At 45.9% G+C, this 72,089-nt stretch overlaps 1 protein-coding gene across 3 annotated transcripts; it reads left to right on the top strand.

The window, feature by feature from the left end:
- Positions 1–22,960: 22,960 nt before the first annotated feature.
- LOC123047024 (uncharacterized) lies at positions 22,961–41,404 on the top strand. 3 transcript variants are annotated; one of them, XR_006422720.1, is made up of 5 exons: positions 22,961–23,532; positions 23,623–23,694; positions 24,162–24,330; positions 24,735–24,873; positions 36,477–41,404. XR_006422720.1 is itself a non-coding variant. In XM_044470505.1 (4 exons), the coding sequence occupies exon 4, from the start codon at positions 30,456–30,458 to the stop codon at positions 33,747–33,749; it is 3,294 nt and encodes a 1,097-aa protein (XP_044326440.1). In that variant the 5' UTR covers positions 22,961–23,532; positions 23,623–23,694; positions 24,162–24,330; positions 24,735–30,455; the 3' UTR covers positions 33,750–33,863. The 3 variants fall into 3 exon arrangements, 1 of the variants encoding a protein (XP_044326440.1); XR_006422721.1 differs by lacking the exon at positions 36,477–41,404 and adding an exon at positions 35,496–36,449; XM_044470505.1 differs by lacking the exon at positions 36,477–41,404 and having other exon boundaries at positions 24,735–33,863.
- Positions 41,405–72,089: the final 30,685 nt, after the last annotated feature.

Here is a 72,089-nt window from a genome sequence, read left to right as displayed (position 1 = left end):
CAGTCGACCAACGTGTAGCCTCACCTTGCTAGTGCGTTCAGTTTCGACAGCAAAATTCAGTTTCGACAGCAAAATTCAGTTTCGACAGTTAGGTTCAGTTTCGACAGTTAAGTTCAGTTTCGACAGTTAAGTTCAGAGATGAGCGGTTGATGTATTTTACATCTAGCACTTTGTGGTTATGTATTTTACGTCATTTATTGGAGATGCTATTAGAATTCCACTCAGGTTAACGTTGTTCGTTGTCTCTCTTGTCCTGCTTCAGCCTCGGCGTCGTACAACTCACCGGAGCTGCTCCAACGACGAAACCCTCCATCACAGCGAAGCAGTACCTCGGGCTCCATATCCAGACGCATAAGATCTTCTTCCCCTCCTCCGACAGCAAAGTCAGCCGGAGCATCCTCACCGGCCAACCCAATCACGCTAAGATCGACATGGCTTCGCCAAAGAGGTTGTACACTTGTTGCATCTCTTTTTTACTCTACATGTTATATATATTGTCCACTGAGCACTCGTAGTAACGGGAAATACGATTATTTTATCCTACTATATGACAAGCAGTGAGGTACCAGGCAACTTAGCTATCCGTGATGGACTCTCTTGAACGCCATCATTATTTATCTCTGCGCGTTTGAGCTGTGTATTTGTCGATGGGCCTGGGAGTTGAGCTAGTATGGCAGTGGACTGGGTCCAAAGTAATAGAAGTAGCACAAAAACATTTTTTTAGTGTAGGATTTTCCTTGCTCAAGCCTGCCTACTAGAATCGCCAGTGCTTGAAAGGAAAAGTGAATGAAAAACATAGGAATTAGAAAGTTTCCTATGGTACTACTTTTCATGAATTTGGTGCAAAGGAATGGATCAAAGGAAAACTGTAGGATTTGTTCCTTTAGTGTCTCCTTCAAAGAAAAACCATAGGAATTCTAATTTCCACTTCTCCTCCTTTTCATATTCCTATTCATCAAGCACAAGACTAAGAGATAGTAGCATAATAGCATTATAACCATACATTTTCTTGTGGTTTGACTTAATCTCACCATGCTTTTTTGCATCATGTAATCTTCCAATTGTTGTGAATCAAACACCCAGATTGGCAGAAATCCTATGTTTTTAAATTCTTTGTTTTGCACGTGCATTCCTATCCTATTCCTGTCTATTTCCTATCCCTGCATTGTTAGAATCCTCAAATTCAAACAAGCCCTTAATAAATTACTTCTATTACAGATATGTGTCAAAGAAAACCTTGTGTGGTTTGTCTTGCTCCTGCGGCGCTATGTTCCACCACAGCTCAGCTGCTCCAACGACGGAAGGGTTCACCACAGCAGGGATCCGCTCTCCAGACGGTCTTTCGCCGCCTCTGGTCTTCTTCCCCGCCGCCGGCAGCCACGACAACTGCATTACCATCATCAACTGAGCAGATGACCTTGAGGACTACACGGGTCCGCAAGAGAGGTCGCACTCTTCCGTGTCTGCTTATGTTATGCGTCGCTTAATATGATGACATGCTACATTATCGTCGTGTTCACCTATTAGACTCCGAGTCAAGTCCAAACTAATGCTGAAACTTGAGTTTTTAAATGGTTCTGGGGTACATATTGGGGCAGCAATCAGTACTATCTATCTACTATCTAGTTAATCTCTGGTGTCTACTATGAGTTTCATGTTGGGTCCAAACAAACATTAAAGGAGCCATTATCTGTATTTTTTAACTAAAGCTATTATCTGCCTGCTATCATTGGTTTTGGGTCTATCCACAGTTTGCTACCATCACTCTGGATTTGTGCATGCACTTCTTACATAATCTCACTATATTTTATTCCTATGCATGCCAGTTATTGTACACAATGGAACTGATCATGTAGAGCAAAAGAGACGAGCCTTGCATGGCAATAAAATTTCATGCAGACGTCGTTCCATGGTGGGCACAAAGGCAGCCCCCCTCCACCCATTTCGGATCGTAATCAAGAGGAAGATAATTGTTCTGAGGGGGATTCAGAAGGAGAAGACCACTCCTATTTACCCCATGAAGTCTTCGCTCTAACTTGGCATGCTGATGTTGGTAATATCATGCATATGGTGCCTTGCATTGCTTACAGTATACATTAAAGATGTCATCTGCTTAGTTTAGACATGCGTTGTGTCAATGCCATCTGTTTTGTTTCTTTATCGTATATGTGAATCATGCAATGCCATCTTGTCTAGCTAGGCATCATATATGTGAATTTTGCAATGCCACCCTGGTTAGCCAGTCATCTTATATGTGAATTATATCATGCCATCATTTTTTTATTATGTGTTAAATTTGTCAACAATTTTAGTACATTCAATTACTCTTCCTGTGCATCAGCCATTCGGCACGGTCATGGAAAAATCTGGAGTGGAAACAAGGTCTTCAAAGCATACAATGTTATCTGACGAAGCACATGTCTTGCTGGTTACCGATAGCTCCTCACAGGAGGATTCAGAGACAGATGACCAGTCATATTTTCCCCCTGAGGTGCATGCCCTAACTTCGCAGGGTTATGTTACTCATATCGTGCGTATGGTATCTTGCATTGCTATGTCATTTGCTTAGTTTAGACATGCTTTGTGTGAATGCCACCTGTTTAGTGTCTAATTACCATATATGTGAATTAAGCAATGACATCTTGTTGCAAGACATTATATATGTGAATTATGCAATGTTATCTTGTTGCAAGGCATTATGTATGTGAATTATGCAATGCCATGCTGTTTAGGCAAGCGTCATATATGTGAATTATATCATGTCGTCCTTTTTTTGTATTTCTCATTGCTTTTGTTGACAATGTTTGTATATTCAACTGCTCTTCCTGTGCATCAGCCATTTGAATTGGTGATGGAGAAATCTGGAGTGAAAACAAGGTCTTCGGAGCAGACAATGCTACCTGTTGAAGCAGATATCTTGCTGGTTACAAATAGCTCTTCAGAGGAGGATTCAGAGGCAGATGACCAATCCTATTACCCCCCTGAGGTGTATGCTCAAACTTGGCAGGGTTATATTACTCATATAATGCATATGTTGTATTGCAATGCTTATTTTTTACATCATATACACAATATTGAATGCCATCTCCTTAGTTGACACATCATATATGCAATTGCCCTCTGCTCACTTCCTTAGTATATAAATCATATATTTGAATTATGCCATGCCATGATGTTTACATAGACAGCATGTATCTAAATTATGGCATGCCGACCCATTTTCTAAAGACATAATATAGTTATATAATCTCATCCTGTTTACATAGTCATCATATTTTAAATTATGTCATTCTATCCATGAATTATATCATGCCATCATGTTTCCATCGACGGCATGTTTGTGATTTATGGCATGCCAACCACTTTAATAGACACATCGTATAGTTATAGCATGTCATCCTGTTTACATAGTCATCATATTTTGAAGTATGTCATTCTATCCTGTTTAGTTAGCCATCATACATGTGAAATTGTGTCATGCTATCCTGTTTAATTAGCCATCATATATGTGAAATTATGTCCTGCTATTCTGTTTGCTTAGACAACATAAATGTGAATTATTTCATGCCCCGTTTTCTTCCCTACTATCCATTGCACTTGTCTATCTTACAATGTCTGTACATTCAATTACTTTTCTTGTTTATCAGCCATTTCAACTGGAGGGAGTGATGGCATTATCTGTGGGAGTAAAAACACGGTCTTCAGAAAAGATCGTGCTACCTGTCGATGCAGATAGAACCATGGTTGTACTTGCCCAAGAATCAGCCCCACCACACATAACCCACACTCATGCAGATTGTATCCCTACCCAGTTGGACAGAGAACCAGCTACACCCCTTCTAACCCCAACCCCAGCAGATAGACACCCAGTTCCCGTTGACACAGCACCATCTCCACCACAGAGCACCCAAACACGAGCAGTTAGTAAGGTAACTGCAGTGCCCAAATCACGAGGACCACCACTCCGAACCCGAAGTCAATGCTTAAAGCAGAAGAAGAATTGTTCTCAGGTCAGGTTCCATAGCTATGGTTCATACTACTTTGCTCTTGCATCACTGTATTTACTGATACCAACCAATTTCAAATTTGAAGGATGCAATTGAAACTCCAATGGCGCAACAGGTATGTTTTAAACCTGTTTCTTCAACGTGTTTGGCTGTTTGCTGTTGTAACTTGCTCTATGTTGATTTCAGTTTCAATTGAATAAACAGTTATGTTCTCATGCCATGCACATTACAAGTGTTGTTATTGCTGTGTAGTTTCCCACACTTATATTCTGTCTATGCTTCTTTGTCTTAAATAGATATGATTCGAACTGTATCTATCTTGATTTGGCAACATAAACTAGAATGATATAGACCATACAGTGACCATACTACATAGATATATGTTTGTTTCATGCTGTTATCCTGTCCACCTTACTACTGAACTGGTTTACCAAAATGAGTTTCATATACTACATTGTAAACCTGAGATGTGTTTGTTTGTTACCCTTTTAGAACACGGATAAAATATTGGAGAAGAGTACCCTGTTATGCAATAGTAAAGGAAGTAATGCAGATAAGGTTCAAGATAGTGAGACATCCCTGTTGGTCTCCAAGAAAGCTGATAAAAACTATATTGAGGACACTGAGACAACCCCAAAGTCCTGTCTTGATGTAGTGTTCGAGTTACTGGCTACCACTGCTGGCACCAGCTCTTCGAACTCGTTTCCTGAATCAGTTCGGCTTCTTGAGTCTCAACTTCAAGTTGAAAGACATCGATCAGATGTTATGCGACAGGAAGCCGAATGACTGAGGAAGTCCCTGCAGAATTCAGATGCATACTTTCTGGTGCAACAGCAGGCGCTGAAGGACTTAAGCGCCAAACAAGAGAAAGTTAATAAGCTTGCTAAGCATCTTGCCAGCATTATGGGTACCCAGGATATTGTTTCTTGAGCTCTTCTGAAGTGGTTTCAGTTCTGGACTTGTTTTGCTGCGGCGTTTATATGCTGTTGTGTTCCTTATATTTGCACTGGTGGCGAACTTGATGCCCAGTGGATGTAATATGTGTAATAGCCGTGATAGCCTAGTGTAAGTTGCTTGCTTATTTATTTCCTGTTGTCTTGTTTATTTGTTTGCTTGTAGTCAGTGCAGTTCTTTTTCTGCAGTTTGCTAGTGGCTGCAACAACCTATTTTTTAAAACTAGGCCACAATAACCATGGGCTAATATTTACTGTAGTGACACTGCACCTACGGGCCATAGAATCAGTGGGCCTTCTACAGGCCATATAAACAATGGGCCTTCCACGGGCCGTAGAAACAATGGGCCTTCTACGGGCCGTAGAAACAATGGGCCTTCTACGGGTCGTATCATCAATGGGCCTTATATGGGAAGTATGATCGATTGGCCAAACATGGGCCAATAACAGGCCGCATTATGGCCCTAAATGGGCTAGAGTTGGAATCGTCCGTTCATGGGCCGACCATAACGGGCCATCGTTAATAGGCCGTATTTCATGACGCTATGAAAGCGGCCCAACGTGTTAACGGACCACAAAAGGGCCGACTGTAACCACGGGCTGAATTTGGCCCATAAGCAGAAAATGACAGTAACGGGTCGTAAGTAAACGAATGCTGGAAATGAGCCCAAGAATAAATGGGCTCTGAGAAGGCCGAAAGATAACATGGGCTGGAAACGGCCCAACGGAATAACGGGCCCTTAATGGGTATAGAGTGATACACTGTTCATTACGGGCCAGTTTCACCACGAGCCATTAATGGGTGTAAAATAATACATTGTTCATTATGGGCCAGTTTCACCACGGGCCGTTAATAGGCCAAGAGTTACATAGGGCCTCATATGGGCCGAAAGACGTCATGGGCCATACATGGGCTAGAAGTGAAAACGGGCTGGAATCATATTGGGTGGCCCAGATGACGCTACTGGGCCTAATTCGGATAGAGCGTAACGGGCCTTGGGTTAGCGGGCTGTAAATGGGCTATATGCGAACAAGCCATTAACAGGCTTTACATGGGCCGGCCCGCCACCTTTTGACCAAGTCAAATGGGTCGGCCTTTTCACAGGAATGGGCCTCTGTTGGGCCGTGCCACGTGTCGACTTTTCATAGGCGCCTTCTGTCCAATGAGTGGATGACATATGTCCCAACGGTGAGCCGACACGTGTTTCCCCCAGCCAATGATGATTTTACACGTGGAAAATCCCCATTGGTCGGGGCTGTTAACGGGTTATCGGATCCAAAACCCGACCCGATAGCTTAACGGCGTTCCGTTACGGTGGATGCCACGTGTCGGTCACGCTTGATGAAAGCACTTCTGTGACGCGCGATTTATCATCATGGAAGTGGACACTTCCGTGATGATAATTTTGGTAATGTCATGGAACACTACTACGACAGCACATGTATGACTATCTTGATTCTGTCATAAATTTGTCATGATGTACATGCATGACAAAAAACGCGACCTACTGTGACAAACACGTATCATCACGGGAGTGTTTTTTTTAGTGTAAGAATATCAGATTATAGAAACAACTGACTAACTCAAGGCTTAAATGCAACGGAATTACGATTTCCAAAATCAAGGGATCAGAAGCAGACGCTCTGACCAAGGATGGATAAGCTGAATAAACTTAGGGCGCAATCGATGGAAATCTGATTGGCCGAGAACCGGCTCATGTTCGGGAAGACGTCTGAGTTGGAAAGATAATCTATAAGGATCAACTGATGATTGCGGCACATACATATCAAATCGAAAGACTCAAGATGATAATGACAAAGGACGTCAATGGATACTGCTAGGCATATGGAATTAACTAGGGTGAGAGCAATAGGCGGCAGAGGTCATCGAAAGCTCGGATTGTATCACAAAGTATCTCATGAAGCATAAGGATAACTAGGGATGAACGGATACTCGATAAGAACGAGTAATTATCCGTAGGGGTATTCATGCGGTGAGGAACTGCAATGCAGTAGGCACAAGGTATTCTTGAAACACTAAGGAGAAATTCAAGGTATCTTGTAATAACAAGATCAACGAGGAATGACTGTATGAACAACAACGTAGGTAGTTAGACCTAAGGATTTATCGGTGGTAGGGATCGCAACGGCGAAGGGTACAAGGGACTCGGTAAAACATCGGAGAGTATCTTCAGAATCTTCTCGTGCACCAAGCAATCATCTGGAGTAAAGGGGCTCTTCGGGAGAAAGTATTTACGAGAACCTAGAGTTATAGTTAGCAAAACCATTTAACCCGAATAGAAGAGAGATCAGATTCCTAGAGCATAGACGAGGAATAAAAGATCCTAATACACCCAATGGCGACATGGGCCCGTAAGCCACACAACCATGTTAAGAAAACAGTTTTTCAAAGAATAGACTCAACTTCGGCCAAAGAGTTGGAAAGGGGGATCCTACAGACAGTCGGCTCTAATACCAACTTGTGACGCCCCCGATTTAATCGTACACTAATCATACACGCAAATGTGTACGATCAAGATCAGGGACTCACGGGAAGATATCACAACATAACTCTAGACACGAATAAAATAATACAAGCTTTATATTACAAGCCAGGGGCCTCGAGGGCTCGAATACATAGCTCGATACACAAGAGTCAGCGGAAGCAACAATATCTGAGTACAGACATAAGTTAAACAAGGATGCCTTAAGAAGGCAAACACCAAAGCAACAACGATCGAAGAGGCAAGGCCTCCTTCCTAGGACCTCCTAACTACTCCTAGTCGTCGGCGGTCTCCAAGTAGTAGCATACATCGGCGGTGGCATCTGGCTCCAGGGATCCACCATCTGGTTGCATCAACCGGAAAGAAGGAAGAAGGGGAAAAGGAGGTAGCAAAGCAATCGTGAGTACTCATCCAAAGTACTCGCAAGCATCAGATCTATACTAAGTATGCATTGGTATCAAATGGAAGGTTTGTATATGTGGACTGAACTGCAGAATGCCAGAATAGAGGGGAAGGCCTAGCCTATCGAAGACTAGCATCTTCAAGCAGCTCCAAGCATCTTGCAGCATGTAGAAGAGTAAAGAATAGCAGTTTATAATTATCAAGCATGTTGTAGCATCAACGCCCAGAGATCCTTCCCCGACTCCATGCGGGAAAGTAATCTCGGAGCCACATATCCATCACATATCTCAAGTATCCATTCTAGTTATATAAGATCTGGATACAAGTCTAAACGTCCATTACCGTGGACACGGTATTCGAATATATATCTTCCCTGCAGGGGTGCACCACGTTACCCAACATGCTCGATCACTCTAGCCGGACACACCTTTCTGGGGTCAATGCCCGGCCTCAGAAGATCAACACGTCGCAGCCCTATGTAGGCTCAGCAGAGAGGTCCCCGTCGGTCTACATCCTAAGCGCTCCAGGGTCTTGGGCCCATCGCCCGCAGCACTCCGGGTCATTGCGCGCAGGGTGAATACCAGCACCGCCTCGGATGGCCAACACGATCCGACCGTGCCGCACTGCTGAACTGGACGTCTGACAAAGCTTTGCCTGATACTGCGACGCCGAGGCCCACATTTATTCTCGCGTGGTGGTTAGTGCGTAAAGGCCAGAGGCCAACTCAGAACAAATACCCAAACCTGTTAGTGCATTGGGGGCTCACGGAGACGAGCAGAGACTCACGATAATGTGACCCCATCGCCCCGTCTCGTGGACTTACGGCAAGGGCCCAGACTGCCCGGCCGTGCCACGTGGAAAACTCGCAGGTGCTCTACGGGCCCGCCCGACTTTCACATCAAATCATGGGTACCCCTCAGGGCTGACCCGACTTCAACAATGGTCTCAAGTAAATTCAAGGTAACCATGTGTCCAAACATTAAGGGGAAAACCCGAGGAATCGCCCACAGAGGATTCCACTCAATGTAATCATCAAGGTGAACGTAAGAGGGACCACCCTCGAGGTTCACACTTGAGGTGTTGAACAACAGAGCCGTATCGGAAATGGTGAAAGAGGAAATCACCCTCGATGACCACGACCGAATAGCTACACTACAGAATTATCATCAGGAGTGCGTTATGAGGGATCACCCTCGGCACTCGATAGTAGCTCTACAGAGTCGATCAACAAAAGGGGCGTGATGTGATGTGTGGTGTCGAGCTCTGGTCGTTGATCACGCTGATCGAGTCGTCGATGATGAAGCAGGGGCAACAAGGACAAGTACTGGGGGTCACTGATGGATCACTAACCAACCTATACTAAGCAGTTTAGGATAAGCAGGTAGGTAACAATAGTAGGTACAAAAGCAGGCTATGCATCAGAATAGGAAGAAACAATAACAGTAGCAAAATCTAATGCAAGCATGAGAGTATAGAATGGGCGATATCGGGATGATCAAAGGGGGGGGGCTTGCCTGGTTGCTCAGACAAGAAGGAGGGTCGTTGTCGACATAGTCGATCACAGGGACATCAGCCTCGGTCTCGGGGTCTACCGGAGAGAAGAGGGGGAAGAAACAGTAAATACACACAAACATATGCATAACAAGACAATAAGCGGTGGTAGAGGTGTTCTAACGCAGTGCTAGGAGATACTGGTGAAGGGGGAAACATGCGGGAAAGTTTTCCTGGTTCCGGACATCTGTCAGACAGATGAACTGGAGGGGAAAGGTTGCATGTTTGCTATGTTAGCGATGTGTGGCGGCCGAACTTTCATATAGAAAACATTTTCATCCAAGCTACGAATTATTTTATATTAATTTCTAAAGTTTTAACAATATTCTGAAATTAATATTAATTCTAAAACAAAGTTATTGCACCCGCATGACGTCATCGTGATGTCAGCGGTCAACACTGACTGTTGACTGGTCAAACAGGGCAGTGGGGCATGTCTGTCATAGACACATTTTAACTAAACATGTTTAATTAGACTAAAATGCAATTAGGTTAATTAAACATATTTAATTAGGGTTAATTAGTAGAAATTAATCAATTAAATTAATTTTATTATTTTTTAAACATATTTTCTTTTCTTTTTATAACAGGGGCGGGCCCCACTTGTAAGTGGCCGGGGAGGCCACGCGGGTTAATGGGCGCAGGGGTTACGGGAGCTGCGGGCATGGGCGCCCGTGCACCCGAATGGGGCAACAGGGAGCGCCGGCGGAGGCTGTAGCCCGGCGCGGTGGGGCTAGGTGTTGGAAATATGCCCTAGAGGCAATAATAAAAGTGTTATTATTATATTTCTTTGTTCATGATAATAGTCTTTTATTCATGCTATAACTGTATTATCCGGAAATCGTAATACACGTGTGAATACATAGACCACAATATGTCCCTAGTGAGCCTCTAGTTGACTAGCTCGTTGTGATCAACAGATAGTCATGGTTTCCTGGCTATGGACATTGGATGTCGTTGATAACGGGATCACATCATTAGGAGAATGATGTGATGGACAAGACCCAATCCTAAGCCTAGCACAAAGATCGTGTAGTTCGTATGCTAAAGCTTTTCTAATGTCAAGTATCTTTTCCTTAGACCATGAGATTGTGCAACTCCCGGATACTGTAGGAATGCTTTGGGTGTACCAAACGTCACAACGTAACTGGGTGGCTATAAAGGTGCATTACAGGTATCTCCGAAAGTGTCTGTTGGGTTGGCACGAATCGAGACTGGGATTTGTCACTCCGTGTAAACGGAGAGGTATCTCTAGGCCCACTCGGTAGGACATCATCATAATGTGCACAATGTGACCAGGGGGTTGATCACGGGATGATGTGTTACAGAACGAGTAAAGAGACTTGTCGGTAACGAGATTGAACAAGGTATCGGTATACCGACGATCGAATCTCGGGCAAGTACAATACCGTTAGACAAAGGGAATTGTATACGGGATCGATTGAGTCCTTGACATCGTGGTTCATCCGATGAGATCATCGTGGAACATGTGGGAGCCAACATGGGTATCCAGATCCCGCTGTTGGTTATTTCCCGGAGAACGTCTCGGTCATGTCTACATGTCTCCCGAACCCGTAGGGTCTACACACTTAAGGTTCGATGACGCTAGGGTTATAAAGGAAGTTTGTATGTGGTTACCGAATGTTGTTCGGAGTCCTGGATGAGATCCCGGACGTCACGAGGAGTTCCCGAATGGTCCGGAGGTAAAGATTTATATATGGGAAGTCCTGTTTTGGTCGCCGGAAAAGTTTCGCACTTTATCGGTATTGTACCGGGAGTGCCGAAAGGGGTCCGGGGGTCCACCGGGGGGTCCACCTGCCCCGGGGGGCCACATGGGCTGTAGGGGGTGCGCCTTGGCCCATATGGGCCAAGGGCACCAGCCCCAAGAGGCCCATGCGCCAAGGAAACTTGGGGAGGGAAGAGTCCTCAAGGGGGAAGGCACCTCCGAGGTGCCTTGGGGAGGATAGACTCCTCCCCCCTCTTGGCCGCACCCCTTCCTTGGAGGAAGGGGCAAGGCTGCGCCTCCCCCCTCTCCCTTACCCCTATATATAGTGGAGGGGAGGGAGGGCATCCATACAGAAGCCCTGGCGCCTCCCTCCCTCCCGTGACACCTCCTCCTCTCCCGCAGGTGCTTGGCGAAGCCCTGCAGGATTGCCACGCTCCTCCACCACCACCACGCCGTTGTGCTGCTGCTGGATGGAGTCTTCCTCAACCTCTCCCTCTCTCCTTGCTGGATCAAGGCGTGGGAGACGTCACCGGGTTGTACGTGTGTTGAACACGGAGGTGCCGTCCGTTCGGCACTAGGATCTCCGGTGATTTGGATCACGACGAGTACGACTCCTTCAACCCCGTTCTCTTGAACGCTTCCGCTTAGCGATCTACAAGGGTATGTAGATGCACTCTCCTTCCCCTCGTTGCTGGTTTCTCCATAGATAGATCTTGGTGACACGTAGGAAAATTTTGAATTTATGCTACGTTCCCCAACAGTGGCATCATGAGCTAGGTCTATTGCGTAGATTCTTTGCATGAGTAGAACACAAAGTAGTTGTGGGCGTTGATGTTGTTCAATATGCTTACCGTTACTAGTCCAATCTTGTTTCGACGGTATTGAGGGATGAAGCGGCCCGGACCGACCTTACACGTACTCTTACGTGAGACAGGTTCCACCGACTGACATGCACTTGGTGCATAAGGTGGCTAGCGGGTGCCAGTCTCTCCCACTTTAGTTGGAACGGATTCGATGAAAAGGGTCCTTATGAAGGGTAAATAGCAATTGGCATATCACGTTGTGGTTTTGCGTAGGTAAGAAACGTTCTTGCTAGAAACCCATAGCAGCCACGTAAAACATGCAAACAACAATTAGAGGACGTCTAACTTGTTTTTGCAGGGTATGCTATGTGATGTGATATGGCAAGAAGAATGTGATGAATATATGTGATGTATGAGATTGATCATGTTCTTGTAATAGGAATCACGACTTGCATGTCGATGAGTATGACAACCGGCAGGAGCCATAGGAGTTGTCTTTATTTATTGTATGACCTGCATGTCATTGAACAACGCCATGTAATTACTTTACTTTATAGCTAAACGCGTTAGCCATAGAAGTAGAAGTAGTCGTTGGCGTGACAACTTCATGAAGACACGATGATGGAGATCATGATGATGGAGATCATGGTGTCATGCCGGTGACGATGATGATCATGGAGCCCTGAAGATGGAGATCAAAAGGAGCAAAATGATATTGGCCATATCATGTCACTATTTGATTGCATGTGATGTTTATCATGTTTATGCATCTTGTTTACTTAGAACGACGGTAGTAAATAAGATGATCCCTAACAACAATTTCAAGAAGTGTTCTCCCCTAACTGTGCACCGTTGCTACAGTTCGTCGTTTCGAAGAACCACGTGATGATCGGGTGTGATAGATCCTTACGTTCACATACAACGGGTGTAAGACAGATTTACACATGCAATACACTTAGGGTTAACTTGATGGGCCTAGCATGTACAGACATGGCCTCGGAACACGGAGACCGAAAGGTCGAGCATGAGTCGTATAGCAGATACGATCAACATGAAGATGTTCACCGATGATGACTAGTCCGTCTCACGTGATGATCGGACATGGCCTAGTTGACTCGGATCATGTAATCACTTAGATGACCAGAGGGCTGTCTATCTGAGTGGGAGTTCATAAGATGAACTTAATTATCCTGAACATAGTCAAAAGACCTTTGCAAATTATGTCGTAAGCTCGCGTTTTAGTTCCACTGCTTAGATATGTTCCTAGAGAAAATATAGTTGAAAGTTGATAGTAGCAATTATGCGATCAGTAGAAAGCTTATGTCCTTACTGCATCGCTCAGTGTGCTGAACCCAAAACGTCGTTTGTCGACGTTGCGAACATCGGACATACACGTTTTGATAACTACGTGATAGTTCAATTAAATGGTTTAAGTAGAGGCACCAAAGACGTTTTTCGAAACATCGCGGAACATATGAGATGTTTCAAGGGCTGAAATTGGGATTTCAGGCTCGTACCCACGTCAAGAGGTATGAGACCTCCGACGATTTTCTTAGCCCACAAACTAAGGGAGAAAAGCTCAATCGTTGAGCTTGTGCTCAGATTGTCTGAGTGCAACAATCACTTGAATCGAGTGGGATTTGATCTTCCAGATGAGATAGTGATGTTTCTCCAAAGTCATTGCCACCAAGCTGCTAGAGCTTCGTGATGAACTATAACATATCAGGGATAGATATGATGATCCTTGAGGTATTCACGATGTTTGACACCGCGAAAGTAGAAATCAAGAAGGAGCATCAATTGTTGATGGTTGGTGAAACCACTAGTTTCAAGAAGGGCAAGGGCAAGAAGGGATACTTCATGAAACGGCAAATCAACTGCTGCTCCAGTGAAGAAACCAAAGGTTGAACCCAAACCCGAGACTAAGTGCTTCTGTAATAAGGGGAACAACCACTGGAGCAGAATTACCCTAGATACTTGGTAGATGATAAGGCTGGCAAGGTCGATAGAAGTATATTGGATATACATTATGTTAATGTGTACTTTACTAGTACTCCTAGTAGCACCAGGGTATAAGATATCGGTTCGGTTGCTAAGTGTTAGTAACTCGAAACAAAAGGCTACAGAATAAACGGAGACTAGCTAAAGGTGAGATGACGATATGTGTTGGAAGTATTTCCAAGGTTGATCAAATATCGTACGCTCCCTCTACCATCGAGATTGGTATTAAAACCTAAATAATTGTTATTTGGTGTTTGCGTTGAGCATAGACATGATTGGATTATGTCTATCGCAATATGGTTATTCATTTAAGGAGAATAATGGTTACTCTATTTATTTGAATAATACCTTCGATGGTCTTGCACCTAAATAAATGGTTTATTGAATCTCGATCGTAGTGACACACATTTTCATGCCAAAAGTATAAGATTGTAATGATAGTACCACTTACTTGTGGCACTGCCATGTAAGTCATATTGGTGTGTACGCATGAAGAAACTCCATGCAGATGGATCGTTTGGACTCACTTGATTTTGAATCACTTGAGATATGCAAATCATACCACATGGGCAAGATGACTGAAAAGCCTCGTTTTCAGTAAGATGGAACAAGATAGCAACTTGTTGGAAGTAACACATTTTGATGTGTGCAGTCCAATGAGTGCTGAGGCATGCAGTGAATATCGTTATGTTCTTACTTCACAGATGATTCGAGTAGATGTTGAGAATATTTACTTGATGAAACACAAGTCTGAATTATTGAATGGTTCAAGTAATTTCAGAGTGAAGTAGAAGATCATTGTGACAAGAGGATTAAATGTCTATGATATGATCATAGAGATGAATATCTGAGTTACGAGTTTTGGCACACAATTAAGACATTGTGGAAATTGTTTCGCAATTAATACCGCCTGGAACACCATAGTGTGATGGTGTGTCCGAACATCATAGTTGCACCCTATTGGATATAGTGCGTACCATGATGTCTCTTATCGAATTACCACTATCGTTCATGGGTTAGGCATTAGAGACAACTACACTCACTTTAATAGGGCACCACGTAATTCCGTTGAGACGACACCGTGAAAACTATGGTTTAAAGAAACCTAAGCTGTCGTTTCTTGAAAGTTTGGGGCTGCGACGCTTATGTGAAAAAGTTTCATCGTGATAAGCTCGAACCCAAAACGGATAATTGCATCTTCATAGAACACCCAAAACAGTTGGGTATACCTCCTAATTCAGATCCGAAAGCAATAGGATTGTTTCTTGAAACGGGTCCTTTCTCGAGGAAAAGTTCGTCTCAAAAATTGAGTGGGAGGATGGTGGAGACTTGATGAGGTTGTTGAACCATCACTTCAACCAGTGTGTAGTAGGGCACAGGAAGTTGTTCCTGTGGCACCCACACCAATTGAAGTGGAAGCTTATGATATTGATCATGAGACTTCGAATCAAGTCACTATCAAACCTCGTGGGATGACAAGGATGCGTACTACTTCAGAGTGGTACGTAATCCTGTCTTGGAAGTCATGTTGCTAGACAACAATGAACCTACGAGCTATGGAGAAGCGATGGTGGGCCCAAATTCCGACAAATGGTTAAGAAACCATGAAATCCGAGGTAGGATCCATGTATCAGAACAAAGCATGGACTTTGGTGGACTTGCCCAATGATCGGCAAGCCATTAAGATAAATGGATCTTTAAGAAGAAGACGGACATGGACGGTAATGTCACCGTCTATGAAGCTCGACTTGTGGCAAAGAGTTTTTTCACAAGTTCAAGGAGTTGACTACGATGAGATTTTCTCATCCGTAGCGATGCCTAAGTCCGTCGGATTCATGTTAGCATTAGCTGCATTTATGAAATCTGGCAGATGGATGTCAAAACGAGTTTCCTTACCAGTTTTCGTAAGGAAAGGTTGTATGTAATACAATCAGAAAGGTTTTGTCAATCCTAAGGATGCTAAAAGGTATGCTAGCTCTAGCGATCCTTCCATGGACTGGAGTAAGCATCTCGGAGTTGGAATGTGCACTTTGATAAGATGATCAAAGATTTTGGGTTTATACAAAGTTTATGAGAAACTTGTATTTCCAAAGAAGTGAGTGGGAGCACTATAGAATTTCTGATAAGTATATGTTGTTGACATATTGATGATCAGAAATGATTTTCTAGAAAGCATATAGGGTTATTTGAAAGGTGTTTTTCAATAGAAAACCTGGATTAAGCTACTTAAACATTGAGCATCAAGATCTATGAGGATAGATCAAAATGCTTAATAATACTTTCAAATGAGCACATACCTTGACATGATCTTTAAGGTGTTCAAGATGGATCAGTCAAAGAAGAAGTTCTTACCTGAGTTGTAAGGTACGAAGTTAAGACTTAAAGCTCGACCTCGGCAGAAAAGAGAGAAAGGATGAAGGTCGTCCCCTATGCTTTAGACGTAGGCTCTACAGTATGCTATGCTAAGTACCGCACCTGATGTGTGCCTTGCCACATGTCTGGCAAGAGAGTACAAAGGTGATCAAGGAGTGGATCATCAGATAGCGGTCAAAGTTATCCTTAGAGGAATAAGGATATGTTTCTCGATTATGGAGGTGATAAAGAGTTCGGCGTAAAGGGTTATGTTGATGCAAGATTTAACACCTATCCGAATGACTCTGAGTAGCAAACCGGATACGTATAGTGGAGCAACCATTTGGAATAGCTCCAAGTGGAGCGTGGAAGCAGCATTTACAATATGACCTAGAAATTTGTGAAGTACATACGGATCTGAATGTTACAGATCCGTTGACTAAAACCTCTCTCACAAGCAGAACATGATCAAACCCCAGAACTCATTGAGTCTTAATCACATGATGATGTGAACTAGTTTAATGACACTAGTAAACTCTTTGGATGTTGGTTACATGGTGATGTGACCTGTCAGTGTTAATCACATGGTGATGTGAACTAGATTATTGACTCTAGTGCAAGTGGGAGACTGTTGGAAATATGCCCTAGAGGCAATAATAAAAGTGTTATTATTATATTTCTTTGTTCATGATAATAGTCTTTTATTCATGCTATAACTGTATTATCCGGAAATCGTAATACACGTGTGAATACATAGACCACAATATGTCCCTAGTGAGCCTCTAGTTGACTAGCTCGTTGTGATCAACAGATAGTCATGGTTTCCTGGCTATGGACATTGGATGTCGTTGATAACGGGATCACATCATTAGGAGAATGATGTGATGGACAAGACCCAATCCTAAGCCTAGCACAAAGATCGTGTAGTTCGTATGCTAAAGCTTTTCTAATGTCAAGTATCTTTTCCTTAGCCCATGAGATTGTGCAACTCCCGGATACCGTAGGAATGCTTTGGGTGTACCAAACGTCACAACGTAACTGGGTGGCTATAAAGGTGCATTACAGGTATCTCCGAAAGTGTCTGTTGGGTTGGCACGAATCGAGACTGGGATTTGTCACTCCATGTAAACGGAGAGGTATCTCTGGGCCCACTCGGTAGGACATCATCATAATGTGCACAATGTGACCAAGGGGTTGATCACAGGATGATGTGTTACGGAACGAGTAAAGAGACTTGCCGGTAACGAGATTGAACAAGGTATCGGTATACCGACGATCGAATCTCGGGCAAGTACAATACCGTTAGACAAAGGGAATTGTATACGGGATCGATTGAGTCCTTGACATCATGGTTCATCCGATGAGATCATCGTGGAACATGTGGGAGCCAACATGGGTATCCAGATCCCGCTGTTGGTTATTGACCGGAGAACGTCTCGGTCATGTCTACATGTCTCCCGAACCCGTAGGGTCTACACACTTAAGGTTCGATGATGCTAGGGTTATAAAGGAAGTTTGTATGTGGTTACCGAATGTTGTTCGGAGTCCCGAATGAGATCCCGGACGTCACGAGGAGTTCCGAAATGGTCCGGAGGTAAAGATTTATATATGGGAAGTCCTGTTTTGGTCGCCGGAAAAGTTTCGCACTTTATCGGTATTGTACCGGGAGTGCCGAAAGGGGTCCGGGGGTCCACCTGCCCCGGGGGGCCACATGGGCTGTAGGGGGTGCGCCTTGGCCTATATGGTCCAAGGGCACCAGCCCCAAGAGGCCCATGCGCCAAGGAAACTTGGGGAGGGAAGAGTCCTCAAGGGGGAAGGCACCTCCGAGGTGCCTTGGGGAGGATAGACTCCTCCCCCCCTCTTGGCCGCACCCCTTCCTTGGAGGAAGGGGCAAGGCTGCGCCTCCCCCCTCTCCCTTACCCCTATATATAGTGGAGGGGAGGGAGGGCATCCATACAGAAGCCCTGGCGCCTCCCTCCCTCCCGTGACACCTCCTCCTCTCCCGCAAGGGCTTGGCGAAGCCCTGCAGGATTGCCACACTCCTCCACCACCACCACGCCGTTGTGCTGCTGCTGGATGGAGTCTTCCTCAACCTCTCCCTCTCTCCTTGCTGGATCAAGGCGTGGGAGACGTCACCGGGCTGTACGTGTGTTGAACGCGGAGGTGCCGTCCGTTCGGCACTAGGATCTCCGGTGATTTGGATCACGACGAGTACGACTCCTTCAACCCCGTTCTCTTGAACGCTTCCGCTTAGCGATCTACAAGGGTATGTAGATGCACTCTCCTTCCCCTCGTTGCTGGTTTCTCCATAAATAGATCTTGGTGACACGTAGGAAAATTTTGAATTTATGCTACGTTCCCCAACACGAGGCTCGCCGGCCGGTCGCGGCAGGTGGAGGCGAGCGCAGGGCGGCGGCGGTGGCCGCGGATGCGCGCAGCAGAAGCAGCATGCAGGCGGGGGAGCTCAAGACGCGGAGCGGTTCCAGCGAGCAGGGGAGGCGCGGCTGCGGGGCGGGACGGACGGCGTGCGAGGCCACTGCGGGCGGGCGGCGTGAGCAGCAGGAGCATAGCCGGCGCGGATGGTGCAGGGCTACACGGGGTCGGCCAGGTGAGGTGGGGCTCAGGGGACGCGGGACGCGGCCACAATGCGGTGAGTGCGCGGTCCAGAGAGATCGGCCGTGGCGGTATACGGTGTCTACAGCGACGAATCCATGAGAAAGAAAGGGGAAGCGGGGCACGGGAGCTCACCGTGGAGCACAAGGGTGGCTCGGCGAAGGCTTAGGAGCAATAGGGGCGGTGTAGTTCTTGGGAGTGGCGGCGACCCGAGGCGGACAGAGGGGAAGAAGACGGCATCGAGGGAGCCCACCATCTTCAACCTTGAGACGCAGGTGACGTAGTTGACGCCAAGGACCTCTCGGGACATGAGCGGGCGGAGTACAAGGGCCGGTGGCCACGCGCGCGGCGTGGCAACATCGACGAGCCCGCTCAGGCGAGCGCATCTCGGCGGATCTGAGGAGGGGAGGGCAGAGGGAGAGCAAGTGAGGCGAGGGTAGTGGGAGAGGAGGCGTCCCCGAGGTGCCAGGGTGGCGCCCTTATCCCTCCCTGGCGCTGTAGCGGCCAGGAGCGACGAGCAGGTTCGGCAGGAGCGTGCGGTCGGGTGCGCTCGGTCTGGTGAACAGAAGAGGAAGACGACCGGGGGGTTTTGGGAGGTTGGGCTGGATTGCTTTGCTTGATGGGCCAGGGGGTCCAGTAGGTCCAGTAGTTTAGGTCCTCCTCTTTCCTTTTTTATATATTCTATTTTGCATTTTCTTTTTGTACCAAATGAGTTTTGTTATGAACAAAACTTGCCACATAAATCTAACACAATATATTGAGATGGAACAAAAAGTATGGGGTCAAAAGGAGTTGTCTAACCATTTTTAGAAATTGAAAAGGCCAATTTTTAAATGCTGCTGGACCATTAAATAATTTCCAGGGGCACTTTGGGAATTTTGCTAAGGTCGGTTCCAATTTTATAATTGCATTGGGATTATTTGCAACGGTAGGAACATTTTAGTTCCTGGATTTGAACAACTTTTATTTATCACTTTAAAATTGGAATTTAGACTTTAAACTCGGTTTGAATTTGCATTGTGATTGGGATCAAGCAAATATTAGCAACAGTATTGCTGATGACATGGCACCATTAACACGGGTTTACTGTAGCATAATAATCTGGGCGTCACATCCTCAAGGGCGCGACATTGGCCCTCTATCTCTAGCTGGACGTAGTCCTCGTGTGCCCACTTCACGGCGGCGGCCATGTCATCGTGCTCTATCTTGACGGCGACGAGCACCGACTCCGTCTTCGGCTTGATGAGGCGGGAGGAGGGAGCAGAGGAGCCACCGCCACCCTCGTTGATGACGAGGGCGACGCCGCGGGTGCACCTCCTGAGCAGCGTCTCCACGGGCTCGGCCTTGATGTTGGCGAGCACCGGCAAACTGGAGGAGCGGGAGGAGGAGGTGGAGAAGAAAGAGGACCCGCCCGCCATGCGCCTCGGCAGCCAAGGCTGCCGCTCTGACGGGGGACCGAGGTTGGGGCCATCGGGTACTCGAGCGACGACTCGTTGCCGCCCTTGAGGTGCTCGAGGATGAAGTGGAGTGTGCGCCCGGGGATGCCCCACCACAAGCGGCGGCCGACAATATTGTGGCGCCCCCTCACCGGCGTGATGTTGGTGGATGCCAGCTGCTCCTCTTGGCGGGGTTAGAAGTACGCTGCCCACTGCGTGTGGTTGTTGGCGGAGTACTCCGGGCGGCCCGCACCTCCTCCGGCAGGGAGGCCCGAACGCGCGCGATCTCACCGTGGAAGCAGTCGGTGTCGGGCTGCGGGAGGGACGGGGAAACCTCCAGCGCTGAGCCTCCACTGCCCCGACACATGCATATCAGGCGGCGCCGGGTAGTTGGCCTCGTGGAGGAGGTAGGCTTCCCACTCATCCAGGTGGCGGCGGGTCCTCTTCCTCCTCCTCCTCCTCCTCCTCCTCTCACTCCTCCATCGCTGGGGAATCGCTCTCCCATCGACGGTTGTAGACGCGGCTGTAGGCGGGGAGAGAAGAGAGAGAAAGACGAGATGGGGCGTCGGCGGCGAGAGAGGGACTGCGGGCGAAGGAGAGTGCGTCCACCGGCGAGGGAGGTGGCAGCTTTTATAGCGGCCGGGGAGCGGCGGACGTGTGTATCTGTGGCGGGAGGGGAGGGCGCGTCGCCTCGCCATTACTGCACTGCCCGTGAGGAATCAATGGAAGGCTGACCGGCGGCAGCCTTGGAATTGATTCCCCGCGGGAAAACAAGGTGATGAGGAAGACGAGACGTGGCTGGTTGCTGACACGGCGGGTCCACCGGGCTTTCGCGCCAAAAATGTTTCCCCCCGTGCCCCTGGGCGCCTCCCCAGCGCATCGGGTTCGGCCTGGGGTACGCAGGCACCAAGTTCGGGCCTAACCGATGAAAAATGGGCTTTTGGGGGGCGCGACTGGGCTGTTTTTTTTAGCGACGGCAATAAAAGAGGGCCTTGGGGGCCTGTTGGGGAGGTGGGGGAGTCGAGATGCTCTTATAGTTCATGTTGAAGGACCTCTGATTCACAACCACAATAGTAGAGTAAATAACTTGGTAGTTTCATGTTTAATAACTTCTATTTTGATACTGTTTCGACAGCTTGATAGAAAAGCTTGACAGAATAACATAGTTACAACTAACAGTCTGGCGGCCTAAATCAAGTATATTCGTTCACAACCACAATAGTAGAGTAAATAACTTGGTAGTTTCATGTTTAATAACTTCTATTTTGATACTGTTTCGACAGCTTGATAGGAAAGCTTGACAGAATAACATAGTTACAACTAACAGTCTGGCGGCCTAAATCAAGTATGTTCGTTCTCCCCTTGCATGATTAATATACAACCAACTCTATGATCTATCTCAAATATTTTCAGTCACTAAAAAGTATCTACCCAAATATGAACCATCAGACCAGACCAAGGAGAACTGTACTTTTTATGGTTGTAGATCTGAGAGGTGGCACGTTCGGATGGCAGATGTTCTTCTGCCGGCGAACTCGGCAAAGGCAACATTGGACGGTTCAAATGTTGCTAATTTGAACTTGGTGCTTCTTATAGGTGCTAATTTGAACCTGTTGCTAATCAAATGTTTGATTTTAAAATAATAGATATGTTCAAATATTTTGCTAACTGTTGTTTCTAATTTGCTCTTGAATATAAAGACTGAAGTTTGTTGCTTTTGCTCAGACCGGTGCAACTTGACTAGTACTCGGCTTACAATGTTTTTCCTGTGGTGACTCATAATAATTACATATCTACATTTGTAGAGATTCCGTATCTAGTTAAGATTAAGCTAGGCAATCATACTCTAGAAACCTATCTCATTATATTTACTGTATTCTCACCCTCAAGAACCATCTAAAAAGATATTTAAAAGTCACAAAAGTGAACATGTTTTTAAATTCAAAAGAACCATAAATTCAAAAAATGTCTCATGTTAAAAAAATTAGAATTCCAAAATTCTGTTTTTGTTTTAAAACAATGGTCGAAATATTTCAAATTTTTGTTCATGTTTTTTTAAAAATTATTTTTCCAAAATGTGCTCGAAATTTGTTCAATAATTTCAATAAATGTTCAATTTTTTTAAAAGACCAGAATTTCTATTTTTTTCACGTTTCCAGAAAATTCTGCAAGTTTTTCAAAATTTGATTGAAATTTCTAAAGTTGCTGACACTTTTCTATAAATCTTTGAAAATTCAAAAAATTCTCGTAATTTCAAAACTTTCGCTTTCATAATTTTTTTTAAATCTTAGAAATGTCAAAAAAATAACTTCAGTTTTTTGGAAATTTCCTTGGCAAATGTTTGAATCAGAATCTAGAGTAAGGCGCTGCAGTACTTTGACGAGCTACAGTGGACCGATACAGCGTGGTATTAGTTGGCTAGGCTGCCAATGGGCCGTCCCAGTTGGTTGCCCGCCTGTGTGTGTCCTGGAGCTATACGACGCGGAATGCGTCACATAGGACGTCCGCGCCCCCTGTTCCGACCGTTGGTGCGTGGCCTCCACTTACCTCCAAAGTTGTTCTTCAACTGGAAAGAGAGAAAAAAAAAAACTCAGCCCAGTAGCCCACGCAATCGTCACGAAGCAGTAGTCGTCCGTCTCCGTCTCCAATCCGCCGCCGCCGCCCCCTCATCCCCGTCTCTCCCAATCTTTTCCCTCTCAAGCATCCCGTCGCTTCCGCCGTCGGCCGATTGATCTTTCGTCGTCCCTCCCCGCACTCACGCACGCGTACACCCATCTTCCTAGCTCGCCTGGTTCCGTGGTTCGTGTACGATTCAGAGCGGAGTAGGGGATCAATTGATGACAGGTTCGGCTTCCATCCAAACCGGCCGCCGGCCAGTCCACCGAGGCGAGAGTCCATGTTGACCACGCGAACCCTACACGCCACGGAGATGCTCCATCTCCGCCGCCTTGCCCAGTTCTTGCTCGCCTCAGCTCGCGGCGATGGAGCAGGACGCGTCGCCCGTCCTCTCGCGCCAGGCCCAGGACGACGGCGCCGTGGACGGCTGGGCGCAGAACGACAGCGAGCCCCCTCTCGTACGGCGCTCAGGCGGAGTGCCCGGAGGTCGTAGATCCTCCTCCTTGCCGGTGCTTCCGCGGCCACGTCTCCGCTGCCACCTCCGCGTGCGCGACCCTCAACGACGACTGTGCGTGCCCTTCAACTCCCTGTCTGGTATCCATCGATTGTATTGTCATTTGTTTCTGATCTGAGTATCCAAATCCATGGATGGTGACAGCGGTGGGGAGGAGCCCTGCGACGACCCCGACGACGCCTGCTCCCCCGACCACAACCACTGCGTCCAAGAAAGGTACTGAACCAACCACACACACCCCCTTCAAGAATCAAAACAACCATACATGCTGCCATGAACAACAATACATTACATTGCGTTGTTAGGACAAGCGAATCCATATGGTAATAACGATTAATAAGATTAGCAGCCTTGGATGCAGTGAAGTAGCTAGAGAATTTCAGAATTCAGACTGTTGCTGCTATAGATTTACTTTGCCCGGCCATTTGGTAACTAAATGGCAATGCAGCAGTTGTGTGGTTCACGGTTTCTGCAGCAGCTAGCCGTTCTTCTACCGATCTGTTGCTCGGTGATCAATTGTGTGTGGTTGGTTAATTTACTGGGTAAACTTCGCAACTCAGTAGCATGCACACCTGAATGCGCTGGGATGACTGAAAAAGTCACATGTTCAGTCAGTTATCCCCTGCCAGCCTATGGCTATGCTTTCCAGCGTTTTCCTTATAATTTCCACATGTTATGTGCAGGCGCATGGATTGGGGATATGTACTTCGGTTTGGGTTTAAAGGGGCAATCTTTGAGCATTTGTATCAACTATCGAGGATCTCAAGTTGACATGGATCGCTGTATGATCAAGTGCATTATGGTGCTATGATGATTGTGACAGAAGATGTTAGCTGCAGAAGCAATCACTATGTAAGTGTGACGTCTCTTTTGATCCTGCTTTGTTTATTTTTCAAATAATTAATATTTCCATTGCTTTCCTTCTTGCATAATTGCTCTAGTCTCTGGAAATTTTGTACTGATAAAAATTGCTAGTATATGCAGCTGTGGTCATGAAATTGTATTGAGCAGAATATGAAAAAGGTCATTTGATTAATGGAATAGATTATGCTTTAACTCTGTTCAAGACAGGTCTCAGCTGTGATAATGAAATTGTTCTGAGCAGAACAGGAAAATCATTTGATTAATGGAATAGATTATGCCTTAACTCTGTTCAAGATAGGTCTCAACTGTGATAATGAAATTGTAGTGAACAAAACAGGAAATATGTTATTTTTTTAATGGAATAGATTATGCCTGAACTCTGCTCGTGACAGGTCTCAGCTCCAATATTAAAAATCAGTGCACCTGAATTAGGACACAATTTTTCTCATCTGGAACTGCGCTTTAAGGTGTTTGGTCTGAAAGCTACGCTCCTGAATACAATGTGATATAAAAGGTTCATGAAATCACCAGGTATGGAAATGCTTGACCATTTTTGTTAATTACTTAGTACAATATTATCAGTTTGTTTTTTTGCATTATTCCCAGTTCTCTTGCAGTACTATTCAACAACCTATCTTCCTGCCTACTAGATAAAAGAGGGTTTTTGTTTACTTAACATGGTTGCCTGATTAACATAGTCATGGTTTCTGTTAGTTATTTTTTCCACTACCAAAGCAACAATTATCTTCCTACCTACCAGATATACTACTACTTGATTGCTTAGTTACCGGCTTAAGAAGCTCCACGATTCTTTTATATGATATTAAAAAAAATTGAGTTCTAACTTTGTGGAAAGACACGCACAGTTCTAATGTTCTGGGGCCAATGTTCATTTGTAGAGGCAAGTACTCTCAAATTTCTTAGTGAACTATAATCCCATCTAGATAACCCCCCTCGATATAGCTCCCTTTATTTGCACGACACAATCTAGTATATGACGGTTCTGATTTGGATTGTGCGTGTTTCTCCAAAAACTACGATTATATACCTGAGAACAAACAAATAACGTTATAAACTTACCTCAAAGCCTATGGGTTGACTGAAGCTTGATAAATAGTTTCAGATGCACTATGGTCTCGTAACAGTAGAAATAAGCTTTGAGGGAAAGAGAACCACAAGTATAGGTGACTGCATAGTAGAAGACGTGTAATCGTGTTGCACTATAGTGTCTTTATAGAAGCCGACAAAATTAGAGACATCCTAAATTTTGTTTTCTGTTCTTGTCAGTTATGAAAAGAAACATTAACTCTTGGATTATCAGTAAGGGAATATGCCTTATTAGCACACTCTTATGGTGGTTATTATGAGCCTTCACAAAGGCAATGTACTTAGAGTCATCGCAGTGATGATCGACATATAGAAGGAGAGTTTGACCATGAGTTGAAAGGTGTAAAAGAAGTGTAGGATCATGAGCACTCGCCGAAAACTTGTCGCAATCACCACTAAGACAAAATGCTCAAACTAGGCACGAGAGGTTTGCTTAAGGCCATAAAAGAGCGATGAAGACGACAAACCATGCCATCAGGAAGAGAATACCCAGGTGGTGGGTATATGTAGACCTCATGCAACAGGGAGGAAGAGAAACGATATCCCACATGCCTATGCGCGCAAGAGCAACAATCTCGTCTACAATCGCATGCTGCTATTCATGGTGAACAAATGCGTCATACTAAGAAGTCGTCTTGAGAAAAGCGACGCTAGAATAACCAATAACCATAGGGCCAATAGGCAGAAGCGAGAGAGCTCGGAAGCCATAAGTAGGCCGAGCTTTAGGCGGTGCGTTGCCAACAGGAAAGGCCATAGTAGTCGAGGGAGATGGCTCATTAGAAGGATCGACAAAATGTGGACCACAAGTGTAGTGAAGAAGATGATAAGGCGGAATCATCGGGGAAACCTCATGGATGAGCGAGGTGAGGTAGCCTCAGGTAATGAACGAGGTGGGGAAGCCGCATGTGGCGACGTGTGGGGTCTATAACAGTAGTGCGGGAGGGCAATAAATATCGTCAATGGGGGAGGCCGAATGAGAGGATGGACTCGGATAGAAAGGACGAGATTCAATCAAAAGTCACATGTCAAGAAATACCCATCCGACGACTAACAAGATCTCAACAGATTGATCAAATAGTTTGGTGCATGAAGAACGTAGCAAACACAACCAAACTAATGAAGTGTTGAGTAGTTAGGAGAGAATGCTCACAAAGACACTCGAGAGGAATGTCACCCTGTAGAGCTGAGGAAGGATGAATGTTGATGAGATAGGTGGCTACGATCATCAACGCGCTAGCCGCCTCACGAAGGTGACGATGCTTGCGCTCAACAACCCCATTCTAAGCATGAGCACCAGGACAAGAGAACTGAGCAAGTGTGCTTTGCTCAACAAGGAATCTGCGCAACAAATGAGAGAGATACACACAAGCAGAATCTGCGTGAAAGACATGGATAGTAGTGGAAAACCGGGTATGAACCAAGGCGGCAAACTTCTTATAGATAGATAAGACCTCACTACAAGAAGGCATAAAATATATCGACTTGTGTTGAGAGAAATAATTGTAAAGATAATGTAGTGGCGATGGCCTCCTTTCGAGGCGAAGAGAGCTGGGTCCCAAACGTTAGAGTGAACAAAATTGAAAGGACACCGAGACACAGTCTCGCTACGAGGATACAGTAACTAAACATGTTAACCTAGCAGACAAACTTGACATCTAAAGTTACATTGCGAGACAGATCCTAGAATACCACATCGTTCTAAGGATGAGAGACTAGAGCCACACATGTGACTGAGACGATGACGCCACAAAGAGTCGGTAGACAAGGTAAGAGAGTCGAAGAGACTGGCGGATGTGGTAGCGGAGGGAAGGCGTAGCCTGGCAAGCTTCAGTGGCCGTACGAGTCACAACGTCGAGGGCCAACACCGAGTAGAGCACTTGTGTGCCAATCCTAAATTAGAACAAGAGCCAAAATCAAGAATATTGGAGTAATAGAAATATTGTTTGTGTTAGGTTCAATGATACATTTGCTTGGATTTCAGGACAAAGTTAAACTTGAGATTGGGCACTTGGATTTGTGATATTTTGACATGAGCTTGAAACTGGAGAACTTTAGGGTGTAGCATGATGAACCTGAGATATATTGAATTTATATAGGTATAGTATGATTAGCATGAATGCGGTATTTGTGGACTATTGGATCATCTTGGATATTACTAGTCGGATTCTAGGTTAAAGATAACTTGAGCAGTTGGATTTGTGATATTTTGACCTAAGCTTGTTAGCTTGTATGTGCCCCATATGGCTATGAGCATGCAGATGATACGATCATAGTTGGTAAATCGTGATAATTTTGCTAACCCTCCCCAAGAATGTTAAAAATGCAAGATCATCATGGGAGGATGATTTAGATTAATTAGAACAGATGACAATTTCAGTGGTACGAGCCTTGTTGGAGCAGCTGATGTTGCTTTTATTATGTTTTTGTGCTCCTTTAGATGCAGTAGTAGGAGGGTAGGACTTATGAAGTGATACTATATTGGTGGATAAATAGATCTTTAATAACCTTGAAACTGGAGAACTTTAGGGTAGGACTTATGAAGTTTGGATTTACTTACATGATTGTGATCTTGAAAAAAATCCGGTGGATAAATAACTTCTAATTTTTTGGATCTATAGTCATCCAGTGGAAGCTTGCTTCATACTGGACTTAGATAACCATGATAATGGGCTTGGTTGAATTATAGTTATGATTTGTACTAGATACACACTTTTAGAGGTTGAAACTAGAGAACTTTAGGGTGTAATACGATCAATCGGAGATATATTGGATTTAATATGAATATAATATGATCAGCATGATTCTGAAAATTGATGGAAGAAAACAAAGATATTGGAGTAATAGAAATGTTGTTTGTGTTAGGTTCAATGATATATCTGCTCGGATTCTAGTTCTAGGTCAGAGTTAAACTTGAGATTGGGCACTTGGATTTGTGATATTTTGACATGAGCTTTAAAACTGGAGAACTTTAAGGTGTAGCTTGATCAACCTGAGATGTGTTGAATTTATATAGGTATAGTATGTTTAGCATGAATGCGGTATTGGTGGACTATTGTATGATCTTGGATATTACTAGTTGGATTCTAGGTTGGAGATAACATGAGCACCTGGATTTGTGATATTTTGACCTAAGCTTAGTAGCTTGTATGCGCCCCATATGGATATGAGCATGGAGAGAATACAAACGGATTGTAGTTTGTAGACTTTGATGATTTGCTAGCCCTCCCCAAGAACGTTACGAGTACAATATCATCATGGGAGGATGATTTGGATTAATTAGAATAGATGATAATTTTAGTTGTATGAGCCTTGTTGGAGCAGCTGATTTTGCTTTTATTATGTGTGTGCTCCTTTAGATGCAGTAGGAGAAGGAGGCTAGTAGTTATGATGTGATATTATATTGGTGGATAAATACATCTTTAACAATGTTGGAACAGTTTGGATTTACTTAGATGATTGTGATCTTGAAAACAAATCTAGTGGGTAAATAACTTCTAATATTTGGATCTATAGTAATTCGGTGGAGGCTGAGGTAGTTGAAGAGGACGGATGAGAAAGCACATGAGAAGCTTTACTCGATCTCTTAAAGACCGACATTGTCGCACGACTTGGCACAAAGCCCGATGTGGCTGACAGGGTTTTCACCCTCTCCCACACCTCATGTGCATTGTTCATTCCTGCCAATTCGGCTGGGTGTCCTTTCCTTGTTTGCGAGTTCCGTGCCAATGACTTGATCCGGCATCACACGTTCTCCCACCGTGCGTCCTTGGTCTTGGCGGTAGGTAACGTCGTGCTCTCGGGTTGTGTCTCGTGGGTTAGCCATTGCGGTGCCGACTGCCTGTGTGGCTATGGCGGCGCTCTGCAGGAAAACACGAGATGTGGGATTGAGGCATCACACATAGTAACCCGAAGCCAGGCAAAGGATGCTGGTCGGACTGGCAGGAAGCGGATTGCACTTGAGGTATGGTGGAAGGGATGAAAACATTGGTGGGAGCCAAGCGTCGAGGGGATGATGATTGGGGAAGGTGGGAAGATGATTGGATCATAGTTATGATTACTACTAGATTCACACCGTTTGAGATTGAAACTGGAGAACTTTAGTGTGTAGTATGATCAATCGGAGATATATTGGATTTATATGTGTAATATGATCCGCGTGATTGTGAAAATTGATGGACTATTACATTATCTTGGATTGAACTAGTAGGAAGAAAACAAAAATATTGGAGTAATAGAAAGAAAAAAGTCCATTTTACTACCCTGAATAAAGTGGGTGGTTCACTTTACCCCCTGATCTATTTTTCGGCTCCTTCTACCCCCCAAACAAACCAAAACCGGACAAAATACCCCCCCCCCGGCTGGTTTGTGTCCACTCGCTGCTGATGTGGCACTAGTCAACGGCGGTTTTGACCTCGCCGGGCCCCTCTTGTCAGGACTGGCGTGGGCATCCCCGTCGCTCCCCCACGCGCTTCGTTCCGGCTCCAGCGCGACCACGCCGACGAGCCGCGCTGCCACCTGCTCCATCCCCGCGCTGGCCCGCCTCCTCCCGCGACTACGCCGCCCCGCAGTTCACCGTGGTGCTCTTGATGAGCACCCTGCTCGGCCTCGCCTCGCTCCTCCGCGGTGTTGGCTCCGTCGTCGTCTGCCCCGTCGCCGCTACGGCCGCGCGCTTGCGCCGGCCCTCCTCCTCCCCGAGGTTGCGCCGACGACCCCGGTCGCCCTCGCGCGCTGCTCGCCCCGTCGTCCTCGGCTGCCCGCCGGCTCCCCCTGCTCTCCCTCACCTACCCCGATCCCCTCTCTCTGGTTCGTTACAGTTGGTAATCAGAGCCAAATTCGCCTAAATTTTTTCTCCCCGTCGAGCTGGTCGTAGATCGGTAACATCCACCGCGCCCGTGTGTGCTGCTCCGGCAAGCTCACCCAAAATCCGTCGCAGGGTTCGATCTCTTCCAAGCACGGCAACGGCGCCCGCCAAAGCTTCCGCGGCGACGCGTCAGGTGCTGGCAGCGATGGACGAGGGCAACAGCAACATCACCAAGTTGCTCGAGTCCCTCCTCGCTAAGATGGATGAGCAGAAAGCGACCCACGACAAGCAGATCGAGGTCCAGGCGGCCTTCAACGCTCAGATCTCGCAGGACGTGCGCGGACTCGCTCGGCAGATCGATCTGACCCAGGCCGACGTCGACGCCACCCGCAAGACGGTGGAGGGCTCTGCCTCGCCCTCGGGGTCAGTCACGACGTTGCTGCATCAGCCCGCCGCACAGCAGCAACCGCCACCGCTGCCCCCGCCACCTCCACACTCACCGCGACTGGCCGCCGAGCCCGGCCGCTCGGCGACCGCACACGCGCGCCTCGGCGATCATCGTCCTCCACTGATTCCGGTGGCGCCCCAGGGCGGATTCGTCGCGCCAGCCGCCATTCCATCTCCTACATCGGGCTACCACGACAACGACTACCACAAGCCCCCGAAGCACGATTTCCCTCGATTCGACGGCGACGCGCCGTACCTCTGGCTGGATCGATGTCTGGCGTACTTCGAACTCTACAAGGTCGAGCAACACAAGTGGGTGACCACGGCGGCCCTGTACATCGAAGGCCAAGCCGCGCACTGGCTGCAAGCATTTCGTCAAACACGCCACGGCCTCACCTGGGATTCGTTCACAGCAGCGGTGCTGGAGGAGTTCGGTGCCGATGAGTTCGAGATGGTCATGCACAAACTGTTGCAGCTCCGGCAGACCGCCACCGTCGCCGAATACCGTGCGGCGTTCGACGAGCAGATGTATCACTTGCTCGCGCTCGACCCGAACATCAACACAAAGTTCTTCGTGACCCAGTTCATCCTGGGCCTGAAGGACGAACTGCACGCCCCGGTCCGACTCCAGGCGCCCACGAGCATCATCAGGGCCTCCATGCTGGCACGCATCCAAGAGGAGGAGCTAGGCACAACGCGTGCACGCCCACGCATCACACCAGCGGGACGACCTCCACCGGCGACGATGCAAACCCAGCCACGGGCGAACGCGCCCAACCGCGCTCCCACTGACGACTACGCACGCGAGCGACAGATACGCGACTTCCGTCGCGCCAATAATCTGTGTTTCAAGTGCGGGGACCGATATTCGCGGGAGCACCGGTGCGCTCAACCCGCCCAGCTGCTCATGATCAGCATCGGGGAGCACGGTGAGGTCCTCTCCGACGACACCATCCACGCCCTGCAACTGCTCGACGATCCCGGACCGGCAGCACCGCCACCCGCTCCAGCTAGGGACGCACCAGAGTGCTGCCTTCTCTCATCGCACGCTCTGGATGGCACCGAATTGGCAACCACGATCCGTCTACGGGCGTTGGTTGGCAATCAGGTCATGTTGCTGCTCCTCGATTCGGGCAGTTCGCACAGCTTCGTCAACAAATCATTCGTCGATCGCCTCGAGTTGAAGACGGAAGAGATGCCGCAGGTGGACGTGCGGGTTGCAAACGGTGATCGCCTCACGTGCAACCATATTGTGCCCGAGCTCAGGTGGTGGATGCAGGGGCACACCTTCGCGACACCGATGCGGGAGTTGGACATTGGCGCCTATGACGGCATTCTGGGCATGGACTTGCTTGCCCAGCACAGCCCCATGACATGCCACTGGCAAGACAAGTGGGTCAAGTTCTCCCACGACGGCGAAGAGGTGACGCTCCGGGGTGCACCCACCAAGACGCCCACCACTATTAAGGCGATCAAGCCCGACGAGCTGTGCAAGATGATCGCGGGCAACGACGTCTGGGCCATGGCCATGGTGGACTCGTGCGGGCGCGCACCGCCGCCACGGCGCAAGTGCGCTAGCCAGACCCCCCTCGCCGATCTCCTGGAGGAATTCGTCGACGTCTTCGCCGCTCCCAAAGGCCCGCCGCCCCATCGCCAGTACGACCACGCTCTCACCCTGGTGGAAGGCGCAATTCCCGCCAATACTCGACCGTACCGCTACTCGCCGCTGCAAAAGGATGAAATCGAGCGCCAGGTCAAGGAAATGCTCAACGCTGGCATCATCACGCACAGCGTCAGTCCGTACGCCGCTCCGGTCCTCTTGGTCAAGAAGAAGGACGGGACGTGGAGGTTCCGCGTCGACTATCGTCGCCTGAATGATGCCACGATCAAAAACAAGTTTCCGCTCCCGATCGTCGATGAGCTCTTTGATGAACTCGCGGGAGCAGCAGTCTTCTCCAAGCTGGATCTCCGTGCCGGGTACCACCAAATTCGTATGCGTGAAGAGGACGAGACCAAGACCGCGTTCAAGACGCATCACGGGCATTTCCAGTTCAGAGTCATGCCATTCGGCCTGACGAACGCCCCGGCGACCTTCCAGTGCCTCATGAACGCCATATTCAGTAAGTATGTGCGCAAATTTGTGATCATTTTCCTTGACGACATCCTTGTCTTCAGTGAAATGATGGAAGAACACATCGAGCACCTCCGGATCGTCTTCGAGCTGTTGCGGGCGCACCAACTGTTCGTCAAGGAGAGCAAGTGCAGTTTTGCCTGCGACCACATCGACTACCTGGGGCACGTCATCTCCAAGGAGGGCATGGCCACTGACAAGGACAAGACGCAGGCCATGGAACAGTGGCCAACGCCGACGAACGCCACCGAGTTGCGCGGTTTCCTGGGGCTCACTGGCTACTACCGGAAGTTCGTGCCGCACTACGGCATCATCGCCAAGCCCCTCACGCAGCTCCTCACGAAGAAGGGCTTCGCCTGGAGCGAGCAGGCGCAAGCAGCGTTCGACCGGCTCAAGATCGCGATGACGACGACGCCAGTGCTCGCCCTGCCTGACTTCGACAAGCCATTCTCCATCGAGACCGATGCGTGCGACACGGGAGTTGGCGCCGTGCTGGTGCAGGAAGGCCACCCGGTCGCGTTCTTCAGCAAGGCGCTCGACGTGCGCAACCAGAAGCTCTCGACCTACGAGAAGGAGTTCTTGGCAGTGATGATGGCGATCGACAAGTGGCGCCCTACTTGCAGCGTGGCCCCTTCGACATCCTCACTGACCACAAGTCGCTCTGCAACCTGGGGGAGCAACACCTCGAGACCGAGCTGCAATGCAAGGCCATGGCGAAACTTGTCGGGCTGCAGTTCCGCTTTCAGTACAAGCGTGGACTCGACAATGGCGCGGCCGACGCCTTGTCTCGCGTGGGCAAGCAACTCGACCTGGCCGCGCTTTCGGCGTGCCAGCCGGCTTGGATTCCTACTCCACCGACCCGGACGCCCAGGATCGACTGCAAAAACTCGCCATCACCAGCCCAGACGACGACGGCTATGAACTTCACCATGGCGTCATCCGTCGCGGGGGCCGCCTCTGGATCGGCGCCAACACTGCGCTTCGCACCAAGCTCATCGCCGTGCTCCACAACAGCGCGGTCGGCGGCCACTCCGGCGTCACAACAACATATCAGCGCGTGCGCAAGCACTTTGAATGGCGAGGGCTCAAGCGCGACACCGAGGAGTTCGTGCAGCAGTGCGTGACTTGCCAACAGGCCAAGCACGGGCACACCAAGCCTGCCGGACTCTTGGCGCCGCTGCCCATCCCATCCGCGCCCTGGGAAGACCCCACCATGGATTTCGTGGAGGGGCTGCCGCCGTCGGAAGGCTTCGACACGATCATGGTCGTGGTGGACCGCTTCACCAAGTTCGCACACTTCATCCCGCTTCGCCACCCCTTCCACGCAGCGCAGGTGGCGCGCGCGTTCTGGGACAACGTGGTCAAGCTGCACGGGGTGCCCACCTCGATCGTCTCCGACCGCGACAAGGTTTTCACTAGCCATCTCTGGCGGGATCTGCTCGCCGGCGCCGGCACCAAGCTGCTGTACTCCACCGCCTACCACCCGCAGACTGATGGCCAGAGCGAACGAGTGAATCAGTTCATGGAGATGTATCTCCGGTGCGCAGTGCACGACACCCCGGGCAAGTGGTGTCGCTGGCTGCCCATGGCGGAGTTCTGGTACAACTCAACCTTCCACTCGTTGCTTAACTGCACCCCATTCAAGGCGCTGTACGGGAAGGAGGCCAACCTGGGAGCAATGGCGGCTTGGCCAAGCGACGCTTCCACCGGCGATGACCTGGACTGGGCGGCGCACACCGCGCACATACGCGCCCAGCTGGAGCGAGCCCAGAAGCGCTGCAAGAAACAAGCTGATCGTAACCGCACCGAGCGCCAGTTCCAAGTGGGCGAGCAGGTACTCCTGAAACTGCAGCCCTACGTCCAGCAATCAGTCGTCAGCCGGCCCTGCGCCAAACTCGCCTACAAGTTCTTCGGGCCCTACACGGTCACCGAGCGCATTGGGCTCATGGCGTACAAGCTCAACCTGCCGGAATCCAGCCGCGTGCACCCGGTCTTCCATGTCTCGCAGTTGAAGCCGTTCACGGCGGATTACACGCCGGTGTACGCGGAACTGCCACGGGTGCCCGACCTGTCCGTGGCGACCACGGCACCCACGCGCATCCTGGAGCGGCGCATGATGAAGAAGGGCAATGCCCCAGTCGTCCAGATCAAGGTGCAATGGGGGACCGGCACTACTTCAGCCACGACATGGGAGGACTACGACACCTTACGGCAACGATTTCCAGCAGCTCGCATCTGGGAAGACGAGGACGACAGCCCTGAAGACGGAGCTCACTCTCAAGGAAGGGAGAATGTCACACCTGGCCACTTGTCCGCCACTTGTCCAGTGTGACGTGGCAAGGATCGGACCCCACATGTAGGAGTGCGTGTGTGAGAGCGAGGGAGAGTTAAAAGGGGCAGCCAGCCGTCTGTGGCAAGGCATGCGATGTAACAGTCTGTCACTTCTCCCAATCCTTCCTCTGAAATCAATCTCATCTTCCTCTCCAAGCCTCGCCTCCCCCTGCTCTCCCTCACCTACCCCGATCCCCTCTCTCTGGTTCGTTACATATCAGGACTTGAAAATTTGCAGTCACTGCATGTTCTCTTATATACTTTGTCATGGTGTACTTAATTTTAAGCTTCAGAACTAGGAGATTGGTTTAGAGGTTATGTGCCTTTGTTTTGTAGTAAGTTGTGGATGTCAATGTCAGTTCTTCTGCTGCAAAGGTGGGGAAAGAATTGCAGTGCAATCAAGTTTCGTCTGAGCACACAACGACGTGATGATGAAGCAATGACATTGTCTGGCTATTCATACAATTCTATAGAAGATGCAATGGACGTTGCAGCTGTTCGAGTAATGAAATATATGGAGAGTTGGAGACCATGCATGCCAAGGTATTGAAAGACTATAGTTACAACGAGCTGCAACAACCAATGTAAAGAGAACTGCATCTGATTGGTTTGTTAGGACAAAGAAAAATAAATCAAAGAACAGGCTTTGAAGATTAGAGAACTTAGCAAAGACTTTGCAGACTACTTATATCCCAGGTTAAAAGCACTTCTTCTGAGATTCACCGCCCAGCTAAAGGAAGTATATGCTCAGCCAATTCCATAAGTGGTCGCGAGCTCGACAAAGCGGCTATAGATATTCACTTGAGTGAAAACTCTATGCAGGTAATCCAAAACACAGCGGTATATCCACTTAGGAGAGGATCTACTTCCACAGCCTATGTGCCTTCAGAAGATGCCGATACTACCAGCTACAGCAGCCTTCTTTGAATATCAAGTGATTACCTTTGTCTAGAGAAGATCACTGGCATAGTTCATCTGCCAGTCTTTCAAGAGCTTCTATCCCGTTGATGGACTTTGAACTTAAGCTATCCTCGGCTATGTATGTTAGTTGCGGCAATCACATGTATAGAGATTAAACAATCAGCTACGTTCTATGTTGTGTGGCAATGCCAGTAGTCTCTCAATATACACATGCAGCAACTTATTATGTATTTCCTACGAACATATGTTCATTATTAATAAACCTACTATGCATTGTAATATATAACGCTATGTATGAACATTATATCTAAGTATCATTTTCCTTATGCTTCAAAAATTTATGATTGGTCTGTCAATATTCTTATTTGCTTGGTTTCCTCCCGCCCTTTGTGCTAGGTGCGACAATGTGGATGAAGCGTGTGTTGCATCAAAAAAAAATACATGTTCTTGCTGGAGCTACCTACTGCTTCAATGGCTATCTGTAATCTCAAATAGGCTCTTCTAAAGATTCATGGCGCCGTGGTTGAACTTCAGAGCATTTCAAGCGCGGCATGTCTCTCACTGAAGAAGGAAGGTATATACCCATAGCAGAAGAAAGGTATATACCCATATGATCCAGACTTAGACTCAAGTTGTGGTGAGGATTTTGTCCCTATGAACCAACCTTCAATGTAATATAATACTATGTAGGAACATCATACCTGTATGTATTTCCATATGCTACAAACTACAATGATTTAATGAACGGTCTCTAAATATTCTATATCTCAGGGTTTGAAAGCTTGGTTCGCTCTCGCCCTTTGCGCCATCGGCGCAACGGGTCATCTAGTAGTTACAGTGGCGGAGCCACCGCCCGGCGACCATGGGCACTTGCCCGGGCTCGCGAGGCATGCGCGCGCTACGATGGCCCCCGATACATTAGGTAAAATCGTCAACGCATCTGGGGTTACCCGGGCAGCTGAGCTAGTTGTGCTTCATTAATCAACTAATGGGCTTCCTTCTGTCGGTACATGAATGGGTTAGCTGACCTGGAGTAATGAGCTACTAGCCTAGGCCTAGCAAGCACTGTATTGGGTTGTTTTACTCATTACATGAATGGGTTAGCTGACCTAGAGTAATGAGCTACTAGCCTAGGCCTAGCAAGCACTGTATTGGGTTGTTTTACTCGAGGCGAGGACCATGATCTTTTTTCTCAAAGAAAAAGAACCACGATCGAGCGTTAGCTCCACCTCCCCGTGACCCCGCTTGTTAGGTTGTTCCAGACGGCGACACCCTAGGTTGATCGGAGACGGAACATCGGCGAGTGGAGGCTGGCCTGGGCGCAGTGCCAGTAGTGGGCTGAGCCGGAGCGGATCCATCCTAGGAACGGCTTGCATCACCGGCGGTTGCTTGCCCCCTTGTTACTAGGTGAGATTGATAGACTTATTTTTAGTTTTAAATTTTGAGATTAGAGCATGGGGAGTTTGTCATCGAGGATATTTCACTTTGAAATTACATTTGTATGACTACTATGTTCAAAATTCACTTAATTATTAATGTTGATAGATTTGTGGCTCGTGATTTTTGTGCTATTTTCTATGTTGTCTATATGAATCAAGGTTTTTTTTGCTGGTCAATTTTTTGGAAACCGACCAGTTAACGGATATTTTGTTGGACCCTGAATTTGTCGCTACATGTTTAGGTAGTTAACATAGAACCCATATTCATATTTTAGCACAAAACATAGCCCCTAGCCTTGTGGAAGTGCTTTCAGCGTCGCCGGATCGACTACCAGTCTTGTCAGCTTGATTTTAGTATTTATTTTTTTTATGCCGTGGTGGGTTAGAGAGGACTCAAACCCGCTCATTAGGGAGTGGATTGATATGTGTTGACTGCTAGAACACAAAGAGATTTGCGTACATAAAGGGTAAAAATACTATATATATATTTTGCTAATAAATGAATTTGAATTCAAAATTTGTATAAACGCTTTTAGCCCAAAAAAGCCAAAAGTTTTTGAGGTTTTTCAAAAACCAATTCTTTTGCCCCCTACCTGGAAAAGCTGGTATCAAGAAGAAAAAAACCTTGGTTCAACCACTAGATTTTAATTTTATATTATACCGTTAGGCTTAAACTTGCCCAGACTTCACAAATTTCTGGCTCCGACCCTGAGTAGTTATGATTTGTACTAGATGCACACTTTTAGAGATGTAAACTAGAGAACTTTAGGGTGTAGTATGATCAATCAGAGATATATTTTATTTATATGTGTAATATAATCAACATAACTGTGAAAATTGATGGACTATTACATTATCTTGGATTGAATTAGTAGGACGAAAATAAAGATATTGGAGTAATAGAAATGTTGTTTGTGTTAGGTTCAATGATATATATATATCTGCTTGGATTCTATGTTGGAATTAAACCTGAGACTGGGCACTTGGATTTGTGATATTTTGACATGAGCTTGGAACTGGAGAACTTTAGGGTGTAGCATGATCAACCTGAGATGTATTTGATTTATAATTGTATAGTACAATTAACATGAATGCGGTATTGGTGGACTATTAGATGATCTTGGAAATTACTAGTTGGATTCTAGGTTGGAGATAACTTGAGCACTTGGATTTGTGATATTTTGACCTATGCTTAGTGGCTCATATGTGCCCCATGTGGATATGAGCATGGAGATGATAGAAATGGATCATGATTGGTAGACTTTGATGATTTTGTTTGCCCTCGCCAAGAATTTTACGAGTACAAGATCATCATGGGAGGATAGCTGATCTTGCCTTAATTATGTGTTTGTGCTCCTTTAGATGGAGTAGTAGGAAGATGGTAGTACTTATGAATTGATATTATATCGGTGGATACATAGATCTTTAATGACCATGGAACAATTTGGATTCAGGTGATTGTGATCTTGAAAAAAAATCTGATGGATAAATAACTTCTAATTTTTGGATCTATAGTCATACAGTGGAAGCTTGCTTTATACTGGACTTAGATAACCATGATAGTGACCTTGGTTGAATCATAGTCATGTTTTGTACTAGATTCTTACCTTTAGAGATAGCAACCGGAGAACTTTAGTGTGTAGTATGATCAATCGAAGATATACTGGATTTATATGAGTGTAATATGATCATCATGGTTGTGAGAATTGATGGACTATTAGATCATCTTGAATTAGTAGGAAGAAAACAAAGTTATTGGAGTAATAGAAATGTTTTTTGTGTTAGGTTCAATGATATATCTGCTTGAGTTCTAGGTCGGAGTTAAACTTGAGATTGAGTACTTGGATTTATGATATTTTGACATAAGTTTGAAACTAAAGAACTTTAGGGTGTAGCATGATCAACCTGAGATATATTGGATTTATATAGGTATGGTTTGATTAGCATGAATGCGATATTGGTGAACTATTGGATCATCTTGGATATTACTAGTTGGATTCTAGGTTGGGGATAACTTGAGCATTTGGATTTGTGATATTTTGACCTAAGCTTAGTAGCTTGTATGTGCCCCATATGGATATAAGCATGGAGATGATACAAATGAATCATAGTTGGTAGACTTCGATGATTTTGCTAGCCCTCCCCAAGAATGTTGCGAGTACAAGATCATCATGGGAGGATGATTTGGATTAATTAGAATAGATGGAAAGTTCTGTGGTATGTGTGCCCTGTTGGAGTAGCTGATCACGTTTTTATTATGTGTTTGTGCTGATTTACATGCACTAGTAGCAGTAGGATAGTACTTATGCAAAGATGAATCCCAAGGGCGAAGGTTTGGTCTTGCTAATTTCAATTGTTACAGTTCATTTGGTTTTTTTTCTCAAATCTTATTGGATGATGTTTTGTTGCTGGACTAAAGTTTTTTGGTCCCTCATGAATCTTCGGATGATCGCAAATTCTCGACCCCTCTTGATTTAACTTCTACGCTTGCTCAGTACGATAATTTAGTCTCCAAAGATTCTGATTTGGATTATTATTATTGGTCGTTTTCCTAAAACATGGGATTATATGGTTAGGGGTAGGGTGACTGATCTTCTTGACGATCTTTGTTTGGATGATCATTACTTTATGCATTTTAATTTCTTCCCCTCCATAGCCCATCTTTAATGTCACAATTCTAATTTCAATTTATTGGTGGTTCTCTAGAAATTTGGGTTTATACGGCTTAGTGGGGGCACTTTATGGTCTCACTGATCTATATTTGGAGATCAATACTCTTTTCATTTAATTTCATCCTCTCCACTGTTTAATTTTAAAGTCCTCGACAATTCTAATTCAGATATGTTGGTGGTTCCCCAGAAGTTGGAATTATACGGCCTAGCGGGTGATCCTATTTTGCCTCCACGGTTATTTTTCTGTCCCTTGACTTTTTGACCTTATTTAATAATTGAACTCCCCAGACATTAGGTTTTCTCTATCCTTGGTCGGTGATTCTCAACTATTGCAGAAGTTTTTCCCTATACTTGGTCGAAAATTCTCAACAATTGCAGATACCAGCTTTGGATAATTGCATTTGGAACCAGTTTTGTAACCCGTCATCCCTACCCCAACCAAGACAGGCTTATTTACCCTTTACCTCCTCTTTGTTTGACACATGCTTTAGCTGAGCTTCACTAACTTGTTGATAGGTATCTTGCTCGTTGCAGGTCGTAGTTGACAAATTCAAGTACAACCTGTTGTTGAGTTGCAGCTTTCCTAAATCTACTATTTTCCAATTCATTGTAACTTTGTCATCCTTAAAAAATTATCTTAGTGGGCAATATTTTGAATCCAGATTTATCTGCAAAGGTGCAACAATAGAGATTCAAACTAATGTCGCATCCTATAACCAAAAAAGACTACACTCCAGTTTTAACTCTTACCACTTATTTTATTTCATATAGATACTTGTTCATGTCTTTGATTTAGGTTATTTGCTTGTGCCCTCCCTGTGATTGCAGATTTAATTTAAGCCAGACCATGCTGGCAGTGAGTAAAAAATCAGTTAAAATCTGTATATTCTCGTGGTCTCTTGCTCTGTTTCTCTTGTCCACAGATACATTTATTCATTTTCACAAACCAGCTATGTTCTATTGTATTTCGAGTTCGAATGTTTATTTTGTAGTCCTGCTTTGTGCTGTCCTAATTCAAGTTGCGCCGCCACAAAATGCTGCTAGTTTAACTGCTGTAAGCGCAGTAATAGGAGCAGCACATGCAGCCCTTGCACCTAAGCTCACATGGAACATATGCCCTATTGCAGCCTCGCAGGTACTGATACGTCTTTGCCGTATCTATAATTTTTGATTATTTCATGCCAATATTATACAACTTTCACATACTTTTGGCAACAATTTATATGATTTATTGCACTAACATGTTGATCCAGTGCCCAGTGCCAGTTCCTGTTTGTTGCATGTTTTTTGTTTCGCAGAATATTCATATCAAACGAAGTCCTAACACGACAAAACTTTACGGAGATTTATTTTTGATATATGTGATTTTTGGGAGTTGGAATCAACGCAAACGGACTATTACATTATCAGGGCGCGCCGGGCACCCCCTGGAGCACCCAGGTGTCTTGTGTGCTCCCTTAAGTCGGTTGGAGATCTTCTTCGGGCGCAAGAAAATAATTTATTGAAAAAATCGTGTAAAAATTTCAGCGCAACCGGAGTTACGGATCTCCGGGAATTTAAGAAATGATGAAGGGCCAGAAAACAAGAGCATGAAACAGAAGAGAACAGAGAGCGAGATCCAATCTAGGAGGGGCTCCTACCCCTCCGCCGCCATGGCAACCATGGACCAAAGGGAGAACTCTCCTCCTATCTAAGGGGGAGGCCAAGGAAGAAGCAGAAGGAGGGGGCTCTCCCCCTCTCTCCCGGTGGCACCGAAACACTGTCGGGGCAATCATCGTGTGACGGTGATCTAGTCCAACAACTCCGTCATCTTCACCAACAACTTCATAACCTTTCCCCATTGAAAGGACATGCAGCGCCCCCATGTGTGGTATTGTTAATTGATGACATTCTCTATGGACTAATGGTTGCATTGAGTTATATTTGAAGGATTCGTCCATAGGCATTTCTTGAAGTACATGTGTTGGTTTCAAGGAGTTTATGAGTTGACCAAGGTGCTATTAAGGAATTATTCAAAGATTGGTCATGTGAGTGTTGAGCTTATTGCAAGCATGTCTTGAAGAAGAAGATTGTGTGATCATTCATGTTTACCTTCAAGACATCATCCAAATGAAGAGAGTTGGAAAGAGTCAAGGTTGATCAAGACTATGTACAGAGAGTGATTCAAGTTGATCATAACACAAAGCGTAGAAGATACACCGAGTGGGATCAAGTGATCTCACAGTTTGGTAAGCATTGTCCATTGCGCTTTGTGTAATAACCCATGGTCTTTGTGAGAGTTCTATGTGGGGTTAGGTTTGCTTCCATGGGCTTGCGTCAAGAGGAAGATTCACATACAACCCATGGAGGATGACATCAAATCAAGGTTGTGTTGTGCAAGTTCAAGTGGAGCATCACGAAGAAATCATGCTTGTAGCTCGCCGTCCATTATGGTATCAATGGACTTGTGAAGATGTGCCAAAGAGTGTCTCACCCATAGTGGAGTATGGGGGAGCAATCAACTAGTCTTCATCGAGCAAACGCAATCAAGAAAGGTGGTCCAACTTGAGGGAGTCAAGATCGTCTTCATCTAGCTCAAGTGGACTTCATGCAAGGCAAAGGTTTGCCCTTGATAGGTTTTATATTTTACCAGTCTCATGGTGATAGTTTGGAGACCGGGTTATAGGATCGATAGCCGTACTATCAAGGGGGCTCTCAAGTGAGTACCTTGATTGTATTGTTCATCGAGAGCTCAAACCATTGCATCCTTGCACCATCTTTCTTGGTTCTTATTTGTTTTGTCTTTTGAGGTTTTAGAGCTTGTGGTTATCTCCGTGAAAAGCTCTAGTACTTCGAAATCGGATTTCATATGCCTCTTCTATTGCGTTTTTGGTGTTGGAGGTTCTATCGGTCTTATTCGAGGAAGGGTTCTCACCATTTTCTCTTGGGCCTTTTCAAGTTTCCTTCTTATTGTTATTTATATCAAGATTGTGTTAGCCCTTATCGCTATCTTTCCAACAAACTTGGTTTCATTGAGTTCGGAGTCTGTTTAGAGAAGTTGTGGCAGTTTTGGTGTTCTGAAAAGGCTGCAACGGTACTACCATGGACAGGAGCGGATGTAAATTTTTACTACCGCTCCAGAGCAGTACTACCGCAGCTACTACAGTAGTAGTACCGCTCCGGACAAAAAACTCGTCACAAGTCCAGCAATGGTAGGCACGGATGTATTTTTTAGTACCGCTCGCAAGTAGTAGTACCGCTACCCTTTGAGGTAGTACCGCTACCCCTAGCGGCAGTACCGTGAGGTCTAGCGGTAGTACCGCTCTGTGCGGGCTGTGAGCATAACAGTTGGATTTTTACCCACCTATAAAAGGGGGTCTTCTTCCCCAATGAAACTTATCCTTTGAGCCTGTGTTCTTCCCCCACTGTTGACCTTCTTTGAGCATGCTAACTCTCAATCCCTCCAATGATTCTTGCAAGTTTTTGAGGGAAAAGAGAGAGGAGATCTAGATCCACGTTTCCACCAATCACTTTATCCTCTAAGTTAGGGAAACCCCTTGGATCTAGATCTTGGAGTTCTTCGTGTTCTTCTTTCGTTCTTCCTCTCATTTTCCTCCCTAGCATTAGTTGCTTTGGTGGGATTTGGGAGAGAAGGACTTGGGCACTCCGTGTGCCCTTGCCATTGCATGTGGTGCATCGGTTTGAGTTCTCCACGGTGATACGTGGAAGTGAAGTTTGAGAAGCTTATTACTCTTGGGTGTTTGGGCACCCTAGAGCTTGTTCCTCTTGGGTGCCTTGGCGCCCTAGACGGTTTGTGTTGTTCGGAGCTCAATCATTGTGGTGTAAAGCTCCGGGCAAGCGTCGGGGTCTCCAATTAGGTTGTGGAGATCACCCCGAGCAATTTGATAGTTACTGGTGACCGCCCCCAAGGGTTACCAAAGTGTACGGGTTCGGTGACCGCCCCCAAGGGTTGCCAAAGTGTACGGGTTCGGTGACCGCCCCCAAGGGTTGCCATTTGTACGGGTTCGGTGACCGCCCTCAAGGGTCCCTTAGTGGAGTCACGACATCTTGCATTATGAGAGGGCGTGAGGAGATTACGGTGGCCCTAGTGGCTTCTTGGGGAGCATTATGCCTCCTCACCGCTCCAAACGGAGATTAGCATCCGCAAGGGTGTGAACTTTGGGATACATCGTCGTCTCTGCGTGCCTCGGTTATCTCTTACCCGAGCCCTTTACTTATGCACTTTACTTTGTGATAGCCATATTGTTCTTTTCATATATCTTGCTATCACATAGTTACTTATCTTGCTTAGCATAAGTTGTTGGTGCACATAGGTGAGCCTAGTTGTTGTAGGTTTTGTGCTTGACAAATTAACCGCTAGGTCTATTACACAATTATTTTAAAGCGCTTATTCACCCCCCCCTCTAGGCGACATCCACGATCTTTCAATTGGTATCAGAGCCTCGTCTCTCTTTGTTAGGCTTAACTGCCTAGAGAGTAAAGATGTCGACTAGGGGATTAGGATTCTCCGACACTCTTAGTTTCGATGAACAAATTTTGATGTTTGGGTAATTCGTATGCTTAATCTCTTTAGGGTCATGGACCCAAATTTAGAGCGAATTCTACATTTGGGTTTTTCTCCTCCAAATGATCCCCAAATATTATCTTTAGAGGATGAGAAAAACTCTTATCTCAATGCTCAAGCTTCTAATGTGCTTTTCGATGCTTTGAGCAATGTAGTTATATTTCAACTCATGCTGTTCCGGGATGCTCATGAGTTGTGGACAAAGCTTCAAGATAAATATGGTGCATCCAAGATTTGTGGGGATGATTGTTCTCCCTCCACCTCCGACCGTGTTGCCTTCTCAACTTCTTCTACTTCACCTACATGTCAATTGCCCCAAGGTAATGCTATGGTGAGTAGTGTTGGTCATTGCAATGATGATAGTGTGCTTATCGTTGATGACTCTTCATCACTATCTTGTTGTAATGCTCCATCTTTGGACTTTAACACTTCATGCAACTTACATGTTTCTCATGCTTGTGTTGATAGTCCGTGCATATCATGTAGAAATTTCTTGACTAAATCTCATGATGATATGCTTGATATATATTGTTGGCATGATAAAAATACATGTATTTCCTAGAGTTGTTGTGCTAAAAATGTAGAGGAAACCTAACACCCCATGGAACAAGATGTGGTCTTGAACGGTGCTTCAAGGGATCCTACATCATCATCTTTTGCTTTTTGCCTTATGGCAAAGGCTTCAAAGGTATCTCCTACTTTGAACCCCAATATGTCTCTTGATAATGATGTTAATGGTAATGATGATGAGAATAATGATGAAGAGAATGATAATGTTGCTTCCTTAAAAATTAAGGGAGAAATGATTTTTAAAGCTCTCCATAAGAATAAAATTGCTCGTTCCAACTTCATGGAAATCATGTCCATTGCCATTGAGGGCAAGAAATATATTGAGGAGTTGGAATCTCATCTCAAGGAGCATGAGGTCACCATTGAGAAAATGGAAGGTCATGAGCGTGATTACGCTAATGAGATTGGGGACCTCTCTCAAGCTCTTGAACTTGAACAAACCACCAAGGAATCTCTTGCGTGGACTTTTGCTCTAGAATTATCTAGAGTGAAGGAATCTCATGATAGAGCTCTTGATGTGGCCAATGTTTTTGAAACTAAAAATGTTAAGCTTGAAGTTTATCATGCTAGACTCCTTGAGGATTTTGAGCACCTTGAAAATGGCTCAAGGGTCATCAAGGGTGAGCTCATCAAACTCACTGAGTCTCATGCCCAACTTGAAGCTTCTTATTTGAAAGAGCTTGCCAAGTTGTCCTCTCTTATTGTTGTAAATGATGATGCTTGTGCTACTAACTCTATTACTTGTGAATCATCCATTTTGGAGGAGAATATTGAGCTACGGACTCAACTTGAGGTGCTATCTAGCAATTATGGGAAATTGGAAGAAAGTCATGAAAAGCTCTCAAGATCTCATGATGATCTTCTAGTATCACATAATGTGCTAAAGATAGCTCATGAGGCCATGCTTGCTAAGGTAACATCTAGTGAGCCTCATGTGGATACTAGCACTACTTCTAGTCAAAATACTATATTGCCATGTGCTAGTACTTGTAATTCATCTACTCACAATGTTGGTACATCTTGTGATGAATTGCTTTCCTTGCCTTGTTGCTCTAACGATGAAGCTTATACTTCCTCTAGTACTTGTGTTGAGACTAACCATGTAGAGGAAGTCAAAGAGCTCAAGGCCCAAGTCACTTCTTTGAAGAAAGACTTGGAAAAGAGTCATGAAGGAAAATCCACACTCAACAATATCTTGAGTGTGCAAATATCCCCCAATGACAAAGGTGGACTTGGATTCAACTCCAATAAGAAGAAGTCCAAGATGAACAAAAATAAGGGCCAAGAACAAGTCAAGAATTCGGCCAAGATTGTTTGCTTCAAGTGCAAAGTAGAAGGGCATCATGTTAGATCTTGCTCATTGAAGAAGAAGCCCATTAGTGACAAGCAACAAGGGAAGCGGCCACAAGTTCACTCTCATGCTCAACCTCAAGTTTAAGAAAGGCCTCTTCCCAAGAAAACTCAAGCTAATGGTTCTCAAGTTGAGAAATCAAGTGAGAAGAAAGTGAAGAGTAGATGTTGCTACCTATGTCGTGAGAAAGGTCACCTCGCTTCTTCATGCACTAGTGATAACTTATCCAACCCAATTATTATTAATGATATCTATTCTCTTGGGAAGGATAAGGTTGGCAATGTGTTTGCCAAAGTTGTTGGTACTCAAAGTGGTGTCCAGAAAAGAACCATTTGGGTAGCCAAGCCTATTGTGACTAATCTCTTAGGACCCAACTTGGTTGGGGACTAACTAGCTCAAACTTGATCAGTAGGTGTTGTTGGAGGGCATTGGAGACTTGGCTACTTTATGAAGAATTAAGGGGACTTCATCATTCTTAGTGTCTCAAGCCAAGTTAATTGGGTTATCAAGTTTCTATACTATATCCAATGTGCCTCCTTCCGGTTACTTGTACTTACATTGTTTACACTGAAAGTTACTTGACCCTTTGCATGTTTTGGTTTTTTTCCTTGCATGTGTTTGTATATGTTGTGCCTCCAATTGCTTATCTTGAGTAATCAGGTATGTGTGTGTTGGTTTGCACATCATGTACATGTGTGTTGTACATTGAGCCTTTATGCATCTTGTTTGTATCTTAGTTGGCTCTTGTGAGAGATTAATGGAATATCCCATTATTGGGGAGTGATGTGGTTTGTACACCTCACAATCCTATAAATATGTGTACATGAGGAATACCATCTAGTATTGATATTACAAGATTATCTAGTCGCTATGTGGTATGTCTTCTCTTGAGAAATTCAAATTCTAAATAGTCCATTAATTATCTCTTATTGGATCCTCTTATTGCCTCTTATTAAGTTCTTATTGGTATCACATTATGGGGGAGTAATATGCTATGTGCATATTACAAGCCTAGAAAATGTGTACATTTGAGATATTGTCACCTAGAATTGATATTGTAAATTATCTTGTTCCTAGGTGGCATGTTAGCTCTACAAGTTGCAATTTGCTTGTGTGTGGTGTGAAGATTATGTTGGATATCCTTTCTATCTACCACCGGGAATTATTTCCATTTACTTCTTGTCTTTTGACAATTGGTACTCACTTGTGTGGTAGAATTTATCGATCTTCTTTACATTGGCTTTTGCTTTTATTTGCCTTTTCTCTTGCCAAGGAATTTATCAACTCCCTTTGTCTTCCATACCACTTGTGGATCTTGTTAATTTCTTGATCTTGTCTAGTGTTTTCTAGATATAGTGAAAGTGGTGATCCCACCTTGTGCATTTTGTATTCAAATGCAAATTCTCTATAATGCACTAGTCTTGGGGGAGCTATCTTATTTTCTATAAAACACTCATCTTGCGATCCTAATCAAGTGTGTGTTGGTGGAAGGCAAGCGGTTTTCTTTTGGTACTTTGTGCCGTCATGAAAGTTTGTAGAGAACTTGGTTTGTTTGGAACCATCCTCTCTTTTGGGAGTTTGATATCTTTTATTTAGTGTGTATCAATGGATATCTCATTCCTTGATGTATCTGTTATGGATATCCTCCAAGTGTTGATTTATTCATTTGGTATCTTTTCTTCACTTGGTATTTCTTTGTCAATTGGTTTCGGTTTTTGAAAGTATTGAGCATGTATATTAACTTCATGTAGTCTCTTTGGCATGCTTTCTTTCTTTGACCCAATATATAGGGGAAAATCCACCAAGTCTCAAATTCGATGAGATGTGCATGAAATTCATTTTCATATCTATATGCACATATTTATGTGGAGTTTGTCATATGTATTGTTGGTTCTCTAACTCTTTGGTCCCAATGAGGTTGGGTACCATTTTGTTTGTGTTGTTGTTCTAGGAACAATTGGGGATACATTGGATGCTCGGCTCACTCACAAGGAAGGTGGTGTCACCATGAGCTAGGATGCTCAATGAACTACTATCTAGTACCTTCAATTGGGTTCTTCTACATCCTTCCAATGATATCTCGGTAACAAGTATTGGCCTTCTAAGCTTTTCGCCCATTTTGGCAATCGATGCCAATGGGGGAGAAGTTTCAGAGAGTTTTGTGGAGTAGGTTTCAAAGTTTTCTCCTTGCTTTGGTTTTGTTCCCAAGCATTTGCATCTCATTCTCCTGCATCATTGGTTGTTGCATTGCATGGTGATGCATAATTCCTTATATAAACTCTCTTGAAAGTGATTGTCATCAATTACCAAAATGGGGGAGATTGAAAGGACATGCGGCGCCCCCATGTGTGGTTTTGGTAATTGATGACATTCTCTATGGACGAATGGTTGCATTGAGTTATATTTGAAGGATTTGTCCATAGGCATTTCTTGAAGTACATGTGTTGGTTTCAAGGAGTTAATGAGTTAACCAAGGTGCTATTAAGGAATTATCCAAAGATTGGTCATGTGAGTATTGAGCTTATTGCAAGCATGTCTTGAAGAAGAAGGTTGTGTGATCATTCATGTTTACCTTCAAGACATCATGCGAATGAAGAGAGTTGGAAGAGTCAAGGTTGATCAAGACTAAGTACACAGAGTGATTCAAGTTGATCATAACACAAAGCGTAGAAGATACACCGAGTGGGATCAAGTGATCTCACAGTTTTGTAAGCATTGTCCATTGCGCTTTGTGTACTAACCCATGGTCTTTCTGAGAGTTCTATGTGGGGTTAGGTATGCTTCCATGGGCTTGCGTCAAGAGGAAGATCACATGCAACCCATGGAGGATGACATCAAATCAAGGTTGTGTTGTGCAAGTTCAAGTGGAGCATCACGAAGAAATCATGCTTGTAGCTTGCCGTCCATTATGGTATCAATGGACTTGTGAAGATGTGCCAAAGAGTGTCTCACCCATAGTGGAGTATGGGGGAGCAATCAACTAGTCTTCATCGAGCAAACGCTATCAAGAAAGGTGGTCCAACTTGAGGGAGTCAAGATCGTCTTCATCTAGCTCAAGTGGACTTCAGGCTAGGCAAAGGTTTTCCCTTGATAGATTTTATATTTTACCAGTCTCATGGTGATAGTTTCGAGACCGGGTTATAGGATTGATAGCCGTACTATCAAGGGGGGCTCTCAAGTGAGTAGCTTGATTGTATCGTTCATCAAGAGCTCAGACCATTGCATCCTTGCATCATCTTTCTTGGTTCTTATTTGTTTTGTCTTTTGAGGTTTTAGAGCTTGTGGTTATCTCCATGAAAAGGTCTAGTACTTCGAAAACGGATTTCATATGCCTCTTCTATTGCGTTTTTGGTGTTTGAGGTTTTACAGGTGTTATTCGAGGAAGGGTTCTCAACATTTTCTCTTGGGCCTTTTCAAATTTCCTTCTTATTGTTATTTCTATCAAGATTGTGTTAGCCCTTGTCGCTAGCTTTCCAAGAAACTTGGTTTCATCAAATTCGGAGTCCATTTACAGAAGTTGTGGTAGTTTTGGTGTTTCGAAAAGGCTACAGCGGTACTACCGCAGACAGGAGCAGATGTAATTTTTTACTACTGCTCCAGAGCAGTACTACCATGGCTACTACAGCGGTAGTACCGCTCCGGACCAAAAACTCGTCACAAGTCCAGCGGTGGTAGGCACGGATGTATTTTTAGTACCGCTCGCAAGCAGTAGTACCGCTACCCTTTGAGGTAGTACCGCTACCCCTAGCGGTAGTACCGTGAGGTCGAGCGGTAGTACCGCTCTGTGCGGGCTGTGAACATAACGGTTGGATTTTTCCCCACCTATAAAAGGGGGTCTTCTTCCCCAATGAACCTTATCCTTTGAGCCAGTGTTCTTCCCCCACTGTTGACCTTCTTCGAGCTTGCTAACTCTCAATCCCTCCAATGATTCTTGCAAGTTTTTGAGAGAAAAGTGAGAGGAGATCTAGATCCACGTTTCCACCAATCACTTTCTCCTCTAAGTTAGGGCAACCCCTTGGATCTAGATCTTGGAGTTCTTCGTGTTCTTCTTTCATTCTTCCTCTCATTTTCCTCCCTAGCATTAGTTGCTTTGGTGGGATTTGGGAGAGAAGGACTTGGGCACTCCGTGTGCCCTTCCCATTGCATGTGGTGCATCGGGTTGAGTTCTCCACGGTGATACGTGGAAGTGAAGTTTGAGAAGCTTATTACTCTTGGGTGTTTGGGCACCCTAGAGCTTGTTCCTCTTGGGTGCCTTGGCGCCCTAGAAGGTTTGTGTTGTTCGGAGCTCAATCATTGTGGAGTAAAGCTCCGGGCAAGCGTCGGGGTCTCCAATTAGGTTGTGGAGATCGCCCCGAGCAATTTGACGGTTACCGGTGACCGCCCCCAAGGGTTGCCAAAGTGTACGGGATCGGTGACCGCCCCCAAGGGTTGCCATTTGTACGGGTTCGGTGACCTCCCTCAAGGGTCCCTTAGTGGAATCACGACATCTTGCATTATGAGAGGGCGTGAGGAGATTATGGTGGCCCTAGTGGCTTCTTGGGGAGCATTGTGCCTCCACACCGCTCCAAACAGAGATTAGCATCCGCAAGGGTGTGAACTTCGGGATACATTGTCGTCTCCGCGTGCCTCGGTTATCTCTTACCCGAGCCCTTTACTTATGCACTTTACTTTGTGATAGCCATATTGTTCTTCGTCATATATCTTGCTATCACGTAGTTACTTATCTTGCTTAGCATAAGTTGTTGGTGCACATAGGTGAGCCTAGTTGTTGTAGGTTTTGTGCTTGACAAATAACCGCTAGGTTTATTCCGCATTTGTTCAAGCCTAAACCGTAATTATTTTAAAGCGCCTATTCACCCCCCCCTCTAGGAGACATCCACGATCTTTCACCCATCTATCTACAATGGTTCACTCTACTGCAACACGTGGTACCATCTACTTGAACATGGTGCCTTATGCTCCATATTATCATCCAATGATATGTTGCCATCCTATGATGTTTGAGTAGATTTTTGCTGTTCTATCGATAATTGGTGAATTGCTATGATTGGTTTAATTTTCTTGTGGTTATGTTGCCGTCCTTTGGTGCCCATCATATGAGCGCGCGAGTGGGTCACACCATAGGGGTAGTTGTATGTTGATAGGACTATGCATTGGAGGGCAAGGGTGACAAAAGCTTCTTCCTACCATAGAAACTGATGCATACGGGATTGAAGGGGGGCCAATATATATCTTAGTGCTATGGTTGTGTTTTACCTTAATGAATGTTAGTAGTTGCGGATGCTTGCTAATAGTTCCAATCATAAGTGCAAAGAATTTCAAGTAAGGGATGACATGCTAGCAGTGGCCTCTCCCACATAAAAAATTGATATCAGTCTAGTAACATAGTCAATTGCTATGTTTTATTTTCACGTTCTTTATTATCTTGCAAACTTATCCTGTTACACCTACAAAGTACTTCTAGTTTTATTCTTGTTCTAGGTAAAGCAAATGTTAAGTGTGCGTAGAGTTGTATCGGTGGTCGATAGAACTTGAGAGAATATTTCTTCTGCCTTTAGCTCCTCGTTGGGTTCGACACTCTTATTTATAAAAAAGGCTACAAACGATCCCCTATACTTGTGGGTTATCAAGACCTTTTTCTGGCGCCATTGCCGGGGAGCAATAGCGTGGGGTGAATATTCTCGTGTTTGCTTGTTTGCTTTATCACCAAGTAGTTTTTACTTTTTGTTCTAAGTTGTTCTCTATCTCTAGTTATGGATATGGAACAGGAAATACCAAAAAAATTAGTTGTACTTGCTACTCATGGAGATGGGGAACCTCCTAAAACCCTCGATGCTCGTTATGTGGAAAATATTAAACACTACTTTGATAATCATGAGAAATTCCATTCAACTTGATAATGGGAGACACGTTGGATCAACGTGAATACTTTAGGGATTACCGCTTGACTCAAAAAGGAAAACTGTTATGGGATCAAATTTATATGTTGCATTGGTATGCTGGGGATGCATGCTTGAGAAATGATTATAATTGTTTCTCTAAGATGAAGGCTCCACACCTTCCCTTTTCATGCAAATTTAGCGATAATGAAACCTTAGCTTCTTATGCTAATTTACTATGATGTGGAATGAATAGAAGAATTTGTTGCTTGGTGCTTATCAAATTGAATCTATGTTTGAAAAGTATGAAGATTATGATGATGCTGTTTACAAACCTCAAAATTTTGCTATACTTAAATATTGCTATAAGAATTATGAATATAATGCCGATATTAATGCATTTATTGAGAAAGTCTCCGCTGTCCAAGAAGAGACTAATATTTTGCAGGAGTCTATGAAAGAAGGAATTGATGAAACTATGAGCTCATTTGATGGAAAATATGACGAGGAGAGCGAAGAACAAAATGAGGAAGAGCGGATTAGTTACCTGTGCCCACCTTCTAATGAGAGTAACTCTTCAACTCATACATTGTTTAATTTCCCCTCGTACTTACCGAAAGATGAATGCTATGATCCCATTGATTCGTCTGAGATATCCCTTTTTGATGAACTTGATGCTTGCTATGCTTGTGGCCAAGATGCCAATTTGAATGATGCCTATGGAGATGAACTTGCTCTAGTTCCTTATATTAAGAATGAAATTGTTGCTATTGCATCCACACATGATAGTCCTATTATATTTTTGAATTCTCCCAACTACACTATATCGGAGCAGTTTGCTTTTATTAAGGATTATATTGTTGGTTGCGTTTTACCACTACACATGATGATTTTCATGAATATAATATGCATGTGCTTGCTGCTCCTACTTGCAATTATTATGAGAGAGGAACTACATCTCCACCTCTCTATGCTTGCAACATGATAAAATTGCAAGAAATTGCCTATGCTATGTATTGGCCTTTACTTGATGTGCATGAATTTATCTTTTATGACATGCCGATGCATAGGAAGAGAGTTAGACTTCGTCATTGCATGATATATATTGCTTTGTGCTCACTACTAAATTACAAATCATTGCTAATTATAATTGGCTTTCATATACCTTGGGATCCGGGTGGATCAATTACTTGAGCACTTTATGCCTAGCTTAATGGCTTTAAAGAAAGCGCTATCAGGGAGATAACCCGGAAGTTTCAGAAAGTCATTTTATTCTGTCGTGTGCTTTTATAAAGTTTAAAAACAAAAAAAAATATAGTGGAACTTAAAACTTCAGAAAAAGAAAAGCGAATGTGAGAAAGACGAGCACCGTGGAAGCGAGAGCATGCCTTGAACTTTGTTCATGCCCATGGAAACTCTGTGAATCTTGAATTACAGAAACTTTTCAACAAAAATAATTATCCCCTTGTATAAATACATTGTATTATAAAAATAATGTGCCAAGATTTGCCTTTAGGATGTATATTTCTTGTTGGTATGTGCGGTGTAAAAACAGAAATTTTGGCTGTAGTGCGTGAATTTACATTTTTCACTAGAACATCAAAAGTTTCTTAAACTTTTACACAATATTTCTATGCAAATTTCTTATGTTGTCCTAATTTTTCAGAATTTTTATAGTAACATAAGTATGGTCAATGTTCAGATTACTAGAGACTCATGTTTTTGACAGATTCTGTTTTTGATGCATTTTTTTGCTCGTTTTGATAAAACTATCAATTGTATCGGTGGTATAAGCCATGGATAAGTTATAATACAATAGCTATAATTCAAAAACAAATTATGAATGGGTTTACAACAGTACTTAAAGTAGTATTTTGCATTATTATACTAACGGATCTCACGAGTTTTCTGTTGAGTTTTGTGTGGATGAAGTGTTCAAAGATCGAGGAGGTCTCGATATGAGGAGAAGGAGGAGAGGCAAGATTCAAGCTTGGGGATGCCCAAGGAACCCCAAGTAAATATCCAAGGATACTCAAGCGTCTAAGCTTGGGGATGCCTCGGAAAGTATCCCATCTTTCTTCAACAAGTATCGGTATGTTTTTGTTTTCGTTTCGTTCATGTGATATGTGTAAATCTTGGAGCATATTTTGTGTTTATTTTACCTTTTATTTAGTGCACCATGCTGGTATGAGATAGTCCATGATTTATTTAAAGAATGCTCATTGCGCTTCACTTATATCTTTTGAGTATGGTTTTATAGAATGCTTCATGTGCTTCACTTATATCATTTGAAGTTTGGATTGCCTGTTCCTCTTCACATAGAAAGACCATATTTGTAGAGTGCTCTTTTGCTTCACTTATATTTATTAGATCATGGTATTTTGAAGAAATAATTAAACTCTCATGCTTCACTTATATCTATTTAGAGAGTCAACAGGAATTGGTCATTCACATGGTTAGTCATAAATTCCTATATAAAACTTGTGGATTACTGAATATGACATGTTTAATTCCTGGCAATAGTTTTGCGATATACAGATGATAATATGTGGGAGGTACTAGTAAACGGTTGTGGTTAGTAGGAATATTGTTGTTAAGGTTTGTGATTCCCTATGCATGCATGTAAAGTCCATAGTTAGGCAACAAAGTTATATCCTACTTATGGTGCATTATTTGGTTTTAGTTATGTTCAATGCACGTTCATGGTTGTTTTCATTTTTAGTTGGTCACTTCTCAATCTATTTGCTAGCCTGCGTTTGTACTAAGCGGGAATGCTGCTTGTGCATCCAACTCCTTAAACCCAAAGTTCTGTCATATGAGTCCACCATACCTACCTATATGCGGTATTCACATGCCGTCCCAAGTAAATTTGCATGTCCAACTCTAATTATTCAAAATAAATCTCTGTTTTGTGTGCCCGTACCGCTCATGTGGCGGCAGGGGGTGGCCGATATCTTCCATGTTAGGCAGTTATTCTCACGATGAGTGTTTATTCACTTGTCATTGCACGAGAAAGTGGTAGGTAATAGGGATGCCCAGTCCCCAAATGAATCAAAAGTAATAACAACAAAATTCCTTGGAAAGTGTTGGTATAGAATACACCCGTAGATATGGCTAGCCATGGATTGTGAAAGAATGGTGGAAAGGAAATGAACTTTATTTTTTGTTGGGAACCGCCTGTAATGGGTCTAGCATGGAAGATGTTGGGTCTTGGTCGTAGCATTGACAGGAAAAGCATGCCTCTCAAAATATTTTTTATCTCTAATTTAAGCTTTGAGCTCTGGCACCTCTACAAATCTCCGCTTCCCTCTGTGAAGGGCCTATCTATTTACTTTTATGCAATTTTTATTTCTATTTTGAGTCTTCATCTTCTCTTATAAAGCGCCAACTGGGGGGCACTATAGCCGTACTTGTGCATTGGATGTAACTAATATTGAGTGTGTTTCATGAATGGATCAATTATTGAGCATGAATGGCTATGGATAACTTTCTTTAGCATTGATATTTTGAAAGACATGGTTGTTTGTTGGGATGCCTGAGTATTAATGTCTTTATGTCAAATTATAGACTATTGTTTTGAATCACTCTTGTCTTCATACTCATGCCATGATTATACATATGATCAAGATTATGCTAGGTAGCATTCCATATCAAAAATTATCTTTTTTATCATTTACCTACTAGAGGACGAGCAGGAATTAAGCTTGGGGATGCTGATACGTCTTTGTCGTATCTATAGTTTTTGATTGTTTCATGCCAATATTATACAACTTTCACATACTTTTGGCAACAATTTATATGATTTATTGGACTAACATATTGATCCAGTGCCCAGTGTCAGTTCTTGTTTGTTGCATTTTTTGTTTAGCAAAATATCCATATCAAACGAAGTCCAAACACGATTAAACTTTATGGAGATCTATTTTGGAATAAATCTGATTTTTGGGAGTTGGAATCAACAAAAATGGAGGCCCACGACCTCCACCACCCATCAGGGTACGCCGGGCACCCCCTAGCATACCGAGGTGTCTTGTGGGCCCCCCTTAAGTCGAAGTCGGCTGGGGCTCTTCTTCGGACGCAAGAAAATAATTTGTGGAAAAATCGTGTAAAAATTTCAGCGCAATCAGAGTTATGGATCTCTGGGAATTTAAGGAACGGTGAAGGGCCAGAAAACAGGAGCGTGAAACAGAAGAGAACAGAGAGGGAGATCCAATCTAGGAGGGGCTCCTGCCCTACCACCGCATGGCAACCATGGACCAGAGGGAGAACTCTCCTCCCATCCAAGGGCCAAGGAAGAAGAAGAAGAAGGGGGGGGGCTCTCTCCCTCTCACCTAGTGGCGCCGGAACGCCGTCGGGGCAATCATCGTGTGACGACGATCTACTCCAATAACTCCGTCATCTTCACCAAGATCTTCATCACCTTCCCCCATCTATGTACAGCGGTTCACTCTCCCGCAACCCGCTGTACCCTCTACTTGAACATGGTGCTTTATGCTCAATATTATCATCCAATGATATGTTGCCATCCTATGATGCTTGAGTAGATTTTTGTTGTCCTATCGATAATTGGTGAATTGCTATGATTGGTTTAATTTGCTTGTGGTTACGTTGCTGCCCTTTGGTGCCCATCATATGAGCACGCATGTGGATCACACCATAGGTTTAGTTGTATATTAATAGGATTATGCATTGGAGGGCAAGGGTGGAAGTTTCTTCCTACCATGGAAATTGATGCATACCGGATTGAAGGGGGACCAATATATATCTTAATACTATGGTTGGGTTTTACCTTAATGAACATTAGTAGTTGCGGATGCTTGCTAATAGTTCCAATCATAAGTGCAAAGAATTTCAAGTAAGGGATGACATGCTAGCAGTGGCCTCTCCACATAAAAACTTGCTATCGGTCTAGTAACGTAGTCGATTGCTAAGGGACAATTCCACAAATCCTACCACTACTAATCCACACTCGTTATACTAATTTAATTGTACTTTAATTAGAAAAACACCTACGTTTTATTTTTACGTTCTTTATTATCTTGCAAACTTATCCCATTACACCCACAAAGTACTTCTAGTTTTATTCTTATTCTAGGTAAAGCAAACATTAAGTGTGCGTAGAGTTGTATCGGTGGTTGATAGAACTTGAGGGAATATTTCTTCTGCCTTTAGCTTCTCATTGGGTTCGACACTCTTATTTATCAAAAAGGCTACAAACAATCCCCCTATACGTGTGGGTTATCAAGTACACACAGTCATATCTCTCTATTTTGATTTGATCCCCACAAATTCTCAACTTTTATTTCCGTGGATTCTGTTTTATCTATGCCTGCTATGTATTTGACAAAAATCCAAGTAGGTTGAGGCGAAGATTTTGTGGTTAGGTTTTTACTCTAGTATTCCATCTTTTTCTGAAATTTAGCTCCAATGAACTAAAAAATTTTGGCATCCCTTTTTTCCCTGTAGGGCATTATCATCTCACATAACCTGGCGAGCTCACTCCTTACTAATTCTATGTACCAGTTCTATAGCTTTATTCACTGAACTGAGAAATGATGTTTGCACTCAGTTAGATGTTGTTTGCTCAATTTTGACTATGCCGATTGTAATAATCAATCTATTTGATATGGGCCCTATAAGCTCCTTCGTTGATCTTTGGTTATAGATCCCGGAGCTGTCATTGATGTATTGGGAGACATTTGTTAGAACCCATTATCACCTTTTTTGGCTGTGGTTCATCTTTGCCATATGATGTGTTAGTAAACTAACTGAGAATGTTAGATAATTTTATATGGATTTCGATCTTGCAGCTGCAGAAACGCGTTGTATGTGGTGGGGGGTTATTTCTGGTTCAGTAATACCATTTTGGAGTGTCCCGTGTTTGCAACTATCCTTATGTGCAGCACCTGCTAACAAGGCATCAGAGAAAATTAAAGGGACAAACAAAGTAAGCTAAAAATAAAAGTATCCACTTGTATATGGTTCTTTGCACTTGTAGGGTCGAAAGTATGTCTAGAGGGGGAGTGATTAGACTACTTGACCAAATAAAACTTCAGCTTTTCCCAATTTTAGTTTTAGGCAGATTTTTAACAACTTAGAACAAGTCAAGAAATCTCAATACAATTCAAGCAAGCATGCAAAGAGTATATGTGCAGCGGAAAGTAAAACATGCAACTTGCAAGAAAGTAAATGGGAGGAGTTTGGAGGGAGCAAACACAATGTTGACATGGAGATTTTTGGCGTGGTTCCTGTCGCGTATCGTGTTCCGGCAAAACCCTTAAGGTTCGAACACTAGGGTGCGCACGAAGATTTCCTCCCACCGAATCTCGCTCTCAGCCTTGCCGCGATCCCTAAGCTAGATTGTTGAACTCACAGCACAAGAGGCGCAAGATTTATACAGGTTCGGGCCATCGTTGTGTTGTAATACCCTACTCCTGTGTGTGGTGGTGGATTGCCTCTTGGACTGATGATGAACAGTATAGGGGAAAAACAACCTCGCGAGGAGAGGTGTTCTTGGGCTGGTGTGGTGTGTGGATGAACTTCGCTTCTCTCTTCTACTATGGTGGCTAGCCCTATTTATAGAGGCCCTGGTCCTCTTCCCAAATATTGAGAGGGAAGGGATCCAACAACGGCCATTTTGAAAGGGGACAACTAGTACAAGCTATCCTGACTAAAGGTGGTCTTCGCCTCTCAAAGGTGTTGGTGATGACGCCGTCTTGGGCTCCACGATGACCTCCATCCTGCCGTCCTGTTGGTCTTGGTATTGTCGCACCAATATGGAAACCTTTGCCTGATGCCTCGGTACTCCCGCCTGCGCTTGCCCCCTTTGCACCAAAGAGGAAACGAGGACACTACGTGGGCTGGCGCCTGCCTGGTCTTGATCGTCATGGCTTGTGTCATGGGCACCTCGCGAGGTACCTCTTGCCTTGATCTCTCCGCCTCCTCGCGAGCCTGCCTGGTGAGGCCACTCCTGAGGAGGCCTTGTGTCATCCGCCCCGCGAGGCTTGGCCCCTCGCGAGGGTCTTGAGTGTTCGGTTGATGAAGACGGGTCGTACTGGGCCACTAGTTGAGCCACGCCACAGGCCGTAGGCAGGCAAGTCTGGGGACCCCCGTTCCTAGAACATCGACAGTAGCCCCCGGGCCCTAGGCGTGCTCAGACTTGGCTTAGCAACAAAGCGAAAGGGCAAGTGCGGAGCGCCACGGTCCCCAACAGCCTGCGGCCTTGGTCGACGCGTGGCAAAATTGGACGTGGGCGTCTCCGCTTCCCCATGCTGCCTCGGCAACTGCCTGATTTGACGAGTCCCTGCTGCATGCAAAGAGAGTTATCATTACCTGCGATCGTGGAGGTCGATGGTTGGCCTTCCTGGGACTATAAATACGAAGGGGCGAGATCCCCCGTTGCCCATCTCTTCTTGCTCCGCCTGCTCCGCCTGCTTCTTCTCCCTTGCTCCATCTTCATTATCGATGCCAATGGCACCGATCCGTAGATTCTCGGCCGAAGAGAAGGGGAAGGCTCCCCGGGAGGGACCTGACCCGCTGCCGCCAAAGAAGAGGTCGGCCCACCGCTGCAGTGAAGTCGTGGGGCTGGAGATGACGAGGCCTTGGTGTGAGCGGTGACCTCCTGGGTTTCCGCTACCCTTGTATGCCCAAGACGAGGGCTCTGGAGAAAGGGATGGCGAGTGACGCCACCCGCGCCGCAGGCGACGTCAAAGAGCCGTGGCGGCGCGCGCCGTCGCTCCTGGAGTCCATGCCGCAGACTCCTCTCGCGAGCTCGTGCTGCACGCGGCGATGCCTCCAAGCACCTGCATTCGCTTCCCTTCGTTTTTCACCATCGAGATGCCGCCAAGGGGGCCTCTCGAGCTTTGGCTGCAGCACGCCGACTGTGGCGCTCTGGCGATCGGAGCGGAGGTTGAAGTCGTTGCCCCGGGCAAGGTCTTCATGACCCGAGGCTGGGGCGAGGTCGCCCGGGTCTGCCGAATGGGGGGCACCCTCGTGATTCATTTTGAATACGATGGCGCCTCCTTGTTGTCCTTCAAAGTCTTCAACACAGAAGGCTGCCACGGGGGGTGCTGCCCCAGAAGAGGCAGTCAGGACATCGACGTGGCAGGGGCTAGGCCTGCCGTTCACTTCCCCAACGGCTCCTCCGGCAGCATCAGTGATGCTTGGGAGTCCAGTGACTCTCTCGAGCTCTTCTTGACTCCAGAGACGAGCGACGACAGCTACGTGCCCCCGAGCTCGCGCTGTGCTCGGAGCAAGGCGGCTACATCAGGCCGTCGCCGCAGCTGATCTGGATGGAGTTGGCATCGGCCTCCCATGGCCCACTGTTGATGATGGCGTCGGCCATGGAGGTGAGGGTAGTTAGGGCTCCTTAGGATTCTCGTCTTTTGTTCCCTGCGATGAATCAAGAAAACACCCCATGGGGGCATGTAAAGGGTTCGCGATGTCTTTTGCTGATGTGATCCTATTATGAAACTGTGTGAATGCTTGTCCTATCCCGGCTTGGTTCCCCCTTTCTAACCTCGCGAAGGTGTAGTGCTCTATGCCGACAGGTCCCGGTCCCCAGGCAGGCTGCAGCTGTCGCTGGTATGCCAAGTCGCAATGCCGTGGTCAAGGCCAGGAGGTGAGCGGCCCGAGGTCCAGTAAGAGCCCCTGAGGCGCGATGCTCAAGAGGTCCCCTTTAGCGTGCAAGCAGCCGCCGAGAGGTGAGAAAGGAAGGCACCGTTGCCGTCACAGAGCCACATCAAGTGTGGATTCCACGCTGCATCGATTAGCTATGCCAGGCATGAAACTTATCTTGGTAATATGGAGTCGTTCCCTCGTGTTGCACCGGACTTGTACGTCGGCAGCTGTGGCGCAGCTAGGTTAGGCCCTCGCGAGCTTTCCCTTTCTTCCCCACACTCTCCTTCATGCTCTACGTCCTTAGGTCTCGGCCCTCGAGTGAGCTCAGCCACCGCTGGTATGCCAGGTCGCGATGCCGTGGTCAAGGCCAGGGGGTGAGGGCTGGAGAGCCAGTAAGAGCTCCTGAGTCACGATGCTCAGGAGCCCCCTTTTTAACGCGCAAGCGGATCGCGTGGGAAAGAGAGAGAGAGCTTGTGGTGCCGCCCACTGTAGACCTCAGGAGGTTCCTGTAAATCAGCATGAGGAAAGCACGGGTTGCCATTATGATTGTCGGCCGGCCATTGGTTGCTCTGAGAGAGAGGTGAGGGCACTGAGGGCCTTTTGAGGTGACACGTGCGGGGTTGCCGCGGGCCAGAGCTCGACCACTCAGATTTGTCGACATTGCAGGGACGGACCCATACGCAAGCGCCTTGCCAGCGCGAGCGGCTCCCGTGGTAGACGTCAATCGAGCAGGCGATTATCACAGGCAAGTTAGGTATGAACGGCAAATCAGCTTAGGTAAACGCAGAATGGACACATGCCAACGGGCGCTCATCCTGACGCGGGACCTCCTGAGATGCCAACCTCCCAAGGCCTTGAGCTGAGTGGTGTCTTCTTCTTCTTGGGGACTGCCTCAGGAGGGTTCTCTCCCTTACTGTCTGGGTCCTCGATTGATGCAGCTTGGAAGGCGCGCTCGAGGGAGCACACCACATGTCTCTCTTCGCAGGGGACCGTGATGATCCCACTGCTTCCTGGCATCTTGAGGACGTTGTAGCCGTGGTGGGTCACCGCCATGAACTTGGCCAGGGCTGGATACCCGAGGATGACATTGTATGGTAGGTGGATGTGGGCGACGTCGAAGTCGATGAGCTCGGTGCGGTAGTTGTTGCGCTTGCCGAAGGTGATAGGGAGGCGGACCTGCCCTATTGGGGTGGTGGAACCGTCGGTGACTCCTGAGAAAGGCTTGGTCGGCTGGAGCTGATCGTATGGCACTTGAAGGTTATCAAACATCTCGACGGACAAGACGTTAAGCCCTGCGCCTCCATCAATGAGGGTCCTGGTGACTTGCAGGTTGCTGATGACTGGGGAACAAAGCATCGGGAGGACGCCAGCAGTAGCCGCGCACTTGAGTTGATCTGCTGAGTTGAAGGTGATGGCGCACTTGGACCACCTGAGCGGGCGCGTGGCCTCGAGCCTGGGGAGGACTGCATTCACCTTGCGAGCAAACTGCTTGAAGATGCGCTGAGAGGCTGGGGCCTGAGCTCCGCCCAAGATGCAAGCGATAGCACATGGCTCCAGGAAGCCCCTAGCCCCCTCGTCCTGGTGATGGCCATCATTCCTTCGTGGCGGTGGCGGCAGAGGAGGAAGGCCTGAGTTATCCTGCGGGCGGTCTTCGCGAGGCTCATCCCTCCAGGCGCCCTCGCGAGGCTGGTCCTGCCAACGATCCTCGTGAGGTCGGTCATGCCACTCCTGGCGAGGGGCATGGTCGTCCCATCATCCTCCGCCACGTCCTCCTCCTCGGCCATAGCCCCGGTCATTGCACTCGGGGCGTCGACTGAAGCATCCTTCTCGAACGGCCCTGAGCTCCTGGCATTCGTTGGTGTTGTGGGTGTGGAGGTTTTGGTAGGCACAGAACGGTCGGCTGCCCTTGGACGACTCCGGCTGGTCCCTGCCGTGCTTTGTGTCTGGTTCTGCTGCAAGCACGGCTGCTCCTTTGCGCTTCACATCCTTGGCCTTGGCTTTCTTTTCCTTCGGGTCAGCGGCTGGAAGTTCAAGGAGGGAGAGGCGTCCTTCCTCAGCTCTTGCGCACTTGGTCGCCAGGTTGAACAGCTCCAGGGATGTGCACAACTCCTCGTGGATGGCGAGCTCCTCCTTCATCTTGACGCCACAGATGCCATCAGAGAACGCTGAGATGATGGCCTTGTCCGTCACCTTAGGGATCTTGAGGCGGGCGTTGTTGAAGCGCTGGATGTATTTCTGCAGGGTCTCCCCAGGCTGTTGCTTAATGCGGCACAGGTCACCCGCGGCCGAGGGGCGGTCGCGAGTGCCATGGAAGTTGGCGATGAAGCGGCTGCGCATCTCATCCCAGGAGGAGATCGAGCCAGGAGGCAGATTCAGAAGCCATGTGCAGGCACCGTCCTTGAGTGCCATGGGAAACCATCTCGCCATGACCTTCTCGTCTCTGTTGGGAGCCTCGATGCCCAGCTCTTAAAGCTTAAAAGAACTCCGCAGGGTCGGCAGTACCGTCATAGCGATGGGGCAGGTCCGGCTTGAACTTGCCCGGCCAGGCGATGCTACACAGCTCGGTGGTGAAGGCACGGCAACCTGCTGTGGTCACCGGGGCCCTTTGCTGACGTGGAGCTTCCTCTTGGTGGTACCTGCGCACTGCAGTGGCAGTATGGGGTCTTGGCACACTGGTGCAGGGACGCGGTCTTGTCGCGCCTATGCAAGGAGCACGGGAGCGCCTTTTGAGTCCGAGGGACTTCTTGGCAGCTTCTTTCTTGTCGGGCAGGCGCTGGATGCGGTGGGTCACGTCCAGGGGCCGCGCGCCTTGGAGCCAGGGCGCCGTCTTGGTTGAGAGGTGGCATAGGCGCTCCCTGAGCCACGTCGTCCATGCCCGACAGAGGGCGAGGTAGCGAGAGGGACGACACGGGAGAGCCCCCTGCGGTGCTGATGAGCTCGGTGATGCGAGCGAGCCATTCTTCATAGAGGTTGTCGACGGGGCGGTAGTGCAGGAGCTCACATGCCAGAAGCAGCACGGCCTGCGCGTCCGTGGGGGCGTGATGAGCGTGAGACGATGAACTAGCCGGGGTCAGTGACGGAGTGGCGGTGCGGCCTTCCCGCCGCATCAAGGGGTGCAGCGAAGATGTTTGCTGCTCGTTCCCCGCCGGGCCGGTGGCGGCGTTGGCGGCAGGCGACGGAGAACGACGAGGAGGTCCGCTGACAGGAGCCGTTTGGGCGACGCGAGCGGTGAGAGCAGCCCGGTGCTCGGCGCGGGCTCAACGGGCGTCTGACATGGATGCGACAAAGCGATGGGACGCAGATCAGCGGAAGGAAGATTCCGACGCACCCCTACCTGGCGCGCCAAATGTCGGGTATCGGGTTCCGGGAAAACCCTTAAGGTTCAAACAGTGGGGTGCGCACGGAGATTTCCTCCTGCCGAATCTCGCTCTCAGCCTCGCTGCGATCCCTAAGCTAGATCAATGACCTCACAGCACAAGAGACGCAAGATTTATACAGGTTCGGGCCACCGTTGTGGTGTAATACCCTACTCCTGTGTGTGGTGGTGGATTGCCTCTTGGGCTAATGATGAACAATACAGGGGAAGAACAGCCTCGCGAGGAGACGTATTCTTGGGCCGGTGTGGTGTGCGGATGAACTTTGCTTCTCTCTTCTACTGTGGTGGCGAGCCCTATTTATAGAGGCCCTGGTCCTCTTCCCAAATATTGCGCGAACGACCATTTTGAAAGGGGAAAGCTAGTACAAGTTATCCTGACTAAAGGTGGTCTTCGCCTGTCAAAGGTGCTGGTGATGACGCCGTCTTGGGCTCCACGGTGACCTACGTCCTGCCGTCCTAATGGTCTTGGTCTTGTTGAACCGATATGGAAACCTTTGCCTGATGCCTCGGTACTCCGCGCCTCCGCTTGCCCCCTTTGCACCAAAGAGGAAACGAGGACACCGCACGGGCTGGCGCCCGCTTGGTCTTGATTGTCATGGCTTGCGTCATGGGCACCTCGCGAGGTACCTCTTGTCTTGATCTCTCCGCCTCCTCGCGAGCCTTCCTGGTGAGGCCACTCCTGAGGAGGCCTTGTGTTGTCCGCCCCGCGAGACTTGGCCCCTCGCGAGGGTCTTGAGTGTTTGGTTAATGAAGACGGGTCGTACTGGGCCACTGGTTGAGCCACGCCGCAGGCCGTAGGAAAGCAAGTCTGGGGACCCCCGTTCCCAGAACACCGACAGTTCCGATAGGTGGTGCTATCGTACATCCACGTTGATGGAGACTTCAACCCACGGAGGGTAACGGTTGCGCGAGTCCACGAAGGGCTCCACCTATGTAGGGTCCACGAAGAAGCAACCTTGTCTATCCCACCATGGCCATCGCCCACGAAGGACTTGCCTCACTAGGGTAGATCTTCACGAAGTAGGCGATCTCCTTTCCCTTACAAACTCCTTGGTTCAACTCCACAATCTTGACGGAGGCTCCCAAGTGACACCTGACCAATCTAGGAGACACCACTCTAAAAAAGGTAATAGATGGTGTGTTGATGATGAACTCCTTGCTCTTGTGCTTCAAATGATATTTTCCTCAACACTCAACTCTCTCTCACATATTTGGCTATGGTGGAAAGATGATTTGAGTGGAAAGCAACTTGGGGAAGGCTAGAGATCAAGATTATTATGGTAGGATTGGAATATCTTGGTCTCAACACATGAGTAGGTGGTTTTCTCACAGAAAATGAGTAGTGGAACCATAGGTATGTTCTAATGGCTCTCCTCACGAATGAAGAATGGGTGGAGGGGTATGTATAACCTCCACACAAAATCTAACCGTTACACACAGATTCCCAAACTCGGTGGGACTGAATCATAAAACTCGGTCAGACCGATCCACGTAAAAATATGAACGTTAGAGTTTTCGGTGGGACCGATTTAGTCATCTCGGTGAGACTGATGTGCTAGGGTTAGGGCATAACGTAATCTCAGTGTGGCCGATCGCATAAACTCTGTGGGACCAATTTTAGCAATAGGCACATAGAGGGTTGGTCAGGCAAACTCGATGGGACCGATTCGCTCACTTTGGTGGAACAGAAGTGTTACGAAAAGGAAACATGGAGTTTGCAATGCAGACTCAGTGGGACCTATTTGCTCATTTCGGTGTGACCGAAATGTTAGAAAAAGGAAACAGGGAGTCTGCAATCCCATCTTGATGAGACCGAGATCCCTATCGGTATGACTGAAGTAACTAGGGTCTATGGCAGTGGCTATGTCAAATTAAACTTGGTGGCGCCGGATAAATCAAATCGGTGGGGCCGAATTTCACTTTTTGGTTTAGGACATATGTGGATGTGAGAAAGTGGTTGAGGGTTTTGGAGCATATCACTAAGCATTTTGAGCAAGTAAGCCATTAAGCAGCACCTCATCCCCTTTTAATAGTATTGTCTTTCCTATGGACTCAATGTGATCTTGGATAACTAAAATAAAAATGTAGAGTCTTGAGCTTGTTGCCAATATGTGTCCTTAGCATTTTGAGGGTTCGACATCTCTAGTCCATGCCATGCCAATCATTGAACTTTCTGAAATGATCATCTTGAAAGAGCATTAATTCAAAGAACCATATGTTGTTAAGAATTAGCAAAACCACCCAGGGATTAGTTGCACTTTCAATCTCCCCCTTTTTGGTAATTGATGACAACATATAGATAGAAGCTTCGACAAAAGATAATAAGAATAAAGTACATCGTCGCTTTGAGAAGTATGTGATAAGTAAGAGCTCCCCCTAAATTTGTGCATTGTTTAAAATTTGCTTTGGACTGCAAATGCACAATCTGTTAGGATCATGGGTTACTCTTCCATGTCACATGCAACTTGGTAGAGCACTCAAAATGATAAGAAATAAGAACAAGCACTCATCACCAAGGCAAAATGAATGATCATACAAGAGATAGATAATGTCATCATTCAAGCACAAGCATAAAGTATGATATGATCAAGCACATGATCATACAAAGTATCTCACACACATGCATAAAGTATCTCAACCAAGCAAGCAAAGCAAATAAGTAGCAAAAAGAAGCAAATCTCTCTCTCTCTCTCTCTCCGAAGCCTATGATCTATACACTTTCTCCCCCTTTAGCAACAAGTTGCCAAAAAGCTCGAAAATGCATAGTGTTATGCATCTCTCTAGGCTTGATCTTCGGAAGGAGGTGTTTAGATGACTCTAAGGATGAAAGCATCAGTTGAAGATGTTGGAGCTGGATGGGTTGCGACTAGAGGGGCAACTGGAGCTGTGGGAGCTGTGGCTGCAGGTGCTGAAGCTGTTGTTCTTGTGTCTGGCACTAGCACTGCTGCAGACCTCTGTCCTCTAGGTACTCTATGGAACACCTGTGTAGTTGCTTTGCCTTTCCTCACCTCTGCTTCTTCCTGGAGCTCTTCAACTGTTGACTGTATCTCAGTCACTTTCAAGTCAAGATCATAGAATTTAGTTTCAATTATCCTCTCCAAGATCTCTTGGTTCTGAGTCAGGGTGGCCAGTCCTTTCTCAGTCCTCAAGGTTTCTTGAATCAGATATCCAAGATGGTCTTGCTTTGACTTGAGGAACACTTCTGAAGCTTCTACATCACTGGGCATCCTTTCTGCTTTTTCTGCTTTGGCTTTTTGTCTCTTTTCTTGTGCCTCTAGGGAAGTGGGATCTTTAGTTGTCATGACAACAGTGTTGTCCTCAAAGTCTGGATGCAAAGGCAAATGCTCTTTTTCCAACAGATACACTCCCTTGGGCATCTTGGAATTGATCAGCATTTGAATGTGTGGTGCATACCCACATGATCTTTTCTGGTCAGCTGCTGTCCTCTTGATTGTCTCAACAATCAAGCTCATAACCTTCAACTTCTGTGGCATAACATCAAACAGCTGTAACAAGTTGATGGAATGGCCTCTGATCATTCTGTGATCTCCAGATTTGGGCAACAGAGTGTGCCTCAATATGGTTTTTATGGCGGCCAAACCTGACAACAAGTAGTAGACTGACCAAAACTTATGTGTTTCCAAGGCCTTATCTGGAATTTCCTTATACATATTGTCCATGAGTTATGATCCTTCTTCTTCTCAGCATAGACATCAATGTCATTCTCTTCTTCTTCAGGTGCATTTATGAGCTTGGCCCACTCATCAATTGTAGATTGGTGCCTCTGACCTTCAGTCATCCACACAATCCTTCCATCAGGATAAAAATGAGCTATGGAGTAGAATTGCATAACGAGCTCATCATTCCACTTTGTCAACTCTTGACCAACAAAGTCATCAACACCATTGGACTTGAAACTTTCATGCACTCCTGGGAAATGATCTGCATGTGCATCAATGAATTTCCAATCAAACCATCTCATGTCACTTACAATGGGCTTCTTGTCCAGCAAAACTATCTCATAAAAATCTTGTTGCTCTTTGGTGTGGAACCTGTAGTCCACTGCAGTCCTACTCCTCACAACATATCGATCTGCTTGTCTCCATCTTCTGAGACCTGCATCCTTTCTCTCCTTCATTTTTTCAGCTATTGGGTGACTGTCATCATGGTCTGGAATTTTAGGTTTGAGCTTCCTGAGCATTGGGGCTTCAACATCTTCTGCAGCTTCAGGCACTGGGGCCTTGTTCTTATCTGAAGCAGGTATGTTCCTGGTGCTTCTCTTTGGAGCTGTCTTGGTGGCTTGAGCTGGAGCTTTGGGGGCTGTCTTGGGCTTTGAAGGAGCTGCCCTAGACTTGATGGCATCCCCCATCAGCTTTTGAGACTTGGCAGGAGGTGCTTGTGGCTCATCCTCCTCACTAGCAGAGTCCCTCCTCATGGATGGATTTCTAAGCACTCTAGCAGTGGTTTTCATGAGTATCTTCTTCCCTTCTTCACCCGATCTTTGCTCAAGTGAGAATTTCATGGTCTTTTGAGTTGCTCCCCTGGCCTTAGACATCGGTACTCTCCTGGCAGGGTCCTTCGCATTCTTTCCTAGCGTGGAAGCAGCATCACCATATTCTTTCTTTAGCACTTTCTTCTTTGAGCTGACTTCCTCAATCTCAAAGTCTTCATCTTCAAAGTCTGATGTTTTCTTCTTTCTCTGCCTAGCTTGAGCCTTAGGCAGGTTGCTTGGAGTGCTCCTGCTTCCTTCATCATAGCTTCCAAAGGGACTAGTGCCCTCACTCAAGTCCATCTGCTCCTCTGACTTGTTCTGACTGTCACTTTGATCAGACATTCTGCATAGCAAACTGAGAACTGACCTTGTGAATAATTGTAGATGAGATAGAGTAGATGAGCATCACAAAGTGCAGAGCTTTTGCAAAAAGAATGATTCAAAAACTTAGTTTTAGTTTTCTACATGAAGCATTTCGGAGCTACCGATTTGTAAATCTTGGTGACACCGAAGCAACTTTGGAGTCTAAACATGTGGAATTGGTTAGACCGAGACACAGTTCGGTGACTCCGAGTTTGCTAGGATTTCAGAAAGTCTTGGTATCAGTTACACCAATTTGCTACTTTCGGTCAGCCGAAAATCACTTGTGCACTGGCCTAAGCCAAATCGGTGGGACCAATTCCTACAATTCGGTCGCTCTGAGATGAGTCCGGTGGAAACCTAACCCTAAATTTTCAACTCAAATCTAATCTAGAGGATGTTTTCTATGGATGGATCAATCTCATACTTGGAAAGAAACATGGCATTGCCTTTGTGCTAGGAATCGGAGTTAAAATAAAGCACAAAGAGTTGAGCTCATACCCTAGCTTGGTGATGAGATCGCTACGGTGACAACGAAGGGGAGGTTTTCCGTTGACGGCGGCGGAGACCAATGGCGGGAGGTCGCTGGCGACGAGAAGACGATCCGGAGACCAGGAGGCAGAGAAGGACACACGCGAGCGAAGAGGTTTTGGAGTAATTTCCAAATTCTGACCCGACGATATATATATCCTGGCACTGTCGGTGTGACCTAGTGAAACAACTCGGTGGCACTGAGATGCAGAATCACAAGCGATTACTGCAACTCGGAGAGACCGAAAAGTTCTAATCGGTTGCACCGAGATTGAAAACTTCATCAACCTAGTGAACTTGGTGTGACCGAAATGGAGGAGTCGGTTAGACCGAAATACACAAAGAGGTTTTGGAAGTTTTAAGTCTATGACAAAACGGGACTCCGAGTGCTCCTCACATAGAGGGTTTAAATTTGACTTAGATCAAACTTTATGATGTAGCATGAATAGACTTTGAGAAGAGAAAAGCATATATAGCTAGAGGGAGTTCTTAGGCATTCTTGTCCATCCATTTGGCAAAAGGAGAAAATCCAAACAATCAAAGCAACAAATGGATGTCCTCGAATGAGAAAAGTATGCAACCAACATGCTCACACAATAAAATAGCAAATGAAATATGTGGCAAAGCATGCACAATTACTCTAGCATCTATCAAGCAATTGGCAATGACTAGGTCATCTATATATAAGTATATTGACTTAGGAGTCAAATGAGAACATTTGATCATAGGTCATACTCATCGTTTAAGCACAAGTGGGGTTACACTTTTACATAAAGCATTGTTGTGTTCACACAATTAGAGTTGCTTTAGCTCAATTCTTAGAGTAAAGCTCCCCGTAGATGTGATATGCCCCCTAAGAGGGATGAACTAACCTTGGGTTTTGTCGATGATGACTTCATGTAAATATTGAAGATGTGGATGATCATTGTTGATGTAGATCATTTGAAGCAATCCATTGGAGTGAGTTGCACTTTAAATACCTACATGGGTTAGTCCCACAAGGAACAAACAAGGATATCCAGAGACATAGAGTGAAGCACACACATGATGATGTCCATGATAGCATTAGGTTACCTTGTACCTTGTCTTACCAACAAGAGGGTTTGTGACTCCTTGAACTAGTGCAAGATGTGGAAGTTGTTTGCACTTGTCCTTGCCAAAATGAATATGAGTGAAGTATGTTGACGGAGTCACCCTCAAGAACTCTCTAGTTCTTCTTCTTCGGGATCCACATCATCTTGATGGGAATCCTTAGGGTTGTAGATGTACTTGATGAAGTAGAACTTGTTGTAGTCTTGGGAACACACTTGACCAAGGCCTTCGGAGCATCTTGAAATGCATCAATATCCTCTTGAAGCTTGTCCTTTCCTTTTAGCTTGTGGTGGAAGATCATCTTGAGCTTGTGTCCCCTTAAAGGAAGTAGGGTCATACTTCTCTTGTCGAGGAAGAAACTTCGTCTTAGGGTATTGATCTTCTTCCCACTCAACTACATTGGGATTGAACTTTCGTTCAAAACCAACACCTTGATTCTTCCGGTGCCTTCCTTGCTTGCGTACAATTTCCTCAAATTGCTTACTGCCGGCAAGGCTTTCGTAAACACCTTTCTCTATAATTCCCTTCAATAAGCTATTTTATTGATCAAGTGTAACTTGGCTAAGAGAGTCATTAGTGGAATCAAGATAATTACTAGAAGCAACAATATTGGATTTAGCATGATTATTTTTACTACTAGAAGAAGAATCTTTCTTGTTATTGTTGCTAGATTTTACTTATGGCATGTAAGTAGACAAGAGTAAACGCTTGGCAATGTAAGAAGAACTTTTCTTCCGAAGATTATCATTGGTGACCTTTAAGAACCCATGCTCTTGCTCAAGATTGAGCTTTTCGAAGCGTAACTTCTCATGAGTTTTTAAAAGTTCTCGATGATCTTCTAAAGTAGTTTCATGAGCTAACTTAAGAGTGTTTAGTTCTTTAGTTAGACACTCAATCTCCTTCTTATCATTGTCATTCATTTTATCTTGATTAACATGATTAATTGACGTTTCATCGTAGTATTCATCACTAGAGTTGCCAACAAGTAAATCAACATCACCTAGCAAATCATCTTCATCACTATTGAAATCAACATACTCGGGGTGTGATACCTTGGGGCCTTT

The sequence above is a fragment of the Triticum aestivum genome, chromosome 2B (genome assembly GCF_018294505.1).
Source record: "Triticum aestivum cultivar Chinese Spring chromosome 2B, IWGSC CS RefSeq v2.1, whole genome shotgun sequence".
Classification (NCBI taxonomy): Eukaryota; Viridiplantae; Streptophyta; class Magnoliopsida; order Poales; family Poaceae; genus Triticum; species Triticum aestivum.
Note: the sequence above shows the minus strand (reverse complement) of the source record. Positions and strands in the feature narration are given on the sequence as shown.

Coding starts and splice junctions, on each gene's coding strand:
- LOC123047024 (XM_044470505.1), top strand. CDS start 30,456: ATGGACGAGGGCAACAGCAACATCACCAAGTTGCTCGAGTCCCTCCTC.